The 72,089-nt window shown below is 36.7% G+C and overlaps 2 protein-coding genes and 1 pseudogene across 2 annotated transcripts; 1 reads left to right on the top strand and 2 right to left on the bottom strand.

Moving 5' to 3' along the window:
* Window positions 1-26,959: 26,959 nt before the first annotated feature.
* LOC141719194 (putative 39 kDa protein in mitochondrial S-1 and S-2 DNA) lies at window positions 26,960-27,970 on the top strand. The gene has a single exon (XM_074521578.1). The coding sequence runs from the start codon at window positions 26,960-26,962 to the stop codon at window positions 27,968-27,970; it is 1,011 nt and encodes a 336-aa protein (XP_074377679.1).
* A 598-nt stretch (window positions 27,971-28,568) lies between these two features.
* On the bottom strand, window positions 28,569-32,423 carry LOC141719193 (DNA polymerase-like; annotated as a pseudogene).
* Window positions 32,424-45,767: 13,344 nt separating this feature from the next.
* LOC141719192 (putative DNA-directed RNA polymerase) lies at window positions 45,768-48,621 on the bottom strand. Its single transcript, XM_074521577.1, is given in 2 exon segments — window positions 45,768-47,408; window positions 47,410-48,621. Coding segments are annotated over 2 exon segments (2,853 nt in total).
* Window positions 48,622-72,089: the final 23,468 nt, after the last annotated feature.

The raw sequence follows: 72,089 nt of genomic DNA, 5'->3' as shown, positions 1-72,089 counted from the left end.
ATATTCTGGATCTGTAGCTTCCAGAAACATGGTCATCCTCACCTTCCATATGGCATATTCAGATGGTCTCAGTATGGGAACTCTGATGGTTTCATACCGACTTTGGATTTGTGTCTTTGGAGGTTCTTCAGTTTTGATAGGCTTAGTTGGAGTTTCTGTGTCAGACATGATTGTGTTTGGATCTTTAACTGTATGTGTGTTAACAGATAGGCTCTGATACGACTTGTTAGGTCACACACACTGTAGAGGGGGTGAATACAGTGTAAAATACAATCAAATCGAACTTTAATATCTTAAGTAACAGAAAACAAACTTTATTGAAACAATAAACTCTGTTACAGTATGGAACTATTACCTCTCAGAGATGAACAAATATCACGAGAGCTGCTAGGGTTACAATGAATAATCTTCTCGAATATGATAACACTTATAGTGTAAACCCTATGTCTGTGTTTATATATTACATAGTTACAAGATAATCGCTAATTGATATGGAATATAATTCTGCTTCCTAAAATATATCAATCAGATATCTTTTCTTCCAAGTATTCCATTCTTCACGGAACTCCTTCTTTATGCATATCTCTTCTTATGTTTATCTCGATCTTCTTTCCTTTAATCAGCTACTATCCTTATCTGATCGTCCTTCAGCACTTAAGTTCTGATATCCAACTTCTGATGATTATCTCCTGATAATATAAGTACTGATATCCTTAAGTCTTGACTTCCAGTATAAGTACTGATTCCCAGTTAAGTACTGATTTATCCTGTTAAGTAAGATCTGAAAACTAAACATAAATCACATTAGCCATGGCATTATCAAATATATCTAACAATCAGCATCACAGGTCTTACGGGCGATCTGCTTGAATCTAACCATTGCTGCTAGCTGTAATATCAGGGTAAAGCACTGAGTGAGCCAAATGCTCAATAAGTGCTAAATAGTATGATACAAAACATAAATCGAGATATACATTAGAGAATGACAATTGGGAGATAGAACCAATAATAACGAGAGATAAAACTTTGTGTAATGGCATCATTTTGCTTGTATCAAAACAATTTCAAAACCATATCTTAATCAAAATCATTTTATGATGCTACGGATTACAGCCGGTGATCAACCGCGAAGTAATCCTGAACCACGCTGGGTTCTAAAACATTAATGGGAATTGTTAGTCCCTTAACAATATAGCAAGAATTACAGAAGGGGGGTTGAATGGAATTCTTGAACGTTTTTCTTGAAATAAAAATGTTCAACTCGATTATGGATATATTTGTTTTGATTAGCACAATGCAGAATGTAAACTTGAATGAATCAAAACATAAGTAATTAAAAACAAGAGTCTTTAAAAACTTTCTGGTGGATTTAAACAATTCCACCAGAGATATATATAATATATCGAGAGGACTCTGTGTGCAGAAATGCTCACAGCTGCTTACAAAATAGAACTGCTGAGAATACAAGAAATGCTAAAGATTGTGCTTACAAAGATTTCTCTGTTTGTATGTTTCTTAGCTATCTCTCTTATTTTTCTATTTGCTACTCTCTGGGTTTATATATTACCAAGATTACAAAGTCAAAAGAACTGAACAAATATAAAATCTAACAGTCTTGATCTTTGCTGCTTTTCGTCCTCTATTACCTAGTTAATGGGCTTCCACAGTGTGTTTGTATCCAACTCGACGGCTGTGTGTCAGCTTTCACTGTTCAACTGATGTTTAAATCTTGATATGATCATCCGTCGACTTTCAGATCATCCGTCGATGACTTAATTGATCATCCGTCGATTGCTATGTTAAACATCCATTGATAGTCATTGGATCATCCGTCAAAGCTTTGTTAATCATCCGTCGGTAGCTATTTTGGCACTTGACTTCATTTCACTTATACAGAATTACAAGACATTGCTTATGTACAGTTAATCAACCTATTCTGCATATCTAGTTAAAGTCAACATGACTTATATGCTACTACAGATTCTATACAAAGGTGCATACATCACTGTGCTACAAACTTATTATTACATAAGCTACTCACTCGATGGATAATAAGTTAATCATCCGTCGGGACTATAATGAGTTATCCGTCGGGACTAAAACTCTTATCCGTCGAGTGCTACATAATTTCACTAAGTAAAATCTACTTAGACATTTTGTTTAAGTGATCATCAAGTACACAACATATTCACAACAATCTCCCCCAATTTATGTCTACTGGAATTGTAGCCATAAATTATGAGACACTTGATGATTACAAAACATCCTTAACATATATCTTTAAAGATAAGTAGATAAAACTGAAAGTGCTTCAATTTAAACAAAATGTACAAGGTTTGGCTCACAGTCAGTTCAAGATGCTCCTCTAGCCTGAGCAGATTTTTCTAGTTTTTTGAAGGTCTGGATCTTCTTCCAAGCTTTCTGTTGTTTTCTTCAATTTGATTCTGGAGCTGCCTGTGGAATTCTAATTCATCAGATTCTGAGAGATCTAACATTTCTTGCATCTCCAAGAGAGTCTCATTGCTAGAGATACTCAATTGGTCTTCTAATCTGAAGAATCTTCTCACACCCTTGTCATCCATGAATTCCATCAGCCAGTAGGGCCTTAGATGCACTCTTCTCCCTGTGTATGGGATGATAAGAGTCTTGGGAAGTGCATCTTTGGCTCTAACACTCCTTAGCTCTTCAATCTTCTTCAATACTAATCTTCTTGCAGTTATATTGAACCCAAAGTTTTTCTTGAAGGATGAATAGACTTTGATCAACACCACTTGGCTTTCTTGAAGTATCCTGTGAAGAGGCCACTGAATCTCCCTTCCTCCTTTGTACTTGAACACTAACCTTTCAGGTAGGTTTCTGTATGCATCAATTGCCCTTACCTCATCCAGCTCCTCCAGATAAAGGTTTAGATCTGAAAATTCTTTGATGTCACATAAGTACAAGTAGTCTCCCCTGTTGACCTTGGGTTGAGCTTTAACTACTGACTTGGATTTGAGAGGTGACAACTTCACTTTCTTGACTGCCCTTGACTTTGTCCTTCTTGGCTTAGTAAGAATTGGCAAGTTGAAGTCAGGAATTGGTAATTTATCGTACTCTATTGGCTCATCCTTTGGCACAATAGGCTCTCCATGTATGTTCCTGTAGGGGTCCACCACCCTTATATTTTCAAATACCACATAGGGCTTTGATGATTGAGTTTTAGCTTGAGTGGATTCCTTAGGAAATTGATCTTCCAATTCTTTGTCAACAACATCCAATTTCCTTCTTGTTCTTTTAGCCAGTTCTTTCTTTCTTGGGGATTTCTTCTGTTCTTCAATCTTCTTCTTTGATTCAGTAGCTTGAGATGGTTGAGAGGGAATTTGTTGAGAAGAATTCACAGCCGGTAGCTTGGTCAAGATAGCAAACTGTTCTTTCTTTTGTTTAGACTTCTTTGCATCTAGAGCAGCTTGCCTCTTTTCCTGCTTCAATCTGGCTTTTTCTTCTTTCTTTGCATGAGCAAATTGTGGATGTCCAGCTACCACATAAATTTCCTTCCCATTTCTGAATATCTTTGCAATTCTCTTTCTTGAGGCTGAATCAGCTGGATCTTTATAGAAGACAATAGATCTTGACAGAAGTTTCTTTTCATCAGGCTTGGGTGTCTCATACACAGTATCCATAGGGTTCTTCAAAGATGACTTTGGATAGTTTGCCCTTGGTTTTAGAATTATCTCAGCCTTTGTAGTCTTGATGCTGGAAGATTGTCCTTTCTCCAGATAGTTCATGCTTATCTCATTCACACTGATTGGCTTGACATGAGAGTGATGGATGGCTGACTGAACTGGTTCCTTGACTAATTCAAACTTTTTCTGTATGTCCTCATCAATCTTTTTCCAGTTGATCAGAGTCAACTTTCCTTTATCAGCATTTTTCAAATTTTCTGCTGCTGCATTGATAAGGTCTATACCATCTGCAACTGGTGGCTTGGAGATAGTAATTGAAGGTACAATTACTTTGCTGATTTGAACTAGAAATTTCTCCCCCTCAGTTGGTCCTTTCTCCCCCTTACTTGATTCTCTCTCCCCCTTTTTGTCATCATCAAGTGGAGGAGTTAGGCCTTGTGCTTTAGCCAATTGCATAAGAAGATTTGTCTGAGTCTGTTGATTTTGATGAAGTAGAGCCACTGAATTCTCAATAACTTGAAATCTGTTCTCCAGCTTGGCTATCTTCTTGTCAGAATCTGATTCTCTCCTTAATCTTAGTAATAGATCTTGCATGGTACCATATGTCATTACTGAATCCAGCTTCTCAGAGTTATAGGTCTTCAAGTCAGCTATATCCCTTTTCAATTCATCCACACTGAGATTCTGTCTTAAGTGCTGGATCTTTATTAGATGTAGAGAGTCCAGGTGAGCTTGAAGAACAGCCTTGGTACCAGCATCTGAAGTTTCATGAAGGGCCTGTTGAATAGCTATTACTTGTTTGAACAAAGACACCTCAAATTGTCCTGGTGTAGATTCCTTTGCCCATGCCCATTCAGGTAAACTTAAAGCAGAACTTGGGCCTTCAGCTCCCCCTAAGTTCATGCTTCCATCCAAAGAACCAGAGTCATCATCATCAGAATTTACTCAAAATTCTTTAGATGGCTCTCCAGCTTGAGAAGACATTCTGTTCACAGCAGCTTTATCTCTTTGAAGAGATTCTGTGGTGTGCACTAAATTCAAAGTCTGCTCTGCCTCCACATTGCCCTGAGCAGCCAACAATTGATAGGCTGAAACAGGGTGAGTAAAAGTGTCAGCATCCAAGGAAATATTATCAATTACAGCTTTGTAATGTTGCTGAAATTGTCTTTCCTTTTCAGCATCATCCACAATCATTGACTCACTAGCAATGGCTGGTTCCATCCTTATTTCTCCAGTACCTGCCTTTCTCTCATATTCTCTCTTTTGTTGCATCAGGGTCTCACCCTGGCTCCCCACCCTCACACCCTCACCTTCACCTACTAAGGTGGGACTCTTCTCACTCACTTTTGCCAATCCTGAATGAATGGATTGCTGAGATTCACTCTTTTCCTCTCCTTTTGCCCGGGAGCAACCCAACCTCTCACTCAATACACTCTCCTCTCTCAGTCCTAAGAGTGATTGTATTACCACTAAATCTTCTGCACTTGAAATTATTGAAGTTTAAAGTTGTGCAGAGACACTCGACGGATAAGTGATATCCGTCGGGTGAGTGGTAAAGCTATCCGACGGATAACTGCTGTTAAGCTTATCCGTCGGTGTACAATCACTACTCAACGGATGAGCAATATCCATCGAGAGAGTAGAAATGAATGAGGTGGGAAGAGAAACTATTGTTGACTCTGTGTTGATTGAAGTTATTTGAGGCACATATGTCACAATAGAATCTGAAAGAATTGGCAAGTGAGCCAACAAATCATCTAAAAGATGATGCTCACTTGCACTAGATTTTGGCTTCCCCAACAGAGTTAAAGAAGGGGAATCAGGAATTGAAGTATTTATCATGTCCACTTCCAGTGAGTTAGTTGGTGAGTATGGTGTTTCAGTGGCTTCTATAATGTGAGATTTTGGCTGTGACTCCACATTTATTGGAGCCACATCAATCTGAATTTGAGAAGGTGCAGGGACTGTGTCTTTAGCACCAGTTTGCACTAAGTGTGTGCCCTGTGCATCCCCAGTTGTTTTGGATTTCTTCTTTCTAGTGTAAGTTTGGGGTGAGCTTGTGTCCCTAACCCTCTTGGCCTGTGCTCTTGGATGAGAGCTTTGTTCAATAGCCACATCCTTTTGGGAGGACGCAGCTAGAAGTGAGCTTTTGTCCTTTTTAAGCACTGCAGTTTGTTGGGAAACTGCAGTGTGGCTAGGCTGGGATTCACTCAACTCTCCAACCTTATTCTTGGGGTTTCTTTGATGTTCACCCCTTCCCTCACCTATCTTACCCTCCTTCACACTCCCCTCTTTGGCTTTGGTAGATTTTTCAACTGGTACCTTTTAAAAGATACCAGAGGGGGTTTTCTTTGATTTGGATTTAGAAATTGTAGTTGTTTTGGCAGCTTTGGTAGGCAACTGTTTGGTCATTGTCACAGTTGCCATAGCTATGCCTGAAGTCAAAGAAATAGAAGAGATTGGAATAGTTGAGGGTATGGATGAACTTACCTCACTTATCTGAGGTGTCAGCATTACAGGAAAATAGAACATTGGCACATCCCTGTGATGGTTGGCTCTGTTCAAGTCTGTAATGATTCTTCTCTCTTGAACCCAACAAGCTAATTTGTTGTTTGGGTTCTCAAGCACAATCTCTTGACAAAGATGGTTAGCCAAAATCATAAAAAATCTAGCATAGTAAACATTATTTCCTCTTTTGGCTAAGTCACCTAATTTAAAACCTAACTCATACACAATAAGGTCACTGAAATCGTAAAATTTGTCTGTAACTAGCATGTATAGCATGTTAAGCATGGAAATGTTCACAGAATCAAAATTACTGATTTTTCCAGAAAAGACTTTAGTTACAACATCACACATGTAACTCCATTCCTTCCTAAGACCTAGTCTTCTAATGTCACTTAGTTTTGTAGTAGGAAGTTTATAATGAATGGAATTGAGCATATTGACAATATCAGTGTCAGTGTGTGGTGCAGTTACATTATCATCAGGAATCTTGAAACATGCTTTTATTACATCACTATTGATACAGAATTCATTACCTTTGATGGTCAGAGTTATGGTTTTGTCAGTAGAGTTGTAGATTGCTGTTGTCCACATCTCTTCAACAACTTCACAATAAATTGTGGGTGATTCCAGCATGGCAAAACTTAACTTGCAGTTCTTCACGAAGTCCATTATCTTATGATAGTCTTCAGATTACTGAATACCCTTATTGACCAAAGCAGTGAAGTTGTTCTTCTCATAGATGAACCCAGTCTATGACATGATCTTTACTACGGGTGCCATTGTTAGAGAAGAAAAGCTTGAAGAGAAAGAGGATTTTTGCTTGAGAGAGAATGAAATAACACAGTTGAATTTGAGAATGATAAAAGAAAATGATTAGAATGAAATAAGCTTTTATACTTTACTCAAAATCAACGGATAAAAATAATAAAGAGAAGTAAATTACCCAATAGAAATTGCCTAAAATAGCCGTTTTAAAATAAACTGTAAAAAAAAATTCCACCCATTATCCGTCATGTAATGCTTACAAACTGTAAGTATACTCGATGGATAATGTTCAGGGAATTAATGGTTAAGATTTAGACACTTCGACGGATGAGGATAAACTGATATCCATCGAGCTTTAAAATATTCCAGAAAAGTAATTGATTTTTAATTACAATTTGTATATCGACGGATGACTCAACCCGATGGATAATGGTCATCCGTCGAGATGCAAGTTTTGACTTAGCCAAAATTTCATCCAAGACTAAAAATCAGCTAAATTTCTGGCTACTTTTCAACTTGCAAAATAATTAAGATAAATTCAAGAGTAATTAAGCATACCTAACTCACTTACCAAACTAGAAAAGGTGGATTCATCCAGTGGCTTGGTAAAAATATCTGCAAGTTGCTTCTCACTTGGAACAAAATGTAACTCTACAGTACCATTCATTACATGTTCCCTTATGAAATGGTACTTGATGTCTATATGCTTTGTCCTTGAATGTTGCACTGGATTTTCAGTGATGGCAATTGCACTTGTGTTGTCACAGAAAATGGGAATCCTTTCAACTTGCAAACCATAGTCTAGCAATTGATTTTTCATCCATAAAATCTGTGCACAGCAACTGCCATCAGCAATATATTCAGCTTCAGCTGTAGAAGTAGAAACTGAATTTTGCTTTTTACTGAACCAGGACACAAGCTTGTCTCCTAAAAATTGACAGGTTCCTGTTGTGCTTTTTCTGTCAATTCTGCAACCTGCATAGTCTGCATCTGAATAACCAGTTAGATCAAAACCAGAATCTCTAGGATACCAAATGCCAAGTTTTGGTGTTCCTTTGAGATATCTGAAAATTCTCTTAATAGCTATTAAGTGAGACTCTCTAGGATCAGCCTGAAATCTAGCACATAAACATGTAGCAAACATTATATCTGGCCTACTAGCTGTTAAGTACAGAAGTGAGCCAACCATGCCTCTATAACTTGAAATATCCACAGACTTTTCAGTAGTGTTTAGTTCAAACTTAGTTGCAGTGGCCATGGGAGTTTTTGCAGATGTGCAATCCATTAGATCAAACTTCTTTAAAAGATCAAAAATATATTTAGTTTGACTAATGAATATTCCATCACTAACTTGCTTAACTTGTAAACCAAGAAAGTAAGTTAGTTCTCCCATCATACTCATTTCATACTTACTTTGCATCAGTTTGGCAAACTTTTTACAAATTTTCTCATCTGTAGAGCCAAATATAATATCATCTACATAAATTTGAACAAGTATGCTAGAGCCATTAACATTTCTGAAAAATAAAGTTTTATCTACAGTACCTCTTGTGAAGTGATTTTCTAAAAGGAACTTTGATAAAAAGTCATACCAGGCTCTAGGTGCTTGCTTTAGTCCATAAAGTGCTTTCAGTAGATAATAGACATACTATGGGAAATTTGGATCTTCAAAGCCAGGAGGTTGACTTACATACACTTCTTCCTCCAAATCTCCATTCCGAAAGGCACTTCTGACATCCATTTGATAGACCTTGAAATTGGCATGGACTGCATAGGCTAAGAAGATTCTGATGGCTTCAAGTCTTGCAACAGGAGCAAATGTTTCATCAAAATCTATCCCTTCTTGCTGACTATAGCCTTTAGCAACCAATCTTGCTTTGTTCCTTACTACTATGTATTTTCATCCATCTTGTTTCTGAATACCCATTTGGTGTCTATTGGATTCTTTCCTGTAGGCTTGGGTACCGTCTTCCATACTTTATTCCTTTCAAATTGGTTTAGCTCCTCCTGCATAGCTAAAATCCAATCAGGATCTAACAAGGCTTCTTCTACCTTCTTTGGTTCTTCCTTAGATAGGAAGCTGCTGTATAGACATTCTTCTTGAGTTGCTCTCCTGGTTTGAACTCTGGAAGAAACATCACCAAAAATTAGTTCAAAGGGGTGATCTTTTGTCCATTTTCTTGGTTGAGGTAGATTAGCCCTAGATGAAGAGACCTCAATGTTTTCTTGATGTGTGATTGAGTTTTGATTGCTAGAAACTCCCCCTGAGTTTGTGGATCTTTGATTTGAGATAGGGGTACTTTCTATGGGTGATCTGCCTTGACTTCCTGCTCCTTTTGATAACCCGACGGATGGTGAATTTTGAGTACCGACGGATGAGGCAGGTTGTCTTCCGACGGATAATATAGATTGCCTTCCGATGGATGAAGCATTATGTAACTCGACGGATGTTGAGTTTTGTGCTTCATTTGTGGTAGATTTGTCTGATTATTCTTAGAAACTGTTTCTTGATCACTCTCATCATCACTTTCATCACTGACCATCTCAACATTGTCGAATTTGAGGCTCTCATGGTAATCTCCATCTTTTAGTCCTTCAATCTTTTTATCATCAAATACAACATGTATAGATTCAACAACAATGTTGGTTCTTAGATTGTATACTCTATATGCTTTACCAATAGCATATCCAACAAAAATTCCTTCATCTGCTTTAGCATCAAACTTCCCATTTTGATCAGTTTGATTTCTCAGAATATAGCATTTACAGCCAAAGACATGAAGAAAGTTTAGAGTTGGCTTCTTGTTCTTGAACAATTGATAAGGTGTCATGCATCTTGCTTGATTAATCAGAGAGATGTTCTGAGTGTAGCATGCAGTGTTTACAGCTTCAGCCCAGAAATATGTTGGTAATTTTGATTCTTCAAGCATTGTCATTGCAGCTTCAATAAGAGATCTATTCTTTCTTTCCACTACTCCATTCTGTTGTGGAGTCCTTACTGCTGAAAATTCATGCAAGATCCCATTTTCCTCACAAAATGCTCTCATGACATAGTTCTTGAATTCAGTTCCATTGCCACTCCTGATTCTTCTAACTTTGAAATCAGGGTGATTGTTAACTTGCCTTATGTGATTGATGATGATTTCACTAGCCTCATCTTTGGACTTTAGGAAATAGGTCCAAGAGAACTTTGAGAAATCATCTACAATTACTAGGCAAAATCTTTTCTTTGAAATTGACAATACATTGACTGGTCCAAACAAATCTATGTGAAGCAGTTGCAGAGGCTCTTCAATTGCTGAATCAAGTTTCTTCCTGAATGATGCTTTAATCTGCTTCCCTTTTTGGCAGGCATCACACAGTCCATCCTTTGTAAACTCCACCAGAGGAATGCCTCTAACTAGCTCTTTCTTTACCAGCTCATTCATGGTCTTGAAGTTCAAATGGGATAGCTTCTTGTGCCATAGCCAACTTTCATCTTGACTTGCTTTACTAAGAAGACAAGTTACAGATTCTGCTTTAGTTGAGTTGAAGTCAGCTAGGTACATATTTCCTCTTCTCACACCATTTGAGAACCACTTTGTTGTTTTGATTATCAATCACAACACATGTTTCTTTGTTGAAGGTTACTGAGTTACCTTTGTCACAAAGCTGGCTGATACTCAACAGATTGTGTTTGAGACCATCCACTAAGGCAAGATCTTCAATGATGACATTGTCCTTTGAAATCAAGCCATATCCCACAGTATAACCTTTGCAGTCATCTCCAAAAGTGATACTTGGGCCAGCTCTCTCTTCAAACTCTGTGAGCAGGGTAGAATCACCAGTCATGTGCCTTGAACAACCACTATCCAAGTACCAAAGATTCCTTCTGTTTCCCTGCACACATCAAAATCAAATCAAGTTGATTTTGGTACCCAAGTTTCCTTGGGTCCTGCCTTGTTAGCTTTCTTCTTCTGTTTCTTAGGTCTTAACTCATTTGACTTAGGAATTTCAGATTCTTCCTTAGTCATTTGAGTTGGGCCTTTGAAACCACTAGATGCAACATAATTATCATGCATGTTATGGCTAACAGGAAATGGCATGCTTGGTGCAAACATGTTATTCCAGTAAGGCATGCTAAATGGCATTTGAGCCATATTGTATGCAGCATAATATGGATTAGGTGCAAATGGCATATTAGCAAACTGTGCATTCATGTTCTGTGTAGGCATAGCATTAACAGGCATGGGAGGCATGGCATTCATGTTAGAGAATTGAGGCTGAATAGACATGGGAGTAGGCATGGCAGATTTGCAATTAACAGACAAATGATTTACACTACCACACTTGACACAGATTTTTCTAGGAGCATATTTGTCAGGTGTGTAGTTATTGTGTTTGTTAATCCCTACTTTACCATTCCTATTGTTTTTCCTTTTAGTCTCTGTTTTTACCTCTATCTTCTCAAGTCTGTCACTTAACTGTTTGACAGTCATGTGACCAACATTAGCCTTCTTCCCTTTCTTGGCATGACTTGACTCTCCTGAGACAAAGTTCTTGGAAACAGACCCATACTTATCATTTAGCTTAGTTAATTTGGCTTTGCTAATGGGTTTGCTTACAGCCGACGGATGAGGATTTTTATCATTCGACGGATAACACTTTTTGTTATCCGACGGATAGTCCTCATCATCCGTCGAGTCTACATCTGTCAGCAACCCATCTACCAAAATAGGTTCTAGTTTCTCCTTATTCTTTTTCCAGGCTTCATCACAAAAAGACTCAATTCCTTGAACCTTGGTGATTTGAGCATGAACATCTCTGGATATTTTCCATGCTTTAATCACCTCTTGTTCACGATCGAGCTGCTTCTTTAAAATTTCTTCCTTTTTCAAGGACTCGGTTAGTTCCTCCTTGGCAATTCTACACTCAATTTTTAGTTTCTCAAATTCAACAAACTGAGACTCAAGCACATTCTTCCTCTCACTCAAAAACAAGTTATTTTCTTTGATTTTAGCATTTTCTTTAGTGAGGGACTTAAGTGTAACACACAAATGATACAATTCTGTAGACATGTCATTTATTGCATCATTATACTCAGCTTTAGATAAATGTGCAAGGTTTGTAGTGATTACCTGATTGCTTGAGGAACTTGTCTCTGTTTCATCAGACTTGGCCATAAGGGCTAGATTGACATAGCTGACATCTTCATCTTCATCCAAGCCATCAGCTGCCCAGTCATTCTCTTGTGTAATAAAAGCCCTTTCCTTTTGTTTGAGTAGATCAAAGTATTTTTGCTTGTAATCTACAGACTCAAATCTTTTCTTACTGAAATCTGACTTTTTACACTCATTTGCAAAATGCCCTGCCAAGCCACATTTGAAACACTTGAATTTTGATTTATCCACCATGTTTCTATTTGGCTTGGCAGCTCCAAAGTTCTTCTTGAACTTGAGCTTGTCAAATCTTCTTGAAAGGAATGCTAGGTGCTCATCAATGTCCTCCATGTCATCTTGGCTCAATGAATCTTCATTTTCTGCAGCTAGCCCTTTACCCTTGCTTTCACAGGCCTTTGAAGTTGATTCCATAGCGTCCATCTTCACTTCCTTCTCCTTTTCCAGATCAACAACTAGTGCAATGGATCCTCCTTTCTTCTTTCCTCTCTCCATTCTTTCATCCTGCTCTATTTCAAGCTCATAGGTCTTCAGAATGCCATAAAGTCTCTCCAAAGTAAACTCTTTATAATCTTGTGAGTTTCTCAATGAGACTGTCATTGGTTTCCATTCCTTTAGAAGAGATATGAGAAATTTCAGATTGGAGTCTTTAGTCTGATACACTCTTCCATGCAATTTAAGAGCATTTAGTAGCTTTTGGAATCTACTAAAAATGTCAGTGAGTGACTCACTTTCTTCATTGTGAAAATGCTCAAATTGCTGAATCAGGAGCTGCATTTTATTTTCTCTTACTTGCTCAGTACCGTCACAGATTATCTGTGTTGTGTCCCAAACTTCCTTGGCAGTCTTGCAGTTGATAATGTTATCAAACATGTCTGCATCAACACCATTGAACATAATGTTCATGACCTTTTTATCTTTCCTGACTTGTTCAATATCAGGATCAGACCATTCATGCCTTGGCTTTGGAACAGATGGTTCATTTCCTGTTGCAGCTCTCATTAGAACATGAGGGCCTCTTTCTATGCAGTCCACATAGGCCTCATCTTGAGAAAGCATATGAAGATGCATCTTTACCTTCCAATGATGGTAATTATCTTTATCAAGAAAAGGAATCTTGACTCCAACATCTTTCTTGTTCATCTTGCTGAATTGTTTTGATCTTTAAACTCTTTGTAGATTAAGAGCTTGCTCTGATACCAATTGTTAGTCCCTTAACAATATAGCAAGAATTACAGAAGGGGGGTTGAATGGAATTCTTGAATCTTTTTCTTGAAATAAAAATTTTCAACTCGATTATGGATATATTTGTTTTGATTAGCACAATGCGGAATGTAAACTTGAATGAATCAAAACATAAGTAATTAAAAACAAGAGTCTTTAAAAACTTTCTGGTAGATTTCAACAATTCCACCAGAGATATATATAATATATCGAGAGGACTCTGTGTGCAGAAATGCTCACAGCTGCTTACAAAATAGAACTGCTGAGAATACAGGAAATGCTAAAGATTGTGCTTACAAAGATTTCTCTGTTTGTATATTTCTCAACTATCTCTCTTATTTTTCTATTTGCTACTCTCTTGGTTTATATATTACCAAGATTACAAAGTCAAAAGAACTGAACAAATATAAAATCTAACAGTCTTGATCTTTGCTGCTTTTCGTCCTCTATTACCCAGTTAATGGGCTTCCACAGTGTGTTTGTATTCAACTCGACGGCTGTGTGTCAGCTTTCACTGTTCAACTGATGTTTGAATCTTGATATGATCATCCGTCGACTTTCAGATCATCCGTCGATGACTTAATTGATCATCCGTCGATTGCTATGTTAAACATCCGTTGATAGTCATTTGATCATCCGTCGAAGCTTTGTTAATCATCCGTCGGTAGCTATTTTGGCACTTGACTTCATTTCACTTATACAGAATTACAAGACATTGCTTATGTACAGTTAATCAACCTATTCTGCATATCTAGTTAAAGTCAACATGACTTATATGCTACTACAGATTCTATACAAAGGTGCATACATCACTGTGCTACAAACTTATTATTACATAAGCTACTCACTCGATGGATAATAAGTTAATCATCCGTCAGGACTATAATGAGTTATCCGTCGGGACTAAAACTCTTATCCGTCGAGTGCTACATAATTTCACTAAGTAAAATCTACTTAGACATTTTGTTTAAGTGATGATCAAGTACACAACATATTCACAACAGGAATCCCTAGGCAACTTTTAAGCCTAATATAAGTGTGAAAAGGACTCGCGTCTCAGTCCAGATCCACTATTCAAAGAAAACATTTATCCCCCTTGGGACTGAAAACCCACATTTTATTTATTTCAAAAACTGATGCCGAATTATAACAAAATCTCTTTTAACAGTAAACATTTTTATCAAGGGATTATAGATCAACTCGAAACACGGGAAATATGGTACTAAATCTCAGGGCCATGATTCACAAAACTTTACTCTATTAGGGTAACTAAAAGGTTTTCATATGTCAAAACTTGGACAAGGAAATTTAGTGAGGCTAATGGATAATATGAAGGGGTAATGCCAAACTGGGCTTAAAGCAATGGTTTCTCGTCAAGGTACAGGTGTTGGATCATCAAAAAGATAAGCTTCATGAATACTAAGGGTGTTAAGGTATGAAGAAATGATCTTTAGCTCAGGATATATCAGAATTGTCAAGCTTTAGGATAAGAAAGAGGGGTATCAATCAATGAGGAATCACTTTGATAAATATCTGGCTTTCAGGATTCAAGGTAAGTTTCTATAGGGATTCAAGTATCAGGATGAGATATCAATACTTATGAATCATCAGCATGTTAATCAAGAGAATCAACCAAGAGTTATAACTACCCTTTCTTTTATCATGGCATTCAAATTACTTTAATATACTATCATGATATGACTTTTGAACTACTTGCAATACGTACTCAAGGGTTCATGACATTTTTATATGATTCAAATATAAACAAAAGATACGCTTGATTTAAATATATCAAAATGACTCAGGATAATTGCATCGATATATATGAACTATTTACAGTGAATTCAAAAGACAGGTTGAATCACTTGCCTTGAGAAAGGCTGGTCTGGTCTGACTGGTAGGAACAACTAGAAGCTTCACTCGACCTTTATGGCAAGTTTACCCTCGTCTCGAGATCCTACATAAATAATAATAATAATAATCCTCATTATAATATATTCTCACCAACTTAACCTATTTACAACCCAAATTTAAACACGGATGACACTTAGGCCTATATGCACTTAATTTATATTCACCTTTAAATTATAATTGCACACACATAGCCACGTAATCACATATCATATATTAATACCAAATAACACCTTATACACCATAATGCAACACTAGGCTTGGATGATCTTGACTCACAACTTAAGTCACTTGGTCGCTAAACTAGACAAAGTCTTCAAATTTTGGCTTCCTAACTCGGTGTGCCTTTACTAAACTATCCTAGACCTATTGACCCTCACTTGGGCCTTTTGCTCTACTGACCTTATACTATCTTACAACTATGGTGGTCAACCTAAATCTCACTCCTAAGTGTTCTAAAACTATGTGATAAGTGAAAGTGCTCACTAGTGCAAATTTCAGAATGACATCTATGGTTTCTTGAGTGCATTAGACACCCTTAAACTATAGGTTTTCCTTCAAAACTTTTACACAAGACTCTCCTGACCTTAGGGCATCTCCCAAACTTGATGTGGCTCAAGGGCCTGGCTTGGGACTAAGCTAAAAGTCCAAGATTCCCCTGTTTTTCTGGGCAGAAAATGCCCTGACTTGAATTAACTTATGACACATGGTTCTAACTCATATCCTATGAACTATGGTTGGAAAAACTTCTCTGACACTCCCTATAACTAAGGCCCAACAGGGCCTAATGAGGGCCTAACCATGACATGGTCAAATCTCCCTATTTCTAAGTTGCAACAAAACTGTCCCCTGCTGGACAGATTTTGTTATTCTACTTGTGCACCTAACCAAACGACATGCAAACCTCCAACCAACACCTAAAACCAACAAAACTGTCCCCTGTTGGACAGGTTTTAAAATTGCACCAAATTTACAAATAATATTACATGAAAATGCCGGTTGTAACATGCTTGGTTGATTTTGGGAAGTGTGAAATGAAATGCTTGGTTGCTTTCCTTTTGGCTTGACAAATTATTAGCATTTTCCCATGGTAAGTTTTACTTGGCTATAAATCAACCAACAAATCAAAACTCCTTGTCATGCTTATGTCACCATGCTTGTGTCATCTTTTAACACATGGCTTCTCCTTGTAATGTGATGACATCATCATCCACTAACCTCTTTGATTAACCCTTAATTACTTGGCTAATGACCGCTTATCTGTTATACGGCTCGCTTAACTTTCATTTTCGTTCGTCGTTTGAGGGATCATATGCGGGATCTTATTACTTGGGTTCCCATAACCTTTCTCAATATTTTATATTCCTTTTATGATGCTCTCTTATAATCCTTGAATTTAAATCATTTTTATCATGTTTCCTTATACTCAATTCTTTCGGTATCTGGTGGATTTTTGATAAAAAAACAAAGTGTCCGGATTCGAATTCTAACGACCTTTACATACACTCATTTACTTTATGGAATACTAATACGATCTTAGAATTGCCATAACAGTACTCCTATATAGCGTGGTCTGATAATTTTCCTTAATCAGCATCATCAGCAAAAGTTATTATTCAACAGTGTTTCAAAAATTCCAAAAATTGGGGTTATTATAGTCTCTCCTCCTTAAAAGGATTCCGTCCCGGAATCAGATAAAAAATGAATAGGGATACTTTCTTAGCATTGCACTCCCTAACTCTCAAGTCAATTTTCCACATTGTGGTTCTACCACCAAACTCTGACCACTTTGATAACCCTTCTCCTAAGCACTTTTTCCTTTTCGATCTATAACCCTTCCTGGTTGCTCCATATAGGTTACGTCTGGTTGCATGTCTATGCACTCATATGCCTCTATTTGTATGGCATCCGGATTACACTTCCTTAACATTGATACGTGGAACACGTTATGAACTTGCTACACGTTCGGGGGTAGGGCTAGCTCATATGCAAACTTCCCAGTACGTCTTAATATCTCCAAGGGTCCAATAACTCACGGACTTAAACTTTCCTTTCTTTCCAACCCTTCCAACCCTCATCAATACTTTTCAAGGGAATATTTTTAACAATACAAGGTTCCCTCCTTCATACTCTTTGTCCTTTCGGGCCATACCGGCGTACTTCTCCAGTCGATTTTGGGCTTCTACTAGCCGTCCTCTTATTAGATCTACTATGTTCTTGGTTAATTGGACTACTTTGGACCTGAGCATCTTGTGCTCTCCAACTTTATTCTGATACAAGGGAGATCGACATTCTGACACTGTCATATCATCTATCGGCGTAAGAAAACTCGATACGTGTTAGTGATCATTCCAAATTCTTTCAAGTCTATCGCACAGACTCTCATCATAGCTTCTTGCGCTATAGGTTTTGCTTCTCAATACCCACTCTTTTCCCATCCGTAATCGTTACTATCTTCCATGCCTAATACTATATTGGTTACACTTTAGTTTGTTAGCGTTCTATAAACTTTTAACAATTGCGTCAACCTTAGTATCACGAACGCGTTAGATTCGGAATACCACCGCACTGATACTACTTCCTTTCTAGCTGCTTCCATCTTCGAAAGCTTGATCCATCATATAAAAGTAAAAGATTTTATTGAGAGATCACTGTGATCATGAACACTTGTTACATCACATAGTTAGTACAGAGGGTGGCCAGCCCTTAGTACTTGACAAGCAATTAAATAATAGATGGTATCCTACTAGGCTTCTATCATACAGATAGATAGTCATTTGGAAATACCTCCCCTTCTGGAAGGGTTGTTCTTCTCAGCTTATACAAAATTAAAAGGAGAGAAAAGAAAGAATTTAAGAGCATTATATAAAAAATATACTGCCACAAAATATTTGGCTTGGAATCTACCTCTGAACTATAGAGGTTTATTAAAGGAGAATGAAACATAAGTATATATATCAATATCCAGTATTATCGCATCGTAATTCACGTTCCTGAAGATTTTTGCTAATCTGTCCATCATTTTATGAACCCATGCTCTTGCTCGAGCTTATAAATAATCACCGTTGAAACTCCCTCGACAACGAAAGTCGAATATGGGATTTCATTCAAGACATCATCGTTACTAGAATTCTACGCTTTCCCCAAAACCTTCCTCGTATAGTAATACGACTCTCTGTCGATAAGAAAGAACAAATATTCAATAGGTAGATAACCCACTAGTTAGTCTATCAATGATAACTTATACATCACCACGACCCGATTAGTGGTACTCAATCTCAACATCTATTACAATACAACTCTCCCGATTGTTATCATCTCATTATTCGCAGAATCATTGCTGCATTACTATAGTCCACCGTGGACCTACGGTAGTCATTCGTTTTCCTTGGAATCTTAATATCTAATCATACGGAGTCCATACCGGCCGCATCAAAATCTTTTAAGGAGGTAACATAATCACCATTCATGATTCATGAAGAATACTCCAGATCCTGAAGTACATTCATGACATGAAGCAGATAAATTACAGAAGAGTTTCAATCAAAGCAACGATAACAGGTTAATACCAATCTTAATCATATGCCTTCAATAGAAGACTTAACTCAAAGGTTTGTTTAGTCCTTTTTAAAACATGGTCCTGGCTTATTCTCAAGATAGGACCTTCTAAGATAGATAGCCCGCTCATGGCGATTACATGAATTAAATCTTTACCAAACTACTATTACGGTTGAGTATCGCACAATCATCAGAAGGAATGTATATCTTTCACACCATAATACAACCTTCATGGCTTTAACCATCATCACTGTATTCCTCTGGCACGAGCGCCTATAATTGCTCTCTTACACTTACAGTGTCGGCCACCTCATTGGCCTTTCCTGATAGTAATAGTTCCTTATAATGTATGTCTTTTGAACGATCTCCAACTAAATTTTCTACCTCATTTCCAATCACTGCTTGTGTGAAAATGCTCTTCCTTACGCTTTGGTGAGAAAAAAAATCACCATTTTTCCAAAAGTTATTGCCTCAGTCTTTAGAGGTTAACATTATCACGACTGACTCTCGATCATACTTAGGACATCTTTTATCTTGGATCCTTCTTATTTTCACCAATCTCGACCTTCATTGGGTTGATCTATACTTTCTTATTGTCCAACACATGCCCACCTGGCATTATTATAATTACGTCATATTTTCTTTATCAAAATTTTTATTCTTAAGAACTTTGAAAATTACCTTTCTCCTTGTAAAACCTCTAAGGTTATCCTTGAATCATTCCTCCTGTATTCCCTAGATACAGGGCATATCAAAATACCATTTACTAATACTAGAACCATTGTCTAGTACTTCTGAAAAATTTCTCCACTGATCCTTAAAGGTTGTTGTTACCTTAATCCTTTCCCATTTCATACTGTCAAAACTCATACTGTCCCTATTAAGGGTGAAATGCCAAACTTTATGCATTCCCCTAAGGTTCATCTCAAGTTATCAAGGTTCCATCCTTAATTGCACCTTTAAAAAGGTACTTGCATCCTTACATGGATAAATCAAGTCATATATCCCTGATAAGGGTTTCTTATTCAATCATTCCCACCTCAATAATCTATACCTAATTTCATAATAGCATCCTTATTCAAACTGTAACGCCCCCAAATCCGGGGTCAGGAATCTGGGTCGTCACGCCATCCTTCACTCATGTGTAACCTAGTATTGATTCAATAATCCAACAGACCTCAATCTCATACTCGCACACACAAGTTATAGCCTTAGAAACGAGGTATAAAATGTAATCTTCTTTTATTACACTCAAATGTACTTTACAGGATCTCAAACAATTATTTATAACCTCTACATGAAGTTACAATAATTACGACCGATATCTTATATATATCTGATACTCTAGCACACCTGAGACAAAGCTGCCAGGGATCCTCCCCATGACTGCAAGCGACTAAGTCCCACACCGACATACTGGTTATCTGTTGTGTTGTGTCATTTAAAAGAAAGCAAGAGTGAGCTATAATGCCCAGCATAATAATATACAGTATGAAAATGACTGTATGATAAACTCACGTAAAACATCATATTTGATAAATACGTTTTCTTCAAAAATAGTATTCCTTGGTAATACACACCTCTTTATGAAAACAATCCTTTGGTGGTTTTTATTAACCTGTGAATACCTTAATAGTAAACCCAGCACCTAGGCTTGGGTTACGGTATTGCATCATAATTCCAATTGGAAGAATAGGACATTCGTTAGAGCCACCGCATACGATGATCAGTCGTACTGTGATAAAATAACCTTTTCTACTAGTAGAAGGACGACACCTTCGTATTCCGGTTATCACCCTTGCCGCATTCGGGCTACGTATCCCATTTTCGGGTATACACATACTTCACAAGTTCCTGAGTACACTGAGTACCTTCACCTGCGGTACCTTTGGTAGTCCATCTAGCACACATAGTACCAGAGTCTACCCCTCCCTTGTCCTTTAAAAGAATTCTATCAATCTCGAGAACTCGAACCACATCGAAGTTCCCCAAGCATTTTGCTTGTTGATAGAAACAGCTTATCTCTCTAAGATATAAGTGTATATATGTATATACGTTCTTCCGAGAATTTCGGAGGAAGTACTAAGGATGTGAGTTGACCGTTGTCAACAGATAATTAAATTAGGGGGAAAAGTTTCTCCTTGAAACTATATTCAAAATATTAAATAAGTCGGGATAATGTTCACCGACAATCTGAAATTATTCAAATGATATCTGAAATCAGGAAGTATATTTTAAATCAGGATCTATGATTTTTAAATCAATAATAAACCCTTTAATAAATAATAAATAAATAATGAGAATCGATAGATAATTAACCTCGAATAAATTTACTCTTGTAAAAGAATATTTAAAATAATATTCCTCAACTAGTTTATGGCTATGAAATTAATAATCTTTAATGATTAATCAGGTTTGAATAAATAAGCGTTGGAGAATACTTCTCCTATAATAAATGATTAGTAGATAAATAATTCTTGTCCAAACGATAAAGTATAGTTGAGGGAATACGGTCTTTGGAAATCGTTTTAATAAAAGTTCGAGGTATTTTAATGTTTCGTAAGTGGACGTTGAGTCCCTTTAAAACGTACTATTATGGACTTATAATCGTCCTATAATATCACCGGGATGATTTTCGGGTTTATATTTAATAAAACAAAACTGACCGACTCTCGGTCTTACGACTTATACATCATGCTCTACTATATCGTTAATATTCTTAAATAAGCACCTCCGGAATACTTCCAGGTTTTCATCAATTTTTACTGACCGATCCTCGGTCTAAAATATATACATGCCACGCTATTCGCTAGCATTACGTTCTCAATTATAAAATCCTCCGGGATACCTCCGGGTTTTTATAAGCTTACACCAACCGACTCTCGGTCTAAATATAACATTTCGAACTCGGTATGAACATATACTAGAAATTATCAACAATTGAGTAATGTAATACATCTCAAACTTCGTAAAACAGTTTAAAGCAATCTCATGCATATATCACAGTTTTGTAAAATATTCACAACACAACAGTTCTTAAAAGGTAGGGTTTGAAAACTTGCCTGGGTATCTCGAGGTGGAGGATGCTCTAGGTTCCGCTCGGAAATCTATGACCATAAACACAATTCATCTTGTTAGGTTCGTTCTAATTTACAGCGACTCGCACTCATGCGCTATTTATTATGCACCCTCTCAACTTATACTACCCTTATTATTCCTTTAAGTCCTTATTCACATCATGGTCGCTTCATTTTTCTAAGTATCTTAGGTTGATTCTCTTTATCGTCGTCGGCTCCGCTTATGGATTCTTACGGTTTCTACTCGTGCGGTCTCGGCTCCGATATTTTTATAAAATTGAAAAATTATTATTTTTACTTGAAATTTTTATGGAAGTTAAGAAACTCAATATGTTACTCTCTGTAAAAATTTCATGATTTATGAATACTTTAAGTCATCCTTTACATTTTCAAAGTTCGTGATTGGTAGCAGTTTTTGTCACGTAAATCACTTTTAGTAAAACGGCCATAACTTTTGATCCGTAAATCAGAATCAAGCGATTCAAGCGCCTAAACGATCCTTATAACATTTTATATCCTAAACAAGGGTTATTTTTCAGGAAACTACAGTTTATAACTTCGGGAATTTCTGCAGAAACTTAAAGTTACGATTCATTGGTTTTAACGGAGTTACGTTTACGATCGGGGTTTCATTTACGCCCTAACTCTTAACACAACCACCAACAATCATCATTTCATCATCAACATACAAAATCCTCTCAATAACATTATGTTCTTGAGGAAACAACAATCAACCTTAATCTACTTAACTTAAACTTCAAGATCTCAATAATACCACTTCTTTAACTAAGTTTTCTACCACATACTAAATGGATCTTAAAAATAAATCTTAAATAAAGTTGGGCCAAAGATTTTTACCTTTCTTAAAATCTTGAGATGTGTTCTTGAGGATGGTGGAGGCTTGGAAGTGCTTGGTATGATTTTTGGAATCTAAAACCACCATTGAAATCAAGAAACCAAAGAGGGGTTACTATTCATACTATTCAGTAGTGACTTTCTTGATTTTATTTCACCCATCAAACCTTGATAAAAAGAGATGAAAGAATTTTATTACCTTAGTTTAATTTCTAGGAGGCTTGAGAATTAATTGGATGATTTTACAAGAGCTAGAAATTGAGTTTTTGAATTGGATTTCTCCTTCTTTTTCATTAGGGCCGAATGGAGCACTCAAGGGGGTATTTATACTACTCTTGGTTTCTTAGATTGGTTGATTTGCTAGGTAACTTCTAGGAAGATGGGTTGATATCTTTCCTTGATCTTTTTATTTCTAGTATAGCATTCTAGGTTTATTCTTTGTTGCAAATCTTAGGGATAAATCTTAGGTAGCTTCCTAGAAACTACTTGTGTTAGCTTCCTTAGCACATTATTTGGATAGCTTGCTTGATAATCCTATGGTTAGCTTACTATTTGATAAAGTAACCATGGTTACTTTCTTACCATGGTTTAGTTAGTGCGTTACATTTATTTAATCGTTTAAGCGTTCGCTCGGTTGCTTAAATATTTTCGTAATACTTACTCGTAAATGGTTCGCGACGTAATTCCTTTCGTATTTATTACTTATATTTTTAATTATCATACTTGAATATAAATCCGTAGGGTTTTAATCTTGTAATTGCATTGTGATCCCCATAATTCCTCGATGAGTTGTAAATACAGTCATTTTTCAAAGTTCGTTTTCTTCGAAAACTAATAGCGTTTACATACACTCATTTAGTGCGTATAATCGTAATATCAACTCCGAAACTCATTTTCTCATGCACTACATAGTGTGGGCTCAAAACTTTTTCCCGTCCGTCAGGGTTACTATTCATTAAACGTTTTACAAGTTCTCAAAAATTCAAGTTATTATATTATCATTCATAAAGGTCTTTTACCGATATCAAATATTTGGGTTCTTACAGTCTTCCCCCCTTAAAAGGATTCCGTCCCGGAATCAGTTCAGAAACAGGTAGGGATATGCTTCTCGCATGACAACCTCGAGTTCTTATATTGACCTTGCAGTATTTGATCTCTTCGTAAAATTTCCACTCATCCATCCAATATATTTCCGGGTACTCATCCTTATAGTCTTATGACCTCTACACGTTACTCGACATACGCTAAGCCTGGCTACGAGCTTATTAGCTCATTTTCAATCATATGTTTAGTTTTGACGGTTAAATTTCCTAATCTCGATTCGTGGTACTCGTTATAAACTTAGTGACCGTTCGACGATGGTGCTAATTTATAAGTCAACTTTCTTAGCCCTTTAATCCTTTAACTGATCCAATAAATCTTGGGTTCAACATTTCTTTCCCTTTCGAATCTCATCACTCCCTCCTCGGGAGGTACTTTCAACAATACTTGGTCCGCTACTTCGTACTTTATGTCTTTATAGTTCTAGTCCACATATCTCTATTGTTCGTCCTTGGCTGCCACTTCTAGGAATTCCTTTGGTCTGTTGACTCAACTATGGTATAGTATCCTCCGCTTACCAATTTCTTCCCAACCTAAGAGAGAACGATTCTTTCTTCCGTACAAAGGTTTGTAGCCGTTCCAATGCACGCATGATAACTCGTCATTGTCGATAATTCGATTAACGTCAACTGGCCACTTCATTTCCCTTAAAAATTGATAACATGGACGATTAACGCATCTTCTAGTGTTTAGAATCATCCTTCAACTTATTTGTTTCCCCTTACATTGCTCCTACTAGTGCTAGAGTTTCATTCCTTAACGTTTTCCCATTTTGGGCGCATCATCTCTGTCGATTATTTTATGTAAGAAGTTCTCATCGCATTTCTACACAGTCGTCTCCTGCTACCCGCTTAGCGCCAGTTTTATCATTTCTTCCCGTAGTAACGTAAAGCACGTCATCGTCATGTTGCCATCTTGAAGGAAGCACCATTTCATACGCAATTTATTGAAACATTTTAGGATCGTGCAGCGTTCAGCTTCCGTCATCGGTCGGACTTCTTTAATCATTCCCCGTATAATATCTGTAGTACTATGACACTTTCTGGGTCGTACTTGTGATTCTCGCTAGCGCCTTAGACGTATTCACGTTTATTGGTACCTACTACTAGTGGCCTTTATAGGGCGTGTACGATCTTCTTTGCCTTCTATCAGCTCTGACAATGACATCCTTCATTCTTTCACGTTGCCCTTTATAAGGGATATCGGTGACTATTTTTCGTATGCTAGCGTGGTAAGTACATCTACATGAATTATCTGTCAATAATAGGCGATTCCCCAAACCGTTCCAAATAAAAGGTAAGCCGCTAGTTGTATTTTCAATGGTCAGGATAATCCTCTCATTCTACTTATCGATTTGAGAACTCTAAGTCATTCCTCTGTCCGTCCTTTTTCGCAAAATATCTTGGGAAATAGTCCCGTTGTGAAATTAAATCTTGGGTCCTTGTGCGGCACAGTCGTCACGCTCTGTCCCAATTATCTCTTCTGCGTTCATAAAAATTTTGTAGAGTGGACATCTATCGTTTGCATAATAAAGTAAGCGGTCTTATTTAATCTATCACTCAAAATCCTCAAATAGCACGACAACTAACTTGGTTCTTGATAATTCTCCTTCAAAATTCATTATAATTAACTCCTAACCCTATTTGGGTAAAATATCATACCCCAGGGGGGCACCCTTATAGAGTAATATCAGGCCCATCTCTATAGCAGTAATCTTATATTCTTCTACGCATTTATAGAGTGTGGATACACTGGTAGACTATATTAGGGTGTAGGGCAGCATGGAGCTGAGTTAGGCACTTCATGTTTAAAACATTCCAATCCATCTACAGGGGACCCTCTCACAGGGCTAATTTATGGATGCCCAATCCCGGAAAGTATAGAGGATGTTGATTGATTCCAGCCTCTCACTGCTGATATGGGTTAGTATAGTATACCAGTCCACAGGGTGGCGGCCTCACGGTTCTTGATTTTCTAGATAATACCCCTTCTCCACTATATGAAAAGTAAGAACGCTTCTTAATAAGTAAGAACGCTTAATTCATATATGCAAGAATAGGTATTCTAGATACCGTGCAAAATCCAGGATTTTCACTCTGTATAAAACAAAATGTTTCCATGATCTGTTCGTATGTATCTATATCACATGTTACTCCTTCAGTCTCTGTTTTGCTATATCGTTATACCACCAGTCGGAATATGAGATCTACGATAGCTTTTCTCAAGAAAAATATTCTGACATCGGGTGTAGCTAGATTACCCGATAAGGTTGCACACCTCTCTCTGGGTAATGATCAACCATCTGATGAATCATCATCCTCCAATGTTGTCTCACGTCGTATTCCTCGTAATATTACGATTAATCGAAATAGAACTCAGATAATGCCTAAGAGTGTTCTGGGTTCCCATATGTCGTATGTCTGTAATTACATGAAGAATATTCGTTCTGAAGCGCACTTCAAAGTCAATCCTCCTGTGTTGACTTTTCCTCATGGTTTGATAGACTGTCTATTCGAAAGTCAAAGAACAACCTTTATGGGTTTAGGATATCGTTTTAATCCAGGCCAATCAGAGTTTATCATGCATGATGCTCGATTTCCATCGAGTTTGATGAAGAGGAGTTACACTAGCTGGATGAATTCGCTTCATTTATCCATGAGTAAGAAGATGTCATCGGTACGGGAGTTGTGTTCGTTTAGTCGCCAGGATGGAATGAGAAGTGTCTTAGATTTGAATTACTATTCAAACTTAGTGGAGGTTATAACCCTCTTTAATGGTACCTTTGGACGTTTTTTAATATTAACCTGTTCGGGGTTTGGTTGCACAGTGTGGTATACATTTTTCCCATGTATTGATGGTCAAGTTCCTATGGAGCTCTTTACACCTATCTTCTCATATGATCCTCTCTTAAATATGGACTTTTTGGATCCCTCCTACAATTGTGTTGAGTTTACAGCTCAAAAGGATATGTCTGAGAAGATCAAATCATCATTTGCGAATGTTGTCCCGTTTTCTGAGATGAATATCCCGGCTAGTGGTGTGGTTCTTCGGAATGTATGTTTAGGCATAATGATTGCCTTCTTAATTACTACAGGTGTAGTAGATATGAGTAATGTAATGAACAATGTATAGAAGGAAAGCAATGGGCATTGTACTTCATTCACTTAGTGTGTCTAACGTCTTACGTTCTCAAAACCCTTTTGAAGATTGTATTCGAAAGCGCTGGGACTCGTCTTTATGTAGACGTGAACAGCTATTGGAAGATATTCTCTTTGTTTATAACGATTTAACGTCAACTACAAGATGGTCTATGCCTCATGATCAATTCAAATCAATTCTACGACAAATATGTTCGGATGAATACCATCTATCTCCACTAAGATATCTTCTTATCCCGGAGTATGATTTTACCAAGGTTTTTGTCGAAGAACTGGTATTATCATATCCTGATATCATGTTTCGAAAATGTCGACAGCATCCTGGTTCTATAGAGGTTCTTTTACCGCATAATGATGATGTAGTCGTCTACACTGGTTTATCACGTTTCTTGTATCGTCTCTCTTTAGGTAGCTTACCTCATAATGAGGATTACCGAATATTGAATCAATCAAGTATCGAGGCTTTTTATAAGAGTCTTCTAGGTAGAAGGGCTGTGAGGTTGTACTGTATTGAATTAGATGAATCCTTGAATTTCATTCCAAAAAAGCTTTTATTAGAGACGCTGTCACCTATCCTTCTTGATAGGTCTGTCTATAGACTCATATCAGAGTTGATGGAACTCAATATCAACCATAAGGATATGTATTATCCACCATCACCTTATGGTATACCAGCTCTAGGTGAAATATGCAGATTCTTGTTCAATCTATTCTTGGTCGAAAGCTTTGATCCTTGCTTTGCTCAAAAGTATCCGGGTATTGAGTTTGTGAGGTATTTTCATACCATTTTTCTCTTTATTCAAAACGATGAACAAAACCAGGCTTTCTTCGGGATAGAAGATATGCTGGCTGATCTTGATCTAATCAACGGGTATATAAAGTCTATCGATACTTTAGGCTGTATGTACTCGAGAATAGGACTTGTCAAGAAAGTCTTTCGTATTGCACCTGATGGCACGATAGAACGTGGAGAAGATCGATTTGATTTTATTTGATTCGAGTAGGATGTTGTTATGCAGTAGAACGATCGAAGAAAGAAACCTCTTGCATGTGCTCTTTCGTCACTGTTGGATGTGAGGTTACGTAGTATCTCGACTGAGTTAAAGAGGCTTCGCCGACTGAGAGCAGAAGAGGCTTCGCCGACTGAGAACACCTAAGAAAGAAAGCTTCTAGAACACTTATCTTATGCAACTACTGTGGTACCACTGTAGTGAGGCTTCGCCGACTGAGAACAGAAGAGGCTTCGCCGACTGAGAACACCTAAGAAAGAAAGCTTCTAGAACACTCATCTTATGCAACTAAGGTGTGGGGTTGTATTTTCATTATCCGAGAGCTGGGGTAATGTACAACGTCTTCTTCGTCCTAACGGCTGTTCTTTGCCGCTTCTATCCTACGTTTAGGCTTGAATGTCGCGTAACACCTATGGAGTCCTATTCTTGCGATAAAACGCTCAATATTAGCCAACGAATCGACGAGCTCTCTAAAGAATTTGTGAGCCCTTCTAGTAGCTTCTCATTTCTCACGCTCTGCCATTGCCATAGACCTCAGACTCAACAACATTGATCTCGGTCATGGGTCATCTAGGTCTTTGATTCATTCTTGCACCCGCTCCCGGGCATCAGAAGTAATAGAAGAAGTGTTGTTGCCATCAGAGCTCTCATTGCCAGAGCTAGAGGTAGGCTCACAAGTGCTAGTTTCATCAGTGCTTTCTCTTTTTCTTTCTTCTCTTTCACTTCTAGAATCATTTCTATCCCGCTCTCGCGCATCAATGGAATTAGTAGAAGAAGTGCTATCATAGTAGCTTCCATTGCTATCATAGTAGCTTCCATTGCTCTCATAATCATCATACGTAGGCAGGAAGTCAGCTAGCGATTCGAGTCTTTCGTCTCCATACATTTCTTTTCTTTCCATGTATTTAGAGTAAGCGAAGTTGACACATGTTATACGATATTTGTACAACATCAAAAGTCTAAGGTTAGCGTTATCTCCCTTCTCTGCTTCTCTTTTTAGCTCCATATGGGTTCTCTCTTTCCATACCCATACGTGTTGTGCTTTATCTTTATCCTTGAATTTCTCAAGAAGTATCTGAACGTCTGGATCATAGGGATAAGGAATATCAGCAGAATAATCCCCAGCATACCAGTTGGATAGTGTAATATCTTCTACTCTTGTCTTACCTTCCCTGATGTCCTTCTGGGTCTTAAAGATAGCATAGGCCCGGTTTGCACATCTGATGTCAGATTTCCAATGCTTGATTAATCTAGGGTTTACTACATCGTCTGAATTGAGTTTGCTTAGCATTTCTTCTGCTTTTGCTTTTCGATCCCAGATCTCTTTCACTCTATCTTTGTTCTCCATTCTAATAACATAGTATTCAATCAATTCATTTTCTTGATCTTCTCCGCGGTCGATTAGGTTTATGATATATTGTTCGTTCTCTCTTCTAGAATCATTTGTATCCCGCGCACTTCTATCATAGTAGGTGTCAGAATCAGTTGTACAGGCTTCATGTTGAGAATAATCATCTATGTCTCGCGCTGTAGTGTAATCATTTGCAGTAGGTGCATAGGTAGAAGTAGGCTCACAAGTGATAGTTGAATCAGTGGCTTCTCTTTTTCTTTCATCTCTTTCTCTTCTAAGTTTTTTTACAAGTTTATCCCATCTACTGCTAGTTGAAGAATGGTTATCAGAAGTGTTAGTAGTCTCATCTTCTTTATCATCTATAGGAGGTATGATTTCATTCTTATTGTCACTGCCAGAGCCTGAATCACTACCAGAGCTATTGCTATTATCATTGCTTTCATTAGAACTGCCGTAGCCAGGGCTAGAGTCTGAATGATTGCCTGAGCTATCAGATTCTGAATTCATGCCTGAGCTATCAGATTCTGAATTCATGCCTGATCTATCAGATTCTCTGTCAGCATCACTCTGATATGTTTCAAGCGTGGTATTTAGGCTTTCATTAGAATCTTTCTCATTAGTGATTTTCTTGATAATGTATCTCAAGTCCTGATGTGAGCAGTCTTTTAAGTTTTCCACTTTAAAGGGTGTGGTTTCCAACCAAACATTATTTTCAGTGTATACCACGTTCCTTTTGGTACCGACATCCACATTCATCGCAAGATTCGTCATTTTCTTAACAACCTGAAGTTTATTCCAATCAACACCAAAGGGAGTAGAATACGGTACACTTTGATTCTTTTTTCTGTTAGCATATTGGTTTTCATACCAATCAATGTCAACAAATTGTTTGGCTGCACCCTTGTGTTTTATTACACCATTACCATCTATTTTCATATAGTAATAGGTTTTAGGTGCTAAAAAGATACCACTAACTATTTTATCTTCTAGCTTAAACTTACCTAAGACTGAAGAAGATATCATCTCGTCTGAGAGTGGGTTACCAAGAATGATAGAGTCTGTGTCTGTGTAGTAGCAGTCATCTCTTGATATATGTGGATACATATGGATCCTTGCACATGCTGTAATAGCCGCTGCTAGTTGGACTGCAGTATTCTTAGGCGGGTCCCAACTATCTGTTGATAGATCTTTAATAAAATTAGCTACGTATGTATCTTCGTTCAGTTTGTCCCCATCTATGAAAGTATTCTTTCTTACTAATTGATTGTAACAATCTTGATCGCAGATCTCGGTAATAGTCATTTTTGGATTGATACCAAATCTGCTGTAAAGAGAATTCATAAGGATTTTGTAAACATAAGAAATTGCTTCATTCCCATCTTTCTTAGCCTCTAACCTGCTATTATATATATCGTTTACAAAGGCCTTGAAAGGGCTTTCCGTCTTCTTAAAGAGATAGCCGCGTAGAGGGCAAACGATGTATCCCAAATCGCGAGCATATTTCAACTCCTCGCTATAGTAAACACCTACAAAGTATCCTGTTGGAAAAATGAGAGATCCAGTCTCCTTTTCCCTATAAGGTAGAAATGGTTTCTTGATAGAATCCGGGCATTTCACATAAGCCTCAATAAATCCATAGAGGGTGTCTAAATCCTTATTCCTCAGATCTCTATTCCAGTATGGTTTACCAGCAGGCATTGGGTATTCTTGCATCACATAGGGATAGAGAGAGTTCACATCATAGTAGAACAAGTTCTCACCTTTTGCTTTATAGACATCAACATGACCCCCGTAGTAGCCCTTCCTGATGAATTTGTCTTCATTCACGTTTGGGATGTGGATTGGAAAAGACGAAGCATCATAGTATTGAATACGAAAGATTCTCATAGCTAGGGATGATATGGTCAAGACTGTATTTATGTTCACATTATAGAGATTCAAGATGATCTCTTGAGCTTTTTTCATAACTCCTCCAAGTAGAAGCACATCCTGCTTCAAATACTCTAGCAATTCTTCTTCCCTAAGAGAGATATCTTCCACGGTTTTGAGTTGCTCATGATCGAAATTGTATTTACCCCCAAGATCCGGACACAGGTTCTGTGCCAGGGTAGCCAGTTTTCCAGGAAGTAGATTTAACGAATCTTTGAAGGTGAATAACAGAACACCTTTCTTATCAACCATCTTTCCATCCACCTCTTGTTGCATCTTTTTGTAGACTTTGATCTCGTAAATTCGATGGTTTCTAATCAGAGGTTTAATTATGTAGTATGGATGACGACAGATTAAGTGCTTAAGCAATATTATTCCATCAAATCGTGATAAGTTATGGAAGTATATAGACTTAGCTGTCTTATACTATTTATTAACTACTAAATCAATCCGTTTAACCATCTCATATAGGATCTTATCGCTCCTATCTTTGAAGAATGAATAGAATTTTTTGTAAAGAAAATACTCGCTATAGAAAGTCATAATATCAGCTTTATCCACTTCCTTTTCAGGTAGAACCACTAGTAAACCTACTGCGTATGGAGTCTGCACTTCTATCCCCGTATCATCCTTATGAAGGATTGTCTCAATATCGGCCACTAGAAAAGGTGTAACACCCTTTGAATTTGAAGAAATGATTTGCGATATATTGCTATTATAATTACATTTCTTATTAGAAATAGGTTTAGCAACAGGGGGTTTTACATCTCTTCTAACTTTGTCGTTAAAAACCTTAGAAAGAATAAGCTGCTTGCCGTAACCATCATCTTTATATTCATAGTCATAGTCATCATCTTTATAGTCATCATCTTTATAGTCATGAGAAAGATCCTCAAAAAGGGCATCAAGTACCTTTATGATTTCATCTTTTGAGAGTTGTTTTTCAAGATTTTTTCCAGTTAAAAAGATACGCAGGGCTATTTTGATAATGAAAACACCCTTGTATTTCTCAAATACTTGGGTAACAACCCTATAGATATAACGAAATATATCCTTATAAGGAAGGAACGCGCTACCATCTTGTAGAGTCAATGGTATTGCATCACATATACTATATGTAATATCCTTACCATTCTTATCAACTAGGGTCAAGATCATATTGAATTTGTGTTAGGTCCCAATTTGTTTGTAGAAGGGGGGGTTGAATGCAAACAATACCGTTTCGTCGAATAAAATGCGGAATAAAATTATGAAACAAAATTCAAGTTAAATAAAACTTTTATTAAACTTGAAAGGTGTTACAACTACGGTATCGGTTACAAGGGATTAATCTCAAATCAATTATTACAAATTTAGAATAAATTCGACATGAACTTTTTCTATTTTTGTAATTAAAAGATCAAATGCTAAAAGCGATTTGAGATTAAGTTCTAGGGATTTTAATCCGCTAGATAGATACACAAGAACAAGATAAGTATTTCTAGTTGATTGGATTTAACTTTACAATCTAGAAAATTGATCTTGAAGTTGCAGAATAGATGTAATATTTTTCTGCTTCTTTTTCTCTTTTGTTCTTCTGTATGTTGTGTTCTGTTTGATTGATTGATTTTTTGAATTGCTGCTTCTGCTTCTATTTAACAATCCAACCGAGAGAAAAAGAACTGGAATGACAATCCTTTTTAGCTTGAAAGACTTTCGGTGAGACAATCTATTAGAGCTAGCAAGACAATTAAAATGAACTAGCAAGACTTTCGGTATGACTATTGATTGTCATACCGATTGTCATATTAGTTCAAATGAAATTGTTTTACTGAATTAATAATTGATTTTAATCTAAATAATAATTCTATCAATACAATCAACTGAATCAGCATGACATTCGGTATGACTATCAATTGTCATACCGATTGTCATACTAGTACAATCAGTTGTCTTTTTTAGAATTATCACAGATTTTAATCAATTAACATTCTGAAAATCCTCATTTATTAACTCTAAATTAATTAATCAATTTAATTCAATTAATCAATAAATTAATCCTTGCAGATATAATTTATTCTCTTAATTAAATTATATGACTTAATTAATTAATAGAGAATTAATACTATCCCTGAGCAGCATCCATTCTTCTGACAATCTTCTGAAAGTCTCTGAGACTTATGAATCAATTCCGTCACTTTAATGCTGACACTCGATGTACTGTCTGGTTCATGAGTGACTAACTTTCGCGACGTTTCTTCATGTCTTGACTTTGTTGTTATGATTGAATCCTTGTAATAAATGATACCTTGACGAGATCTCTGTCACTTGATTAAATCCACGATCTTGATTTATATCACTGAGGCATGATCAAATTCTTGAACTTCTTCCAGTGAATCTTCAAGTCTGCAGATGAACAATGTTCCTTTATTCTTTGACAGATGTTACTTTGTGAGATCTCTCTGATGCTTGATCCACTATTTACTTATTACATTCTTATTTGAGTTGAGTTAAATACTCGAATAAACGAGTAGGCTATGACATATGCCTTTCAATCTCCCCCTATTTGCTTGTTAGACAATAACAGCAAATACCTAGAGGATAACTCAACTAACAAATAAGAAAAAGATATAAACAGTAATGTAAAGTAAATAGCAGAAAAGTTCTGGATTATATTTAACATTTTCCAGATTCCAAATGAAATTTATAAGTGAATACAAGATAGATGTTCCTCTAGCCTGAACATATAACTACATTAGTCTATCTTGATTCATAACGCTCTAATCATATTACATTGAGTTTTGAGCTAATTGACTTTAGTTGTCTTCTCTTCTGACTTCACCTTCTTCTAAATCTTGAAGCAATTCCTTGTCAAAGATACGATCTTTTTCTGAAGTGAAGCTTGCAGGCCTGCCTGGTTGAACTCCAACTGTCTTCAACTTATTCTTGAGTTGATTGTACCTTTTAACATTCTTCTCACAATAAGCTTGAATCAAGTCAGCAGCTTGAGTCTTCAACATGGATGAATATCCAGCAGTTCTCAAATGATGTTCCATCCAGACCAGATGCTTAGCTGAGTAGTCTTTAAGAGATTGTACATCTAGCTGACAGATTTGAAGACAATCAGACTTAAAGAATCTCACTTGATGAGGATTGTTGACCACTTGAGGACTAGCCCTGCTGGAAAACTCTTTAAGCCTTTCCCGAAGAACTTCATTCAACTCTGAGCTTCTTTTCACTTTGTTTAAAAGAACCCAAATCTCTGACAACGAACGATTCTCAAATAGATGAAGTGACACCTTGAATGATCCTTCACTCTGACAATATACAAAAATGCTCATCTCATTTAGGGATCTATCAAAAGCAGCTGTGATCCTTGAGACTTCAGTCTTGATAGCATTCATGTACATGTCATTGTTAGGATTTGAGATTTCCAGCTTGTCAAGAAGATGTAAGAACTGCCTATCATTGTTAGTGCATAGCTGAGGCATATCGAGTACTCTCCTAGCTTCATCCCACTTTCCACCAATCTTTAGTCTGACATCTCTTCTCCTTTCTTGAGCTTTAATGTCATGAAGACGTTGTTTTTGAAGAGTTTCTGTTCTTTGTATGTCTTTTCTCCTATCAATGATCTGTGAGACCTTCTTGAGTTCAGCTTCTTTTCTTTGCATCTCTGACTGCTCTTTCTGAAATTCTTTCTCAAACCTAGGATCCACTGTATCTTCTTCTTCCCAATCTTCAAAATCACTTTCTTCTTCAGCTTCAAATAACCCATCTTTATCTTCCTGAACTGGTTCAGTGGGAATGTCAAAAATATCGAAGTCATCCTGTTCTCCACTGTAGTAGGCATCATCAGCCTTTCCTTTATCTCCAGCAGAAGTATCTTTTTCTTTCCCTTTGGAACTACTCCCTTTCTTCTCCCCCTTAGTTGAGGGATCCTCTGCTGACTTTCCTTTGAAACCTCCACCACTTCCAGAGCCTGATCCTCCACCAGACGGTCCTTCAAAATAAGCTCTTTGTTCTTCATTAGGGCAATGAGAATTCTTGATCATGTAATATAAGTGCTTCATGCCTTCATTTAGATGTTCCATGCCCGTCTCTATCTTTAGAAATCTTGAGTTGTCCAGTGAATGATTCATCTCAACGAGGTCTTCAAGAGAAGTCATTCTTGTATGTAGGGAGCAGAAGTTGGATATGTCATCAGCTGATAAATTTGGAGTGTCCTGAATAGAATTGAGCTTTGGTATTACAGTAGTCTTTAAATCTGAGATGTCATTCCTTATGATTGCAAGCTGATTGTCGACAGAGGTGGAAGAAGAAGACCGTTCAACCACTTGTGCTTTGAATGCTTGAGCTTCAGCTTGACTTTTAGCAAGTTCTTCTTTCAGGGCAGCAATCTGAGCTAACAGGTTGACATTATCAGTGTCTGTGTGTGCTCTCACCTGAAGTTCACTCGTGTTTGGTTCACTCATCTCACGTGCATGTGTTTCTCTCAATATGATTGCTCGTGAGGAGTCTTCCAATTGCTGTTCTTGTGTACCTGCATTAAAAATCACCCTAGCCTCTTCAAGAGAGGTCAGTGGTGGTGCAATGGGAATTCGCGAGTCCCGATCCTCAGTCAATGCTATCAAATCTTTTGGAATAGATGTCTGAATTGCTTCAGGGATAGATTGACCGAGTTGCCCTCCACTTTCTCCAGATAAATCTGCGAGTGAAGAATCCCATAAGGGAGCCAGAGTTGTTGGATCTGGGAGGGGAGAAAATGACTCTATTAAAGATGGCGGAGAGTCAGATTTTCTCTCTGAAGCATGTGACTGCTCTTCTGCCGTAACTATGGCAGGCACTGTAACCGACTCTACGTGCACTCCTCGCTGTGTGTCCTGAGTATTATCTGGGGAAGTGTATGGTTCCATTGTGAGTAATGGAATTGTGCTTGACTCAGTACAAGATGCCATGGCCCTATGGCGAATTTCAATAGATGCATCCTGTTGAGAGAATGCCTCTAGTAACTGTTCATTGGCCATTTCAAAGTCCATGTCCTGTTGGGAGGACAAGGATGGGCTTTCAGATGCCTCAGAATAGGTTTTTCTTTTCTTAGGAGGAGGCAGAGCTGAGGGTTCACTCGTATTTGACATTGTACTACTTCCTAGTAATCTTCTGGGTAACATTTTAGACAGTGGGGGAAAGGTTGAGATAGAATGAGACTCTGTGTTTGGCTCTATGACCTGGGATTGAAGCTGTGGTTCTACAACTTCATGGTCAGCCCTATCAACCACTGAGGGTCTGTTAACAGAAGTAGGAAGAGAGTGAGAGTGAGGAGTTACTACCTGTAATGGAAGAGCCTGGGTGGCTTGAACCACTGGAGGTTGAGGTTGCTGTTCATGGCCGGGTAGATTAAAAATAGGTAAGGGAATAAATTGGCCATGAAAGCAGATACAAGTACTGGTACTTGCATAAATTTGAAGGTTGTGTCTTGACGAGTGTAAATCTTTTTGCTAACTGGTGGGTGTTCGGTTACAGCAGAGTTAGCAAAAAGTGCTTTGTGTTCAGGGGTGAGTAGATGATCTGCTATAAGCATAAGAAAACGAGCATAGTAACATGATACCCTACGATTTGTAGAATGATCACGTAAAGCAGAAGTTAGACGTCTCAAGAGAATGGGAAAAAGTAGTTTGCCAAAATTGATCCTTTGATTGAAAACAACCGTAAGACCAATATACTGCAGGGTGGAAGTAATGTTATGAAAATTAGATTTTGTGCAGTTGGCAAACACTTTGGAAAGTGTATCGAAGAATATATCCCATTCAGACACCAAATTTGATTTAGAAAGTTTGGTTAAATTGATCACCCCCTGATAGTGAATGGCATTGAAAAAATTGGTGATATCATTTTCAGAGGGTAAATTACAGAAATTGTCTAGTGGAAAATTTAACGCACGATTGACGACTGTTTCATCAACTACATACTGTGTGTTTGCGATGGTGAATGAAAAAGATTTTGAATCATCGGCCACAGTAGAAGTTGTGCAAATCAGTCTAAGTAGATCGACGTTTAAAATCACATTTGATTCAATAGCAGAGCTAACAATCGAATGATCATTTAAAAATCTAATCAAAGGCTTAAATTTTTCAACATCACATTTTTCCGGATTAAAATAACCAACCTGATTATGCGCGACAATTTGGAAATTGAGAGCCATTTTTTTTAAAGAATAATAATAAGACACAAGCTTTTCAGAATTTTAAGAATAATTTTTATTTAAGAAAAATTCAACAGCATCTCTTTATATATATACTTGTAAGTATATATCACTAAAGTGATGATTAAGTTTGCTGAGTGAAAACTCGAGCAAGGAAATATGGTGACTGATTTTTTTTTTGTTTGTTCGAGGAGAGAGAAGAGAGAAAAAGGGAGTGAAAAAACTGTTCAAAATTTTTTGAAATGAACTGCTATGTTGAAATGGTTTAAAACAAAACAACAACAGCCTTTATATAACAGCTGGTATGACAATCCGGGATTGTCATACCGATTGTCATACCAGGCAAAAGAAGGAAAAGAAACAAATAAAAATAAATAACTGGTATGACAATCTGATAGTCATACCGATTGTCATACCAGTACAAAATAAAACAATATAATTCTGATATTAATTTTATTACTGGCATGACAATCAATAGTCATACCGATTGTCTTGCCAGTTATAAAATTAATCTGATTTTAAAATAAGCAATCATTATTACTAAAATGACTTTCAGCAAGACAATTTCAATTGTCTTGCCGATTGTCTTTCTAGAATAAGATAAAATAAGCATTAACAGATTTATATTTACATGTGTACTGAAATGATTTTCAGCAAGACAATTTTAATTGTCTTGCCGATTGTCTTTGCAGTAGAAAAACAAAATAAATATGTACAGACCTCTAATTATGTACTGAAGCTATATTTCAAAATAGTACAACTGAAATAAACACTTAAAATTTTCACAGAGACAAAGACAATATTTCAGAATTAATTATTTTTATTCCAAAAATAGATTTCTGTTGAATTTTAGCAAATAAAATTCATAGAAAAATATCTTTAGAGGAAATAAAATATTCTGAGATATTTTAAATTAACAAGTAGAGTAAATAACATAGATAAGATAATATATATTACATAGAAATAAGCAAGAAATATGATAAAATGATAAAATAAATTTGCAAATGAATTTTTCATTTATGAAAAATTCATTTGTAAATTCATTCAAGAACAGATTCCAGATATTAATTAAATTAATCACTAAAACTATTTAACATGCCCAATTTACCAACTAATCTGGTAAATGTGGATTCGTCAAGTGGTTTAGTGAAAATATCTGCTATTTGTTCTTCTGTTGGAACAAAAAATAGTTCAACAGTACCATTCATGACGTGCTCTCTAATAAAATGATACCTGATGTCAATGTGCTTTGTCCTCGAGTGCTGCACAGGGTTGTTGGTGATGGCTATTGCACTTGTATTGTCACATAAAATAGGAATCTTGTTCAATACAAAGCCATAGTCTCGTAGTTGGTTCCTAATCCACAAGATCTGAGCACAGCAGCTTCCAGCAGCAATATATTCAGCCTCGGCCGTTGAGTTGGAAACTGTTTGCTGTTTCTTGCTGTACCATGAGACTAGCCTGCTTCCTAAGAATTGACAACTTCCTGAGGTGCTTTTCCTATCAACAACACTTCCTGCATAATCTGAATCTGTATATCCGACAAGGTTAAAACCAGATTCTTTAGGGTACCAAATACCTAGATTTGGTGTTCCCTTAAGATATCTTAAGATTCGTTTAACAGCAACGAGATGAATATCTCTAGGATCCGCTTGGAACCTTGCACATAAACATGTAGCATACATAATATCTGGTCTACTTGCAGTAAGATAGAGTAACGAGCCAATCATACCTCTGTAGCTTGTGACATCTACCTTAATGGAGTTTTCATATGGTCCAAGCTTGACAGCTGTAGTTGATGGAGTCCTTGCTGATGCAGAATCCTCTAGATTGTATTTTTTGAGGAGTTCCTTGAGATACTTGGATTGACAAATAAATGTTCCATCTAACCTTTGATTTACTTGTAATCCAAGAAAGAACTTCAGCTCTCCCATCATGCTCATTTCAAACTTGCTGTGCATTAACTTAGCAAATCTCTTACAGAGATTATCATTAGTAGACCCAAATATTATATCATCCACATAGACTTGGACTAATATAGTATCATTCTTATGTTTTTTAGAAAAGAGAGTTTTGTCTATGACACCTCTAATAAAGCTATTTTCAATAAGAAATTCAGAGAGAGTGTCATACCATTTTCTTGGTGAATGTTTTAGCCCATAGATAGCCTTGAAAAGAAAGAAGACAAAATCCATATGATTTGGATCTTCAAAACCAGGAGGTTGCTCTACATATACCTCTTCATCCAGCTTTCCATTCAGAAAGGCGCTCTTGACATCCATTTGATAAACTTTAAAGTTTGAAAATGCTGCGAATGCCAGAAATATCCTGATGGCCTCAAGTCTAGCCACTGGAGCATAGGTTTCATCATAATCAATACCTTCAGCTTGAGAATACCCTTTAGCTACCAGTCTTGCCTTGTTTCTTGTAACCACACCATCTTCATCTAGTTTATTCCTGAATACCCACCTTGTACCAACAGCTTTCTTGTGTACAGGCCTAGGTACCAGTTTCCAGACTTGTTGACTTTCAAACTGATTGAGTTCATCTTGCATAGCAATCACCCAATCTGGATCAGTCAGTGCTTCTTCAATTTTCTTAGGTTCCATCTCAGAAAGAAATCCTGAGAACAGACACTCATTTTGAGTAGCACGTCTAGTTCTGACTCCAACATCTGGATCACCAATAATCAACTCAAAAGGGTGAGCTTTATTCCAGACAGTCTGTCTTGGAAGATTTGATCTTGATGATTCGCCTTGAAATTCATTGTGATGTTGTGTCCTACTAGATGATCCTTCAGCATCTCCCCCTGAGTTGTTGCCATGTTGACTTGAAGATTCTCCGTCAGTAGCAGTGGTATCTCCATTGTTTCCAGAGTTTCCATCACTATTACCTTGAGTATTATCAGGATTAACAGGTTCTTCAACAGCAACAACCTCAGGTTCTTGACCATGTTCTGACTCTGAATCTGACGTATCATCAAACTTCAGTTTCTCAGAAGGATCTTCAGTTTGGATACTAGGGAGTTTAGTGTCATCAAATGTAACATTGACACTTTCAGTTACTTTGTGTTGATCAATGATATACACTCTATATGATCTTCTTCCATATCCAACAAAAATACCCTCATATGCCTTTGCCTCGAACTTACCACGACGATCATCTCCATCCTTGAGCACGAAGCATCTGGCACCAAATACATGAAAGTATTTGATAGAAGGTTTCTGTTCATTCAAAATCTCATAAGGAGTTTTCATGAAGTCTTTGTTGATTAGAGTTCGATTCTGAGTATAACATGCAGTATTGACAGCTTCAGCCCAAAAGTACATTGGAAGACCTGATTCATTTAACATCGTTCTTGCAGCTTCAATCAATGTACGATTCTTCCTTTCTACCACTCCATTTTGCTGAGGGGTTCTAGGAGCTGAAAATTGTCTGGTAATCCCTTTGTCTGTACAGAATCCATTTAGAAGTGCATTCTTGAATTCTGTTCCATTATCTGACCTTATTGCTCTAACAGGGACGTTAGAATCTAACTCAATCATCTTGATATAATCAATCACAACTTGTGGTGTTTCATCCTTAGAGTGAAGAAATAAAACCCACGTATACTTGGAATAGTCATCAACTATCACAAGACAGTAACACTTCTTTGACATAGAAAGGATATTAACTGGACCAAATAAATCCATGTGCAATAATTGCAGAACACCAGTTATGGAAGATGTGTCAGTGCCTTTGTGACTTGCTTTCTTTGACTTTCCTTTCTGGCAAGCCTCACATAGTCCTTCTGGAGAGAATTCCAGCTGAGGCAGACCTCTTACCAATTCTCTTTTGACAAGAGAATTCATTATCTTGAAATTGAGATGGGAAAGTCTCTTGTGCCATAGCCAACTCTCATTTGACGATGCTTTTGCATAGAAACAATTGACTTCAAGATTGCTTCCAGAGTTCATGTCAGCTACGAACAGATTTCCTTTCCGTATTCCCATTAAGGAGGGTTTTTCACTTTTCTTGTGCAGAATCTGACACTTCAGCTTGTCGAATAAAACATTGTAGCCGTTGTCACAGAACTGACTAATGCTAAGCAGATTGTGTTCAAGTCCTTGCACAAGATATACATTTTCAATGATAACATTTCCAGCTTGCAAACAGCCATATCCCTCCGTTAAACCTTTGCTGTTATCTCCAAAGGTAACCACTGGGCCAGCTTTCTCAACCACATTTGATAGCAGGGCTCTATCTCTGGTCATATGTCTTGACGATCCACTGTCAAGAATCCACACTACCGGTTGTACCTGTTTAATGCCCTGCAATACAAATGGATTAGAACTTCTTCGGAACCCAAGCTTGGCTGGGTCCGGCATACTTGTAAAATTGGCCTTTATCAGGCAAAACAACATTCTTAATTTCACTATTCTCAACATTCTCAATGACTGAACATTTGACCTTTAAAACAGCCTTATCAGATTTATGTTTAGGCTTAGGCACAAATGTCTCCTTTCTAGCTTTAGGAGGACTAGCAGTCTTAGACCTATCATGCTTTCTATTATTCACATGCTGACGAGGAGTAGTCTTATCATTAGAAGCATGCTTACCATTAAAATAAGCAAACAACAGATTAAAAGCACAAGACATACAATCAGGAACACCACATGCTTTATGAGAAGGATTAACAATAGGCAACTTATGCATGGTAGACATGGCATTTGTGTTATCCAACTCATGTGTGTCTGAGTTAGTCTCAGTTGCTTTCACAACCTTGACTGGAACTTTTGACACACTTGACTTGGAGACAGCTTTCCCATTAGCATTATCTTCAGCACGGATTTCTTCTTGAATAATAAAAGAGGTCTCATCAAATGGTTCAGCAATTGATTCCTTATAGAGGGGTTCATCAACACCCTTAAGCACATGTGGTACTTCCCTGCCTTTAGCACATACATGAGGAGGGGAGTTTATGCCTAATTTTCCAATAGCAGCATTGTAATCATAACCTATTCCATGTGTTTGATTAACAGCTTGCTTATTGTAAAACTCTTTGGACTTCGAACAAGAATTAAAGTAAGCTTTAACCTTAGCCTCAAGACCGGTGATCTTGTCTTTGAGAATAGTTTCGAGTTGTCTATAACAGTCAACTCTATTCTCTAGAAAAGATACTTGGTCTTTAAGTTTATCTTGATTAATGTGCACAAGTCTTAATTCATTGACCTCTTTCTCAAGGTCTTTGATTTGTTGATTTAACAATTCATTATCACGACGAGCACAATCTAAGTTACCTCTTAGATGATAAACCATTTCAGCATCAGAAAGTTTTACCTCTTTTCTTGACGATGAGGTGCTTGCATCACTAGCCATGAGAGCAAGATTCCCAACTTCTTCATCTTCACTGTCAGTATCATCCCAGCTTCTTCCCTTTGCCAGGTACGCCCTTTCAGATTTACTCTTCTGATTAGAATCGTAAGAGTTCTTCCTTGCTTGTTTTGGCTTCCTGCATTCTGTGGCAAAGTGTCCCAACTCATTACAGTTGAAGCATCGAATGGTGCTTCGATCAACCATCCCTGTTTTATACCCACCACTGCTGGTGTTAGAGGATGAAGATCCACCTTTCTGGAATCTGTTGTAGTTGGACTTGTACTTGAACTTGGGATTCCTTTTGAATCTGACATTTGAGAATCTCTTGACAATCAGGGCCATTGACTCATCCTCCAATTGCTCCAGTTCTTCCAAGGAATAATAATCATCTCCTGATTGATTTGTAGTAGGAGAATCAAATTCTGCTACTATCACATTATCTTCAACCTTGGAAGACTGTACCATTCTATCTGACTGTTGAGATTGTTGTTGATATAGTGGTTGTTGTTGTTGTTCATCAGCTACCAGAGCAGTAGACGTGCTGACCACTCTTCCTTTCCCGTAAACTTCCTTCTGCTGAATCTGCTCCAACTCATAAGTCTTTAACACACCATATAGCCTTTCCAAAGAAATCTCACTCAGATCTCTTGCTTCTCTTATGGCAGTGATTCTATGTTCGAGATGAGTTGGCAGTGTTAAAAGGAACTTTTTATTGACCTCCCTGATGGAATAGTATTTACCATTAATGTTCAGGTTGTTGATCAATGCATTGTACCTCTCAAACACTTCAGTGATTCCTTCTCCTGGATTGGATTTAAAGTATTCATACTCAGAGGTTAGGATTTCTAGTTTGTTCTCCCTAACTTCCTCTGTGCCTTCATTAATAATCTCAATAGTTTCCCAGATATGTTTAGAATCTTTACAATTCATCACATGTCTGTTCATTAGGGGATTAAGGGAATCTACTAAGATTAATTGAAGGCTAGCATCCAGGGAAGCTTCTTCTATTTCAGCAGGAGAGAAGTCCTCAGGATCCTTCACATAAGTTCTCGCTTTGGTGATCACCACATCATTCTCTATTACCTCTGGTTCAATAACCATAGGAATTTTTGGACCCTTCTTCAACACTTGCAAATATTTGGGATTAGCAACCTGTAAAAACAGTAGCATCTTCTTCTTCCACATCACATAATTTTCTTTATCGAAAAGTGGAATTTTAACGGTTCCAACTTTTTGTGTAGTCATTATGAATTTTTGAGTGAATAAAAATTCAAGAAGTGAAAGAAACACAAAAGTCTAGGATCTTGATTTGTACGTTAATCAGAAGGCTCTGATACCAATTGTTAGGTCCCAATTTGTTTGTAGAAGGGGGGGTTGAATGCAAACAATACCGTTTCGTCGAATAAAATGCGGAATAAAATTGTGAAACAAAATTCAAGTTAAATAAAACTTTTATTAAACTTGAAAGGTGTTACAACTACGGTATCGGTTACAAGGGATTAATCTCAAATCAATTATTACAAATTTAGAATAAATTCGACATGAACTTTTTCTATTTTTGTAATTAAAAGATCAAATGCTAAAAGCGATTTGAGATTAAGTTCTAGGGATTTTAATCCGCTAGATAGATACACAAGAACAAGATAAGTATTTCTAGTTGATTGGATTTAACTTTACAATCTAGAAAATTGATCTTGAAGTTGCAGAATAGATGTAATATTTTTCTGCTTCTTTTTCTCTTTTGTTCTTCTGTATGTTGTGTTCTGTTTGATTGATTGATTTTTTGAATTGCTGCTTCTGCTTCTATTTAACAATCCAACCGAGAGAAAAAGAACTGGAATGACAATCCTTTTTAGCTTGAAAGACTTTCGGTGAGACAATCTATTAGAGCTAGCAAGACAATTAAAATGAACTAGCAAGACTTTCGGTATGACTATTGATTGTCATACCGATTGTCATATTAGTTCAAATGAAATTGTTTTACTGAATTAATAATTGATTTTAATCTAAATAATAATTCTATCAATACAATCAACTGAATCAGCATGACATTCGGTATGACTATCAATTGTCATACCGATTGTCATACTAGTACAATCAGTTGTCTTTTTTAGAATTATCACAGATTTTAATCAATTAACATTCTGAAAATCCTCATTTATTAACTCTAAATTAATTAATCAATTTAATTCAATTAATCAATAAATTAATCCTTGCAGATATAATTTATTCTCTTAATTAAATTATATGACTTAATTAATTAATAGAGAATTAATACTATCCCTGAGCAGCATCCATTCTTCTGACAATCTTCTGAAAGTCTCTGAGACTTATGAATCAATTCCGTCACTTTAATGCTGACACTCGATGTACTGTCTAGTTCATGAGTGACTAACTTTCGTGACGTTTCTTCATGTCTTGACTTTGTTGTTATGATTGAATCCTTGTAATAAATGATACCTTGACGAGATCTCTGTCACTTGATTAAATCCACGATCTTGATTTATATCACTGAGGCATGATCAAATTCTTGAACTTCTTCCAGTGAATCTTCAAGTCTGCAGATGAACAATGTTCCTTTATTCTTTGACAGATGTTACTTTATGAGATCTCTCTGATGCTTGATCCACTATTTACTTATTACATTCTTATTTGAGTTGAGTTAAATACTCGAATAAACGAGTAGGCTATGACATATGCCTTTCAATTTGGTATATCCTTCTACCGATGAGAAGACATAACGAATTAGAAGATCTAATACAGCAAGGGTTATTAAATCGATTTCCTTAACGGTGAAACCTGGGCCTATATCATGTGTAGCTAGAATCAAAGACTGATGTGGAGCCGCATATGTTGTATTTATTATACGCGTATATAATAAATCATAATCAAAGTAATGGGTTTTCTTTGTAGTACAGTATGAACGGGTTGTATGAACCCTTAAATATGCCCCCTTTTTCCCAACCATGCTAATAGTGTAAACAATATCGAGCTGAAAGCTCATTTTTGAACGAATTCCACATCCTTACATGATTAGCATATCTCTCATCATTTGTTTTGCCGTGCTCGGTAGGACCACAGACCGCATTTATATAGGAATTATATGAATTAATTATCAATCTTTTCTTCTTCGTCCAAGTATTATTTTTACCCCTCAGCTCTGCTAGAATGCAATTATTTAAGAGAGCTTCGAGTTCAACAGAAGGTATAACTCTTTCGAATGATGGATTATGGTAACCGGGTTTTGATAAATTCATATAGATGAACTCGTTAATCACTACAAGAGGCGGACCCATTTCCTTATAGGCATCAATATATAATTTCGGTAATATAGAGCTATAGGGTACTGTTGATAGAAAGTTGTCGTGAACAGTGTAGATAGGGATAGAATCCTTGAGTAAGGAGTTGACTACACTCATTGCGAGACAGGCATCCTTTTGATGAATGAAGTTGACAAAGGTTGATGTCATCATTTTTCTACTATCCCGTTTATCAGATGGTATTGAGAGAGTTACTTTTCTCTTCGAAGAAGATTTTATATCATGGACCCATATATGAGTCTCTGATGATTTTCGATAATCCTGTATTGTTGTAAACCACGGGACTTTATAGCAAACGGCAAGATCCCTTTCTGACGAAAACCAACCTATATTTTTGATCAAATTCATCAAGCAATACAGCCTATCATATTTCTTTTCAAAGAATACATAAAACACTTTTGCCACTGTTTTTGAGCGCTTACCCAGATCGAGAGGTAAAGCCTCTTGCAGATAGGCTGCAGTGCTCATTATAGTTTTACCATATATCATTGGCATGAATATATTCTTCATTATCTTACGCGTCAGATTTTCACCTACAGTAAGAATGAGTGAATCTTTTTTATAAGTTTCTTTTATGAAGACTTTCATATCTTCGAGAAGGTATTCATACAAATCTTGGATATTATCATCATTATCAGGGGCTATAAGATTTGTATTCTGAGCTAGCGATTTATCCAATAAAAAGTAGCTCATTAGCTGATAAGCACTCGCGGAGGCATCCTGGGTTATGGGATAATAAATTAGATATTGAAATATATCGGGACCCCTCTCAGGAGGCCTTTCATCGACATCATTTAATGCAACAGCACATGACAGTAACTGTAATGGTTTTTTAGCATCACGAGCTTTTTCGATTAAAGTATTATTATCATTTAGAGATGAGGAGATATAGTCTGCACACCATTTTAAACCATTACTGTAATTTATAAACCCCTTGTAATGGAAGGATGATGCTTCGACAAAAGACTTTAAGAGATTCATATCTTTTTGGTTATCTAAACTATAAGCGTCTTCCGCAATGACGACCAGGCTTCTGGCTAGATCACGTTCATGGAAATGCAAAATACCGCTGCGATAGATTCGTCCTCGGAAATCCAGAAAAGCTGGCAAATAAAAACGGTATCCCTCGTAGACTATTGATAATTTCAATATGTATTGCTCATAGCAGGCACGCTGAATGAGTTGACTCAATTCCTTGAATAAGGTTGAAAGGCGTACACCTTTTTTGAAATTATATGAATAATACTTATTCTTAAATATCTCATATATACCCTTGAATTTCAATTTAAAATAGAAATGAAGGCAGGAGTAAACCATGCTCTACCAATATAGACTCATTATCTCGAATATATTTCAAGAAAAGGCTATTTACTTTAAATGGTTCACTTTGTAGTTTATTCATGATATTACATAATTGATTAGAATTCTGATTTAATTTTAGATAAAAATGATCTATATTATGAGAGCTTAACAAACGGTAACGCTCGTCTATATCCGCTGTTAAACTACTTAAGTAACCACCCCTTATATCTGAGAGATACTTGGGCTTTTGATTATCAGGAAGAATACTTTTCCAATCTTCTGGTTTGCAGACCATAGGTAAACTAAACCTGATAGGCAAATCAGAGACGGGAAATTTACAGTGTACGTTCTGATGCTTAGCAATATAGAAATCACTCCCTTTCTTGCGGATAGGATCATCTTCAATATTCCCAATATGCGATACTTCTATCAAATCCCTTTTTTGCATGAATTCAACTAATTCAGTGCCGAAGCTAAAATATCTGCTGCGGGTTTTAGCTCTGGTTTTAGCTTCATCGCTGGCTTTAGCTTTAGGAGCGCTAGGTTGTTCAGGCACAACGGGAGTCCATTCTCTATGAAATTTGCGCCTCATTAATAAAGTGATCTGTGAACGAACAACAGTATCTAAACGATCTACTAGAGTAGATAGACGAATAACTGAATTAGATTCTACTGCATTAAACAAAGTACTTAACACATGTATTATTAATACTTCCAACGTATAATTACCAAACACATTAAGTGATTCTTTTTCTTCATCAGAGAGCTTTTTACTCAACAAAAGAAAATCCTTTGCAGAACTATAACCAAGAGTTGCAGACTGTTCTCCTTTCTTAATCATATATGTGATTACGTTTGGAACATTTTTATACATAGACTCTTCATCAAACTCAAAAGAAGACTCCTCGATGAATTTTTGAATATCTCGTAATTCTTCCTCGCTAAGATTCATACCACGATGATGGTTCAGACGCTTGAATACGACCTGTTTATAGATGAAGTCATTCTTCATAGGAACACATTCATTCATGTTAGTGATCTCACATTTTTTTATAGCCTCATCATAAAATTCAACCCAGAATTTGATGACCTTTTCTCGATCATCATTTCCGATACAAGGTAAAAATTCGTGAGAATTGAATATCCAAGTAGTATTAGAGGGTTTATACACCTTAGCAGCGTTAAAAAAATTCCAGATCATGGAAACATTTTGTTTTATACAGAGTGAAAATCCTGGATTTTGCACGGTATCTAGAATACCTATTCTTGCATATATGAATTAAGCGTTCTTACTTATTAAGAAGCGTTCTTACTTTTCATATAGTGGAGAAAGGGTATTATCTAGAAAATCAAGAACCGTGAGGCCGCCACCCTGTGGACTGGTATACTATACTAACCCATATCAGCAGTGAGAGGCTGGAATCAATCAACATCCTCTATACTTTCCGGGATTGGGCATCCATAAATTAGCCCTGTGAGAGGGTCCCCTATAGATGGATTGGAATGTTTTAAACATGAAGTGCCTAACTCAGCTCCATGCTGCCCTACACCCTAATATAGTCTACCAGTGTATCCACACTCTATAAATGCGTAGAAGAATATAAGATTACTGCTATAGAGATGGGCCTGATATTACTCTATAAGGGTGCCCCCCTGGGGTATGATATTTTTCATCTACAACTTAAAATCGCCAAAATTTTAACCCTCGCCTTTCCATTTCCATTTTCCAACTATGTCAAATACTTACTTACCTACTCGATGACATCCCCTTTCATATTCTGTCACGACTAATATCCGTTCACGTTTTTAGGCATCTTTAAGTCTTCTTGTTAAGTAAAAAAGCGTTCTTTTCATGCGATCCTTCTCATCAGTTATTCTGAGATTTGTCATCCTCAATATATATTTTCCTACTTAAAGTGTCGGCTATCACATTGGCCTTTCCTTGATGATAATAGATTTCTCAATCATAGCCTTTGATCAATTTGACTATACCCTCTATCTCGTGTTCAGTGTAAAAAAAAAATTCCAAAATTTTCTCATAAGTAAACTCCTTGTACCTTTCAGTCTGAACCTTATCGCAATTATTCTAGATTATTATTAGAAAGCCTTATGTTACGGTCCTTAAGCTGCGTAGACATATCATTAGACTTCACGCAACATCCTATTTTTATTGTTGAGTATTTTTAGCACGGGATCACTACTAACCTTACCTTCACCTTTTGAAAAATCTTATTCCTCAAATTCATATATGCTTTTTTTCCCCGAATTTATTAGCACCTCTCCCGATAATGTTTCATAGAACTGTACCTCACTAATCACGTCGTATCCCTATTTTCGTTCTTCTATAACCATCTTAAAGATACTTATGATAATAATTAAACATGGTATTCTTCTCTTTAAAACAACTTACTCATCACGATGCTCCGATTGCACCATCATAGCACTTAGCTTTCAGTCTCATATTACAACAACCGGTTTTCAACTATTCCTCTCTTTGTTGGGAAGGCAATTAGCCTTGGAAAAATGATTTTCACAGTATCGATGAAATTTAGACAATCTTAACAAGATTTTAAAATCTAACATCTAAACGAATAATGAGCTCTGAATAAAAGAGTCACAACACTCACAAATTTATAACTTGGAAGGAAGAATACAACATGGATTATCCTTCCATGTCCTTAGAATTTTATATTGTGATATTATGGAGAATATCCATTGAAAGCAATGATTGTTGAATAATACCATCATACGAATGATATTTGTAAGATTTTCCCATTGAAAGAATACTTTTCATCCCGAAAAATGAAAGAAATATCGAATAACATCCTCAACCAAAGGTTAACCATTGAGGTCTCAAAGAGGTGCTGTTTTGAAAGAAGGAATTCGATCCAATGATTAATAAATAAGGAAGTATATTGTTCTTCAATCACTTTGAAATTTTAATTGGATATTCGTTATACAACGAAAGAATAAAATATTTCATGAACAAAATATTTCATAAAACTGAATGTGAATTCTCGTTTGAGTGGGCGACCTAGTTAGGTCTCAATTAAATCATTCTTTGAAAATTTTGTTAACAATTAAATCTGGCATATATAATGCACTATGGAATAATCAAAATTTTATTGGAAGTGGAACTAGCAAAATAATAACTAGTCCATATCAAACAATATTATCAACCGGCTAAGAAAATGGCCAGCACAATTGGTTTGGCCCATAGCAACTAGCTAGGACGATTAGCTAGGCTTTTGTCGTATTAATTAAAATTTTGACTAGTTAGGACAATTAACTAGTCATTCATGATAACATATGCAACTAGGCATATTTCAGTTTGTTTGTAAACATCTCAACATCGTAACCACTGAAGAAATTGTGGTTACCTGGATGACGATTTTGAAATAAAGAGTTTTTAAATTTGGGTCGAGAAAGACAATTATAACTCTGAATCGAGTGGTATTGGCATTGGAACAATCGATAGCCTCTTATCAAATATTTCTTTCCAAATAAAGGGTACACTCATAGGTGCCCTAGTTCACATACTTTATCAGAATAGAATTAAATCAAAATACCAATATCAAATTGATACCCTTATTATGATTTCAAAGGTCAATACATAATTTCATCCCGATTAGAGGAAAAGGATTCTCGAGGAATATATGGATATTAGATCATCCATGTTTTTAACAATTTGTTAGATATTTACAATCTCGACTGAAAAGAGTAAGTATGAAAAAAGAATCAAAAGAAGATACTCATTATGAATATACATCGATGAATTGAGGGAAAATTTTTATATATATATAAAATCTATTGGATAATTGAAATGAAGTATAAATATCTCTGAGTTGATCAAGAAGATCATAATCTATGAATGAAAGTTCATGGATTAACTAAAAGAATTGAACAAGTCTGATGCGGAGAAAGACTATTCAAGATGGTCATATCAGAAGTTCAAAGTAGGGAAAGAAAATGATTGTCTGATATAACTTATCAAGGCAATACGACTGATCAACAATTTGGAGGGAGTAACGGGACAGTGCGTAGGTGCCAAAAAATTTCACTGATTATCCTAACTCTCATCATTATCCTCCTGGGGATGATACCACCTCTTCGTCTTTGTAATTCCATGTTTCAATAGTTTCTCTTTCAACATCATTTTAAAATCGCTTACTAACTTGACTTTCACACGTATATCTGTCATTCCGGTGTTTTACCTCGAAGACCTTACTCAGAAATATTCCAAAAACATCTGTTAAGCCGATAGTTGCCTGCTACACGCATCCGTTACTAACTATAAGTGGCCAGTTCCCCCTGGGAACAGATCAAAGAGATTTCTTAGGGATCTCAATGCAGTCCATATGTTCAGTGGCATGTGTGTGTAATTGAACATACATTACCGAATATATTAGAGGTCTACGTGTATATATACGTTGCCTCTGACATCATTTCCACCGAAGAATTCCGCTCTAGACTCACTGGTCTATCCTTTTAAAAGGTTCCAAGATCAAACCATCGCTCATTGTAATCTTATGCCATTTAATTATAGACATGCTATCAATTCTTAATGCTCTCGATTTCTGAGCTAAACCATCATAACCTTACATGTTAAGTGCACTAATAATATCATATAGTGTACTCGTCCTATGATGACATTCTTATATTACATTCGAATATTCCGTAATAGAATTAGAATCCTCAAGGGTATATTGGACACTATCTCTGGTGAGTTTGTGATTGATACGCCATTCCCATCCTCCTTGTAAAATGACACTGTCAACTAGTTTGGGCCAATAACCTCAACTGTATGCTAATAATTAGACTTCATGATCCTCACATATGATGCTCCCTTCACGGGAAACCTATAAAGAACTACGAGTATTAAGGCTCGTGTTATCAAAATTTATATATTGTGTTGGTAATATCGTCTTTTACCCAAATGCTCTGTAGACTCAGCTCCAAGTTCTACATCCACATCCTTGCCAAATCAAATATGATTCAAATTTTTCTCCTCCTCATTCTGATAATCTCCAATGGTCCTATTAGTCATACTTTAATACCTCAAATACACATTTATCCTCACCTACCCATTGGGCTACATCCGGTAGTCCAATGATGAACTCTATATGAGCTCTCACGAAATCTCGCATCTAGACAGACTCCTAACACTCTTGTTTCTGAGTACTATAGCTTAATGCTCTGATACCATTTCTATAACGCCCCCAAATTCGGGGTCAGGAATCTGGGTCGTCAGGCCATCCTTCACTCATGTGTAACCTGGTATTGATTTAATAATCCAACAGACCCCAATCTCATACTCGTACACATAAGTTATAGCCTTAGAAATGACGTACAAAATGTAATCTTCTTTTATTATACTCAAATGTACTTTACAGGATCTCAAACAATTATTTATAACCTCTACATGAAGTTACAATAATTACGACCGATATCTTATATCTATCTGATACTCTAGCACACCTGAGACAAAGCTGTCAGGGATCCTCCCCATGACTGCAAGCGACTAAGTCCCACACCGGCATACTGGTTATCTGTTGTGTTGTGTCATTTAAAAGAAAGCAAGAGTGAGCTATAATGCCCAGCATAATAATGTACAATATGAAAATGACTATCTGATAAACTCATGTAAAACATCATATTTGATAAATACGTTTTCTTCAAAAATAGTTTTCCTTGGTGATACACACCTCTTTATGAAAACAATCCTTTAGTGGTTTTTATTAACCTGCGAATACTTTAATAGTAAACCTAGCACCTAGGCTTGGGTTACGGTATTGCATCACAATTCCAATTGGAAGAATAGGACATTTGTTGGAGCCACCGCATATGATGATCAGTCGTACTGCGATAAAATAACCTTTTCTACTAGTAGAAGGACGACACCTTCGTATTCTGGTTATCACCCTTGCCGCATTCGGGCTACGTGTCCCATTTTCGGGTATACACATACTTCACAAGTTCCTGAGTACACTGAGTACCTTCGCCTGCGGTACCTTTAGTAGTCCATCTAGCACACAAGTACCAGAGTCTACCCCTCCTTTGTCCTTTAAAAGAATTCTATCAATCTCGAGAACTCGAACCACATCGAAGTTCCCCAAGCATTTTGCTTGTTGATAGAAACAGCTTATCTCTCTAAGATATAAGTGTATATATGTATATACGTTCTTCCGAGAATTTCGGAGGAAGTACTAAGGATGTGAGTTGACCGTTGTCTACAGATAATTAAATAAGGGGGAAAAGTTTCTCCTTGAAACTATATTCAAAATATTAAATAAGTCGGGATAATGTTCACCGACAATCTGAAATTATTCGAATGATATCTGAAATCAGGAAGTATATTTTAAATCAGGATCTATGATTTTTAAATCAATAATAAACCCTTTAATAAATAATAAATAATTAAATGACAATCGATAGATAATTAACCTCGAATAAGTTTACTATTGTAAAAGAATATTTAATATAATATTTCTCAACTAGTTTATGTCTATGAAATTAATAATCTTTAATGATTAATCAGGTTTGAATAAATAAGCATTGGAGAATACTTCTCCTATAATAAATGATTAGTAGATAAATAATTCTTGTCCGAACGATAAAGTATAGTTTAGGGAATACGGTCTTTGGAAATTGTTTTAATAAAAGTTCGAGGTATTTTAATGTATGTTTCGTAAGTGGACGTTGAGTCCCTTTAAAACATACTATTATGGACTTATAATCGTCCTATAATATCACCGGGATGATTTTCGGGTTTATATTTTATAAAACAAAACTGAACGACTCTTGGTCTTACGACTTATAAATCATACTCTACTATAGCGTTAATATTCTTAAATAAGCACCTCCGGAATACTTCCGGGTTTTCATCAAATTTTACTGACCGATCCTCGGTCTAAAATATATACATGCCACGCTATTCGCTAGCATTATGTTCTCAATTATAAACTCCTCCGGGATACCTCCGGGTTTTTATAAGCTTACACCGACCGACTCTCGGTCTAAATATAACATTTCGAACTCGGTATGAACATATACTAGAAATTATCAACAATTGAGTAATGTAATACATCTCAAACTTTGTAAAATAGTTTAAAGCAATCTCATGCATATATCACAGTTTTGTAAAATATTCACAACACAACAGTTCTTAAAAGGTAGGGTTTTGTTAGTCCCTTGACAATATAGCAAGAATTACAGAATGGGGGTTGAATGGAATTCTTGAACCTTTTTCTTAAAATTAAAATGTTCAAACTCGAATATAGATATAAGTGTTTTGATTAGCACAATGCGGAATAAAAACTTAAGTGAATCAAAACTTAAGTAATTAAAAACAAGAGTCTTTAAAAACTTTCTGGTGGATTTAAACAACTCCACCAGAGATATATATTATATCGAGAGAACTTTGTGTGCAAGAATGCTCACTGCTGCTTACAAATTTGAACTACTGAGAATATAGAGAAATGCTAATAATTCTGCTTACAAATGTTTCTCACTTTTTGTATCTCAGATCACAGTTTCTATTTGCTACTTCTTGGTTTATATATTACTAAGATTACAAAGCCAAAAGATAGAATCATTATAAAAACTATCAGTTCTAATGCTTTGTTACTTTGTTCTCTATTACCCAGTTAATAGGCTTCCTCATTCCATTTACATACATCCCGAGGCATGTGACCAGTTGTCACTGTCAACTGATGTTTGAATTCTTTATCCGTTGGGTACATGATCATCCGTCGACTTTATGATCATCCGTTGATGGCTTTATTGATCATCCGTCGACTGCTATTTTAAACATCCGTTGATAGCCATTTGATCATCCATCGATGGCTTTGTTAATCATCCGTCGGTAGCTATTTTGGCACTTGACTTCATTTCACTTATGCAGAATTACAAGACATCATTTATGTACAATTAATCAACCTATTCTGCATATCTAGTAAAATTTAACATGACTTATATGCTACTACAGAATCTATACAAAGGTATATGCAGAAATGTGCTAAGACTCATTATTACATAAGCTACTCACTCGATGGATAATAAATCATTATCCGTCGGGACTATAATGAGTTATCCGCCGGGACTATATTCTTATCCGTCGAGTGCTACATTATTTCACTAAGTAAAATCTACTTTGGTGTTTTGTTTATGAAATCATCAAGTACACAACATATGCACAACAATCTCCCCCAATTTATGTCTAGTGGAATTGTAGCCATAAATTAAGAGATACTTGATGATAACAAAATACCCTAAACATACATCTTTAAAATAAAGTAGATAATACTAAAAGTGCTTCAAATAATCAAAATGTACAAAGTTTGGCTCACAGTCATTTCAAGATGCTCCTCTAGCCTGAGCAGATTTTTCTAGTTTCTTGAAGGTCTAGATCTTCTTCCAAGCTTTTTGTTAGTTTCATCAATCTGATTTTGGAGCTGCCTGTGGAATTCTAGTTCATCAGATTCTGAGAGATTTAGCTTTTCTTATATTTCCAAGAAAGTCTCATTGCTGGAGATGCTCAATTGGTCTTCTAATCTGAAAAATCTTCTCACCCCTTTGTCTTCTATGAACTCCATCAGCCAGTAGGGCCTTAGATGCACTCTTCTCCCTGTGTATGGGATGATTAGAGTCTTTGGGAGTGCATCTTTAGCTCTAACACTCCTTAGTTCTTCAATCTTCTTCAATACTAGTCTTCTTGCAGTGACATTGAACCCAAAGTTCTTCTTGAATGATGAATAAACTTTAATCTGTACAACTTGACTCTCTTGAAGAATCCTGTGAAGTGGCCACTGAATTTCCTTTCCTCCTTTGTACTTGAACACTAACCTTTCAGGTAGGTTTCTGTATGCATCAATTCCCCTCACTTCATCTATTTCATCCAGATAGAGGTTTAGATCAGAAAATTCTTTGATGTCACACAAGTACAAGTAGTCTCCCTTATTGACTTTGGGCTGAGCTTTGACTACATATTTGGATTTGAGGGGTGACAACTTCACTTTCTTGACTGCCCTTGACTTTGTCTTTTTTGGCTTGCTAAGGATTGGTAGACTGAAGTCAAGAATTGGTATGTTATCCCATTCTATTGGCTCATCCTTGGGCACAATAGGTTCACCATGAATATTCCTGTAGGGATCCACCACCCTTATATCTTCAAATACCACAGAGGGCTTTGATGCTTGAGTTGTAGCTGGTGTGGTTTCCTTAGGAAATTGATCTCCCAATTCCTTGTCAACAATATCCAGTTTCCTTTTTGTTCTTTTAGCCAATTCCTTCTTTCTTGGAGATTTCTTCTGTTCTTCAACTTGTTTCCTTGATTCAGTGGCTTCAGAAGGTTGAGAGGAAATTTGTTGAGATAAATTCACAGCCTGTAGCTTGGCTAAGATAGCAATCTGCTCTTTCTTTTGTTTAGCCTTCTTTGCATCTACGGCAGCTTGCTTCTTTTCCTGCTTTAATCTGGCTTTTTCTTCTCTCTTTGCTTGAGCAAATTGAGGATGTCCAGCTATCACACAAATTTCCTTCCCATTTCTGAATATCTTAGCAATCCTCTTTTTAGAAGCTGAATTAGTTGGATCTTTGTAGAAAATAATTGATCTTGACAGAAGCTTCTTTTCATCAGGCTTGGGTGTCTCATACACAGTATCCAAGGGGTTCTTTAAGGATGATTTTGAATAGTTTACCCTTGGTTTAAGGATCATTTCAGCCTTTGGAGACTTGATGCAGGAAGATTGTCCTCTTTCCAGATAATTCATGCTCATCTCATTCACACTGATTTGCTTGACTTGAGAGTGATGGATGGCTGACTTAACTGGCTCCTTGACAAGTTGAAACTTCTTCTGTATCTCCTCATCAATCTTCTCCCAGTGGATCAAACTTAACTTTCCTTTCTCAGCAACTTTCAAGTTTGCTGTTGCTGCTTGAATCAGATCTATACCATCTGCAACTGGTGGCTTTGAGACGGTAATTGAAGGTACAATTACTTTGCTGATTTGTATTTGAAGTTTCTCCCCCTCACTTGGTCCTTTCTCCCCCTTACTTGGTTCTTTCTCCCCCTTTTTGTTATCATCAAGTGGAGAAGTCAGGCCTAGTGCTTTAGCCAGTTGCATTAGAAGATTTTTCTGAGACTGTTGATTTTGAAGAATGATGGCCACAGAATTTTCAATAACTTAAACTCTATCTTCCAACTTGGCCAGCTTCTTTTCAGAATTTGATTCTCGTCTCAGTCTCAGTAATAGATCCTGCATGGTACCATATGGCATGATTGAATCCAGTTTCTCAGAATTGTAGGTCTTCAAGTCAACTATATCCTTTTTGAGTTCATCTACACTCAGATTCTGTCTTAATTGCTGTAGCTTCATTAGATGTAGAGAATCTAGATGAGCTTGAAGAATAACCTTGGTACCAGCATTTGAGCTCCTCTGAATGGCCTTTTGGATAGACATGATTTGTTTGACCAAGGAGACATTAAATTGTCCTGGTGTAGACTCCTTTGTCAAGGCCCATTCAGGTAAATCTGGAATAGAACTCGGGCCTTCATCTCCCCCTAAGTTCATGCTTCCATCAAATGAAATAGAGTCATCATCATTAGAATTTACTCCAAATTCCTCAGATGGCTCACCAGCTATAGAAGGCATTAAATTTACAACAACTTTATCCCTTTGTAGAGATTTTGAAGTATGCACCAGATTCAAAGTCTTTTCTGCCTCCTCATTTCCCTGAGTAGCCAACAATTGATAGGCTGTCACAGGATGAGTAATAGTGTCAGCATCCAAGGAAATGTTATCAATTACAGCTTTGTAATGTTGCTGAAATTGTCTTTCCTTTTCAGCATCATCCACAATCATTGACTCATGAGCAATGGCAAGATCCACCCTTATACCCTCTATACCTGCTTTTCTCTCATGTTCTCTCTTTTGTTACATCAGGGTCTCACCCTGGCTCCCCACCCTCACACCCTCACCTTCACCTACTAAGGTGGGACTCCTCTCACTCCCTTTTGCCAATCCTGAATCAACGAATTGCTGAATTTCACTCATTTCCTCTCCTTTTGCCTGGGAGCAACCCAGCCTCTCACTCAAGACACTCTCCTATCTCAGTCCTAAGAGTGACTGTACAACCACTAAATCTTCTGCACTTGAAATGATTGAAGTTTGAAGTTGTGCAGAGATACTCGACGGATGAGTGATATCCATCGAGTGAGTGGTAGTGCTATCCGATGGATAACTGCTGTTAGGCTTATCCGTTGGGATACAATCACTACTCGACGGATGAGCAATATCCGTCGAGAGAGTAGAAATGAATGAGGTGGGAAGAGAAACTATTGTTGACTCTGTGTTGATTGAAGATATTTGGGGTACAGATGTCATAATAGTTTCTGAAAGAATTGGCAAGTGAGCCATCAAATCATCTAAAAGATGATGCTCACTTGCACTGAGTTTTAGCTTCCCCAACAGAGTTAAAGAAGGGGAATCAGGAATTGAAGTGTTTATCATATCCACTTCCAGAGAGTTTGTTGGTGAGTATGGTGTATGAAATGTTTCTATAACTAGATATTTTGGCTGTGACTGCACATTTATTGGAGCCACATCAAACTGAATTTGAGAGAGTGCAGGGACTGTGTCTTTAGCACCAGTTTGCACTGTGTGTGTGCCCTGTGCATCCCCAGAGGTTTTAGATTTCTTCTTTCTTGTATAAGTTTGGGGTGAGCTTGTGTCCCTAACCCTTTTGGCCTGTGCTCTTGGCTGAGAGCTTTGTTCAATAACTACATCCTTTTGGGATGATGCAGCTAGAAGTGAGCTTTTGTCCTTTTTAAGCACTGCAGTTTGTTGGGAAACTGCACTGTGGCTAGGCTCGGATTCACTCAACTCTCCAACCTTATTCTTGGGGTTTCTTTGATGTTCACCCCTTCCCTCACCTAACTTACCCTCCTTCACACTCCCCTCTTTGGCTTTGGTGGATTTTTCAACTGGTATCTTTTGAGAGATACCAGAGGGGGTTTTCTTTGATTTAGATTTGGAAATAGTAGTGTGTTTGGAGGCTTTGGTAGGCAACTGTTTGGTCATTAGCACAGTTGCCATAGCTACTCCTGAATTCAAAGAAATAGTGGAGGTTGGAATAGTTGTAGGGATGGATGAACTTACCTCACTTACCTGAGGTGCCTGCATTACAGGAAAGTAGAACATTGGCACATCCTTGTGATGGTTGGCCCTATTCAGATCTGCAATGATCCTCCTCTCTTGAACCCAACAATCCAGTTTGTTGTTAGGGTTCTCAAGAACTATTTATTCACAGAGGTGGTTAACCAATAACATAAAAAATCTGGCATAATAAACATTCTTCCCTCTTTTATTTAACTCTCCTAATTTATAACCTAACTCAAACAAGATAAGGTCACCGAAGTTATAAAATTTATCTGTAACTAGCATGTATAGCATGTTAAGCATGGAAATGTTCACTGAATCAAAATTACTGATTTTTCCAGAGAAAACTTTTGTAACTACATCACACATGAAACTCCACTCCTTCCTAAGACCCATTCTCCTAATATCACTCAGTTTAGAAGTAGGAAGTGCATAATGCATGGAATTAAGCATATTGATAATATCAGTGTCATTGTGTGGTGAAGTCACATTATTATCAGGAATTTTGAAACATGCTTTGATCACATCACTATTGATACATAATTCATTACCTTTGATGGTTAGAGTGATGGTCTGATCTGTAGAATTGTAGGTAGCAGTGGTCCACATCTCTTCAACAACTTCACAGAAGATTGTGGGTGGTTCCAGTATAGCGTAATTGAGCTTGCAGTTCTTCACAAAGTCCATCATCTTGTGGTAGTCCTATGACTGCTGAATACCCTCATTGACCAATGCAGTGAAATTGTTCTTCTCATAGATGAACCCAGTTTGAGACATAATCTTTACTACAGGTGCCATTGTTAGAGAATGAAAGCTTGAAGAGAAGGAGAATAATTTCTTGAGAGAGAATGAAATAAGAGCAGTTGAATTTGAGAATGATAAAAGAAAACGCAATGAAATAAGCTTTTATACTATCTCAAAAATAACTGATGAAAATAATAAAGTAAAGTAAATTAACCAATAGAAAATTGCCTAAAATAGTTGTTTAAAAATAAACTGTAAAAATTCCACCCCATTATCCGTCGTGTAATGCTTACAAACTGTAAGTATACTCGATGGATAATATACAGGGAACTAACGACTGAGATTAAGACAATTCGACGGATGAGGATAAAGTGTTATCCGTCGAGTTTTAAAAGATTCCAGAAAAGTAATTGATTTTCATTAGCAAATAGTATATCGACGGATGACTAAGCTCGATGGATAAAGGTCATCCGTCGAGATGTAAATTTTGACTTAGCCAAAATTTCATCCAAGACTGAAAAATCAACTAAATTTCTGGCTACATGACAACTTGCAAAATAACTCAGATAAATTTAAGAGTAATTAAGCATACCTAACTCACTTACCAACCTCGAAAAGGTGGATTCATCCAGTGGCTTGGTAAAGATGTCTGCAAGTTGCATCCCACTTGGAATAAAATGTAACTCTACAGTACCATTCATCACATGTTCCCTTATGAAATGGCACTTGATATCTATGTGCTTTGTCCTTGAATGCTACACTGGATTTTCAGTGATGGCAATTGCACTTGTGTTATCACAAAAAACAGGAATTCTCTCAACTTGTAAACCATAGTCTAGCAATTGATTTTTCATCCATAAAATCTGTGCACAGCAACTTCCAGCAACAATATATTCAGCTTCAGCTATAGAAGTAGAAACCGAATTTTGCTTTTTACTGAACCAAGACATAAGCTTGTTTCCTAGAAATTGACAGGTTCCTGTTGTGCTCTTTCTATCTATTGTACAACCTGCATAATCTGCCTCTGAATAACCAGTTAGATCAAAACCAGAATCTCTAGGGTACCAAATGCCAAGGTTTGGTGTTCCCTTGAGATATCTGAAAATTCTCTTGATAGCTATCAAGTGAGATTCTCTAGGATCAGCCTGAAATCTAGCACATAAACATGTAGCAAACATTATATCTGGCCTACTAGCTGTTAAGTACAGAAGTGAGCCAACCATGCCTCTATAACTTGAAATATCCACAGACTTTTCCGTAGTGTTTAATTCAAGCTTAGTTGCAGTGGCCATGGGAGTTTTTGCAGATGTGCAATCCATTAGATCAAAATTCTTTAAAAGATCAAAAATATATTTAGTTTGATTAATGAATATTCCATCACTAACTTGCTTAACTTGTAAACCAAGAAAATAAGTTAGTTCTCCCATCATACTCATTTCATACTTTGCATCAATTTGGCAAACTTTTTGCAAAGTTTCTCATCCGTAGAACCAAAAATAATATCATCTACATAAATCTGAACAAGTATACTAGAGCCATTAACATTTCTGAAAAATAAAGTTTTATCTATAGTACCTCTTGTGAAGTGATTATCCAAAAGGAACTTTGATAAAGTGTCATACCAGACTCTAGGTGCTTGCTTCAGTCCATAAAGTGCTTTTAGAAGATAATAGACATACTCTGGAAAATTTGGATCTTCAAAACCAGGAGGTTGACTGACATATACTTCTTCCTCCAAATCTCCATTCAGAAAGGCACTTTTGACATCCATTTGATAGACCTTGAAATTGGCATGGGCTGCATAGGCTAAGAAGATTCTGATGGCTTCTAGTCTTGCAACAAGAGCAAATGTTTCATCAAAATCTATTCCTTATTGCTGACAATAGCCCTTAGAAACCAATCTAGCTTTGATTCTGACTACTATGCCATTTTCATCCATCTTGTTTTTGAATACCCACTTGGTGTCTATTGGATTCTTTCCTTTAGGTTTGGGTACCAGCTTCCATACATTATTCCTTTCAAATTGGTTTAGCTCCTCCTGCATAGCTAAAATCCAATCAGGATTCAACAAAGCTTCTTCTACCTTCTTTGGTTCTTCCTTTGACAGAAATGCTCTCATGACAGAATTATTGAACTCAGTTCCATTGTCACTCCTGATTCTTCTAACTTTGAAATCAGGATAATTGTTGACTTGCCTTATGTGATTGATGATGATTTCACTAGCCTCATCTTTAGATTTTAGGAAATATGTCCAAGAGAACTTTGAGAAATCATCTACAATTACTAGGCAAAATCTTTTCCTTGAGATGGACAATACATTGACTGGTCCAAACAAATCCATGTGGAGCAGTTTTAAAGGCTCTTCAATTGTTGAATCAAGTTTCTTCCTGAATGATGCTTTGATCTGCTTCCCTTTTTGGCAGGCATCACACAGTCCATCCTTTGAAAACTCCACTAGAGGAATGCCTCTTACCAATTCTTTCTTTACCAGCTCATTCATGGTCTTGAAGTTTAAATGAGATAGCTTCTTGTGCCATAGCCAACTTTCATCCTGACTTGCTTTACTGAGAAGACAAGTTACAGATTCTGCTTTAGTTGAGTTGAAATCAGCTAGATACACATTTCCTCTTCTCACACCAGTGAGAACCACTTTGTTGCTTCTTTTATTAATCACAACACATGCTTCTGAGTTGAAGGTTACTGAATTGCCTTTGTTACAAAGCTGGCTGATACTCAACAGATTGTGTTTGAGACCATCCACTAAGGCAACCTCCTCAATGATGATATTGTCCTTTGAAATCAAGCCATATCCCACAGTATAACCCTTGCTGTCATCTCCAAAAGTAATACTTGGGCCAGCTCTCTCAAACTCTGTGAGGAGGGTAGAATCACCAGTCATGTGTCTTGAACAACCACTATCCAAGTACCAAAGATTCTTTCTGTTTCCCTGCACACATCAAAATCAAATCAAGTTAATTTTGGTACCCAAGTTTCCTTGGGTCCTGCCTTGTTAGCTTTTTTTTTAATGTTTCTTAGGTCTTATCTCATTTGACTTAGGAATTTTAGATTCATCCTTAGTCATTTGGATTGGACCTTTGAAACCATTCATCGCAACAGAATTATCATGCATATTATGATTAACAGGAAATGGCATGCTTGGTGTGAACATGTTATTCCAGTAAGGCATGCTAAATGGCATTTGTGGCATACTATATGCAGCATAATAAGGATTAGGTGCAAATGGCATATTAGCAAACTGTGAATTCATGTTCTGTGTAGGCATAACATTAACAGGCATGGGAGGCATGTCATTCATGTTAGGAAATTGAGACTGAACAGACATGGGAGTAGGCATGGCAGATTTGTAATTAACAGACAAATGATTTACACTACCACACTTGACACAGATTTTTCTAGGAGCATATTTATCAGGTGTGTAGTTATTGTGTTTGTTAATCCCTACTTTACCATTCCTATTGTTTTTCCTTTTAGTCTCTGTTTTTACCTCTATCTTCTCAAGTCTGTCACTTAACTGTTTGACAGTCATGTGACCAACATTAGCCTTTTTCCCTTTCTTAACTTGACTTGACTCTCCTGAAACAAAGTTCTTGGAAACAGACCCATACTTCTCATTCAGCTTGATTAGTTTAGCTTTGCTAATGGGCTTGCTCACAGCCGACGGATGAGGATTTTCATCATTCAACGGATAACACTTTTTTTAATCTGACGGATAGTCCTCATCATCCGTCGAGTCTACATCTGTTAGCAGTCCATCTACCAAATTAGGTTCTAGTTTCTCTTTGTTCTTTTTCCAGGCTTCATCACAGAAAGACTCAATTCCTTGAACTTTGGTGATTTGAGCATGGACATCCCTGGATATTTTCCATGCTTTAATCACCTCTTGTTCACGCTCGAGCTGCTTCTTTAAAATTTCTTCCTTCTTCAAGGACTCAGTTAATTCCTCCTTAGCAATCTTACACTCAATTCTTAATTTCTCAAAATCAATAAACTGAGACTCAAGCACATTATTCCTCTCACTTAAAAACAGATTGTTTTCTTTGATTTTAGCATTTTCTTTAGTAAGAGACTTAAGTGTAACACACAAATGATATAACTCTGTAGATATGTCATTTATGGCATCATTACACTCAGCTTTAGATAAATGTGCAAGGTTTGTGGTAATTACCTGATTGCTTACGGAACTTGTCTTTGTCTCATCAGACTTGGCCATTAGGGCTAGATTGACATAGCTGACATCTTCATCTTCATCCAAACCATCTGCTGCCCAGTCATTTTCTTGTGTAATAAAAGCCCTTTCCTTTTGTTTGAGTAGATCAAAGTATTTTTGCTTATAATCCATAGACTCAAACTTTTTCTTACTGGAATCTGACTTTCTACACTCATTGGCAAAATGCCCTGCCAAGCCACATTTGAAACATTTGAATTTGGACTTATCCACCATGTTTCTATTTGGCTTGGCTGCTCCAAAGTTCTTCTTGAACTTGAGCTTGGCAAATCTCCTGGAAAGAAATGCTAGATGCTCATCAATGTCCTCCATGTCATCTTGGCTCAATGAATCTTCATTTTCTACTGCAAGCCCCTTGCCCTTATTCTCACAGACCTTAGAAGTTGATTCAACAGCTTCCATCTTCACTTCATTCTCCTTTTCCAAGTCAACAACTAGTGCAATGGATCCTCCTTTCTTCTTTCCTCTCTCCATCCTTTCATCCTACTCTATTTCAAGCTCATAGGTTTTCAGGATGCCATACAGTCTCTCCAAAGTAAACTCCTTATAATCTTGTGAGTTTCTTAATGAGATTGTCATTGGTTTCCATTCCTTTGGAAGAGATCTAAGGAATTTCAGATTAGAGTCTTTAGTCTGATAGACTCTCCCATGCAACTTAAGAGCATTTAGTAGTTTTTGAAACCTACTAAAAATGTCAGTGAGAGACTCACTTTCCTTATTGTGAAAATGCTCATATTGCTGAATTAAGAGCTGCATCTTATTTTCTCTAACTTGCTCAGTGCCATCACAGATTATCTGTATAGTATCCCAGACTTCCTTGGCAGTTTTGTAGTTGATAATGTTGTCAAACATGTCTGCATCAACTCCATTAAACAGAATATTCATGGCCTTTTTATCTTTCCAGACTTGTTCAATGTCAGGATCAGACCATTCATGCCTTGGCTTGGGAACTGATGGCTCGTTTCCTGTTGCAACTCTCATTGGAACATGAGGCCCTCTTTCTATGCAGTCCACATAGGCCTCATCTTGAGAAAGCATATAAAGATGCATCTTTACCTTCCAATGATGGTAATTATCTTTATCTAGAAAATGAATCTTGACTCCAACATCCTTCTTGTTCATCTTGCTGAATTGTTTTGATCTTTAAACTCTTTGTAGATTAAGAGCTTGCTCTGATACCAATTGTTAGTCCCTTGACAATATAGCAAGAATTACAGAAGGGGGTTGAATGGAATTCTTGAACCTTTTTCTTAAAATTAAAATGTTCAAACTCGAATATAGATATAAGTGTTTTGATTAGCACAATGCAGAATAAAAACTTAAGTGAATCAAAATATAAGTAATTAAAAACAAGAGTCTTTAAAAACTTTCTGGTGGATTTAAACAACTCCACCAGAGATATATATTATATCGAGAGAACTCTGTGTGCAAGAATGCTCACAGCTGCTTACAAATTTGAACTACTGAGAATACAGAGAAATGCTAATAATTCTGCTTACAAATTTTTTTTCACTTTTTGTATCTCAGATCACAGTTTCTATTTGCTACTTCTTGGTTTATATATTACCAAGATTACAAAGTCAAAAGATAGAATCATTATAAAAACTATCAGTTCTAATGCTTTGTTACTTTGTTCTCTATTACCCAGTTAATAGGCTTCCTCATTCCATTTGCATACATCCCGACGCATGTGACCAGTTGTCACTGTCAACTGATGTTGAATTCTTTATCCGTTGGGTACATGATCATCCGTCGACTTTATGATCATCCGTTGATGGCTTCGTTGATCATCCGTCGACTGCTATTTTAAACATCCGTTGATAGCCATTTGATCATCCGTCGATGGCTTTGTTAATCATCCATCGGTAGCTATTTTGGCACTTGACTTCATTTCACTTATGCAGAATTACAAGACATCATTTATGTACAATTAATCAACCTATTCTGCATATCTAGTAAAAGTTAACATGACTTATATGCTACTACAGAATCTATACAAAGGTGTATGTAGAAATGGGCTACAGACTCATTATTACATAAGCAACTCACTCGATGGATAATAAATCATTATGCGTCGGGACTAATGAGTTATCCGTCAGGATTATAATTCTTATCCGTCGAGTGCTACATTATTTCACTAAGTAAAATCTACTTAGGTGTTTTGTTTATGAAATCATCAAGTACACAACATATGTACAACAGGTTTGAAAACTTGCCTGGGTATCTCGAGGTGGAGGATGCTCTAGGTTCCGCTCGGAAATCTATGACCATAAACAAAATTCATCTCGTTAGGTCCGTTCTAATTTACTGCGACTCGCACTCATGCGCTATTTATTATGCACCCTCTCAACTTATACTACCCTTATTATTCCTTTAAGTCCTTATTCACATCATGGTCGCTTCATTTTTCTAAGTATCTTAGGTTCATTCTCTTTATCATCGTCGGCTCCGCTTATGGATTCTTATAGTTTCTACTCGCACGGTCTTGGCTCCGATATTTTTATAAAATTGAGAATCATTATTTTTACTTGAAATTTTTATGAAAGTTAAGAAACTCAATATGTAACTCTCTGTAAAAATTTCATGATTTATGAATACTTTTAAATCGATCCTTTATATTTTCAAAGTTCGTGATTCGTAGCAGTTTTTGTCGCGTAAATCACTTTTAGTAAAATGGCCTTAGCTTTTGATCCGTAAATTGGAATCAAGAGATTCAAGTGCCTAAAAGATCCTTATAACATTTTCTATCCTAAAAAAGGCTTAGTTTTAAAGAAACTGTACTTTACAACTTCGGGACTTTCTGCAGAAACTTAAAGTTACGATTCGTTGGTTTTAACGGAGTTACGTTTACGATTGGGGTTTCGTTTACGCCCTAACTCTTAACACAACCACCAACAATCATCATTTCATCATCAACACACAAACTCCTCTCAAGAACATCATGTTCTTGTGGCAACAACAATCAACCTTAATCTACTCAACTTAAACTTCAAGATCTCAACAATACCACTTCTTTAACTAAGTTTTCTACCACATACTAAATGGATCTTAAAAATGAATCTTAAATAAAGTTGGGCCAGAGATTTTTACCTTTTTTGAAAGCTTGAGATGTGTTCTTGAGGATGGTGGAGGCTTGGAAGTGCTTGTTATGATTTTTGGAACCTAAAACCACCATTGAAATCAAGAAACCAAAGAGGGGTTACTATTCATACTATTCACTAGTGACTTTCTTGATTTTATTTCACCCATCAAACCTTGATAAAAAGAGATGAAAGAATTTTCTTACCTTAGTTTAATTGATAGGAGGCTTGAGAATTAATTGGATGATTTTACAAGAGCTAGAACTTGAGTTTTTGAATTGGATTTCTCCTTCTTTTTCATTAGGGCCGAATGGAGCACTCAAGGGGGTATTTATAATACTCTTGGTTGCTTAGCTTGGTTGATTTTCTAGGTAACTTCTAGGAAGATGGGTTGATATCTTTCCTTGATCTTTATTCTTCCTAGTATAGCATTCTAGGTTTATTCTTTGTTGCAAATCTTAGGTAGCTTCCTAGAAACTACTTGTGTTAGCTTCCTTAGCACATTATTTGGATAGCTTACTTGATAATCCTATGGTTAGCTTACTATTTGATAAAGTAACCATAGTTACTTTCTTACCATGGTTTAGTTAGTGCGTTATGTTTATTTAATCGTTTACGCGTTCACTCGGTTGCTTAAACATTTTCGTAATACTTACTCGTAAATGGTTCGCGACGTAATTCCTTTCGTATTTATTCCTTATGTTTTTAATTATCATACTTGAATCTAAATCCGTAGGGTTTTAATCTTGTAATTACATTGTGATCCTCGTAATTCCTCGATGTGTCGTAAATACAATCATTTTTCAAAGTTCGTTTTCTTCGAAAACTAATAGCGTTTACATACACTCATTTAGTACGTAGTGTGGGCTCAAAAGTTTTTCCCGTCCGTCAGGGTTACTATTTATTAAACATTTTACAAGATCTCAAAAATTCAAATTATTATATTATCATTCATAAAGGTCTTTTACCGATGTCAAAAATTTGGGTTCTTACAGAAACCGAGGTCAGTCCATATGGCCTCCAAAAGATAACAACAGTTATCCGCTTTTCTTTCCTGATTTAGTAATGATAACAGGGATGTTCTGGAAGATATTGGGCGTGTTCAACGTGAACTTCTTATTAATAAATCCTCATTCATAACTAATATTTATCTCAACAGTTTTATCAATATTGGTATATCTCTTATACCTGGTGTTTCACTTTTGGGTATCACGTCACAGGTGTTACATACACTTCACATTCTTGAAGGTCACTTCCTTCTTCCAATTTCATAATTTCTTACTTTTTTGTCTCCTCAGTCTATCTGCGTCTTATTATTTTTCCTTCGAACTATCTTATGGTTTCCTCGAATTCTCCCAACTTAAAGGGGATAACATATATGTATCACTTATGCCTTCAAACTTCGACTTTACCTCATGGTCAATCACCATCACCCTGATGATTACCCACTTGTCTTATCTTTTTTGCTAGGTTTCCTTAGGATTTCCGCATTCCTAACTCCCTTATCATTCCTCAACTTTATTTCCTTTATATCCCTTTCCTTTTCAGTCTTCTTATTTTCATTACTATTACAATCCTTTCATAGACCAACGTAGCGTAATTCTTGATTTCAAACATCCTATCACTCTGGATTCGTGTCCTTTAAACGAACCTTGACGAATTTCACAACCTAGATTCATAATTCATTATACTCTTCCGCCTTTGGTCGAGCTCTAAATTTTATATGTTATCTCTCTATCTTCCTTAGCCTTCCACTAGCGGGTGACCTCTTTCTTAGGAAGGTAAGTGGAAAAAACAGTCTTTTGCGCTTTATTGATCATATAAAATCTTAAATGATTCCTCTATTTCCTTTATCCAGGCTCTTGTCTCGACTGCGTCAGCTTGTTCCTTGGAACTCTGAGAGCTTAGCGACTTAAAGTCCTGAAAGAATTTCCCACCATATTGTTTCCTCAGGGTGGTGGTTGGGGATAAAAGCATAAGTTTTGTTTAGGCAGGTCCATGAATTGCCCCATAGGAGTACCATCCTGTTTCTCCCTATCTTGCTCGACTTCTGTTTTCTCAGTATGAAATGTTTCATCCTTCTCCCATAATTGGGGTTATCTTATATGTTAAAATCCTTGTTTTCCACTTCATCATGTTATGGGTTCCTTCTTTCTTGATGGCGACCTCCCTGACTGTCACATTCAGGGTTTGCCCTAAATCCTATTCCTCGAATTATGGATTTCATCTAAGATACAGTCCTTAAGCTCTTAAATGTTTGGAACCTAAATTCTGTAGGAATACCTCATTATTCCCTTATCATCTTTCTCAGTATTAATCTCTTCTCCAGTCATTGGCTCCCTGCCTTCATTCATCACTTTGGCACAATATGATCTTTTCCCATAATTCGGGTTGCATTACAATCTCAAACAACCTTTCAGTACCGGCTCCGGTTACCTTCAATTCTATTTCCATTATCTCGAAATCTTTTATCTACTCTTCCGAAGATATTATCAACTTGAGTCTCTCCTTTCTACCAAGGGCATCAACCACCACATTGGCTTTACCTGGCTGATAAAAAATCTCATAATCATAATCCTTGATTAGCTCTGACCACCACCTCTAGCGCATGTTAAGCTCTTTCTACAGGAAAATATACTTGAGCTCTTATGGTTTGTGTAAATATCGCACTTCTCTCCATACAAGTAGTGCCTCCAATCTTTAGGGCAAAAATATTGCCATGAGCCCAAGATTATGGGTGGGATATCGAATTTCATATTCCCTTAATTGTCTTGACGCGTACACGATTACCTTGTCGTGCTGTATAAAAATGCACCCTAATTCCTTGTGTGAAGCGTCACTATAAATCACAAAATCTCTTTTTCCATCCGGCAACGCAAACGTATGAGCTGTCACCAATCTTTTCTTCAGTTCTTGGAAGCTGTTCTCACAATTCTCTGTCCATTCGAACTTTTCAGTCTTATGAGTAAGCCGCGTTAAAGGGGATGCTTTCTTTACAAACTTGAATGAACCTACGATAGTAACAGGCCAATCCTATCTCTGTTAGTCACCCTGACTACGGTCGTTATTTCCTTAGTGATAATCTCTTCAGTCTTGTTAGGATCCTTCAAGGGATCCTCCTCAGCAACAACCCTTCTGGGATAACATCCTTAATCGCTACATCCTTAATATGGACATCATCTGGTCCCTTGTTAGGGTGCTCCATTGGATCCACAATCTGATCCCCAATATTTAGTAAAACATCATCGTATTATTTCTCTTGAACTTCAGGGTTCGGATTCCCGCTACCATATAAGATAATGAACTACGCTTCTATCACGATATTCATAAGGTTTCCCGTAAGGGTTTTAACTATCAGTACTATGTTAAGTAGTACGACTATAAACTTGGCAAGAGTTCTTATTATCTTAGTGAACTTATTATTTTAATGTCGCAACGCTTAGCTCTGATACCAATCCTGTAACACCCCCAAATCCGGGGTCGGGGATCTGGGTTGTCACGAGTTCCATTTCCCTTAACAACACTTAATCTAAATAAACAACCAATTACTGCGTACTATGACCCCACAATATACACACAAACCACAAGTTATAGTCTCAGAGATGAATACCAAAATAACACAAGTCATTTTATTCCACAATTATAAGTCATTACACCTCAAAAAGGGTTTCTGAATAAATTTACATAATCCTTTCCATTATTACAATTCATAATATACATAAGTATGGTACAATAACAGGTGAAAACCTAGCCTATTGGTAGTTCTTACCTCAGCTACAGCGGCATCAACGCCTATAGGAAACTGCGGAATGTTTCCTATCCGCTTGCGAATTGGGAGCTTGGTCCTGTTCATCTTGTCTATCTGTTGTTGTATGATGAAAGAAGAAAGAAAGGGTGAGCAACAAGCCCACCGAAATAATATGTATAATAATTAATAATATATGAGCATTCGCATAGTACTGATGAAAGTCTTGGTCAAGAAGAAATGAACCAAGTTTGATATCTTAATGCGACGAAGTCGCAAAATATTAAGTATATATGTATATATACTTTTTAAAATCTTGGAAGTCCTCTTCCATGCATAATATACACAGAGTTCCAGTCTATAACTGTATAAAAAATATCGTTGCAAGGTGATCTCATATATCTAACCTTGTCTCAACGTTTTTCTGAAAATCTTTTTCATGCATAAGATAATCATTTACTAGATATAAGTTGAAAAGATGAAGTTACAAGATACTCCAATATACTTATATCTTTTCCGAATACTACTTGAACTACCACTGTTCAAGGTATAATCAGTTTCAAAAGTTCATCACATAGATGAGACTACAAGATAAGACTTGAATAGATTCAATCTTTGAAATATCAATTAAAGAAATGAAGTTACTAGATACTTCATTAATTCCCGATATATATATACACCTATATATATATATCTCAT

Source organism: Apium graveolens, chromosome 4 (genome assembly GCF_009905375.1).
Source record: "Apium graveolens cultivar Ventura chromosome 4, ASM990537v1, whole genome shotgun sequence".
Classification (NCBI taxonomy): Eukaryota; Viridiplantae; Streptophyta; class Magnoliopsida; order Apiales; family Apiaceae; genus Apium; species Apium graveolens.
This window is presented reverse-complemented; position numbering and strand designations above follow the sequence as displayed.

Bases quoted from the DNA above. Each gene is read 5' to 3' on its own strand.
- LOC141719194 (XM_074521578.1), top strand. From the start codon at position 26,960: ATGGGCATTGTACTTCATTCACTTAGTGTGTCTAACGTCTTACGTTCT.